Source organism: Solanum stenotomum, chromosome 8 (genome assembly GCF_019186545.1).
Source record: "Solanum stenotomum isolate F172 chromosome 8, ASM1918654v1, whole genome shotgun sequence".
Classification (NCBI taxonomy): Eukaryota; Viridiplantae; Streptophyta; class Magnoliopsida; order Solanales; family Solanaceae; genus Solanum; species Solanum stenotomum.
In genome coordinates this window covers 3,407,063-3,468,593 of record NC_064289.1, presented here as the reverse complement: position 1 = coordinate 3,468,593, position 61,531 = coordinate 3,407,063, and the positions used below count along the sequence as shown (strand labels likewise).

The window sequence follows — 61,531 nt, the reverse complement described above, 5'->3', positions numbered from 1 at the left end:
TTTTTTTTTTTTTTTTTTTTTTTTACAAAATCGCTGCTGTGGCAGCGATTTTTAATAAAAAAAAAAATTTACACGAAATCTCTGCTATTTCGTCCTTTTGTCAGAGGAAAATCGCTGCTGATGCAGCGATTTTGCCCTTTTGGCTAGAATAAAAAGTGATGTACCCTTTTGGAATTTTTGACAATTTTTTTTACCCTTTAGGCTCCGGACTCCTGTTTATCTAAGTCGTGAATATGACTATGTATAAGGTGGATATACTGTCACCAAAGCAGGAATCGTAAATAATACTTTCCTATGCTCTAATTTATGTGGCATATTTTTTTATTCCGTCCAATTATAAGAATGTCACCTTTCCGTTATTGAAAATAATAGAGTTTTAACTTCAAAATTCTCATTACTCTTAATGAAATCATTTATAACCACATAAATAGTTAAGGAGTGTTTTGAATCACAATTTTATTAAAATCTTTCTTTTTTCTCAAACTTTTTATCAGTTCAAATGGTGTCACATAATATAAGACGGAGGGAGTAAGGAATATATAATTCTTCTCACCTTGAGAAGAATGGATACAGCTATAATACACTTGTTATTCTCAATAATTGCTCCATTGAAATGTTGTATATAGGATATATATATTCATAAGGTAGAGTGGAGAAGATTGATATGTAACAATAGTCAATAGAAGGTACATACTCAAAATTGACTTTCAACTTAACATTGGTAGCCCATGGTCCAATTTACACTAAGACGATGGACTATATATGCAAATGAAGACTGTTCAATGATCAATCACATCTTATGATTTTTATTTCAATATAGAATCTTTTTATGGTCACATATTGATCACTTGTTTTTTTTTTCTTTTCTAAAAAAGTGTGTGCTCTGCCAGAATATGCATGGTCTAATCAATTCCGAACTTGGTAGGGCATTTGTAGGAATGTAATGTGTTGGTCACAGGAAATGGCAGGGAGGGTCCCAAATACGCAGCAGGAATGNTTATGATTTTTATTTCAATATAGAATCTTTTTATGGTCACATATTGATCACTTGTTTTTTTTTTTTTTTCTAAAAAAGTGTGTGCTCTGCCAGAATATGCATGGTCTAATCAATTCCTAACGTGGTAGGCATTTGTAGGTATGTAATGTGTTGGTCACAGGAAATGGCAGGGAGGGTCCCAAATAGGCAGCAGGAAGGAGTGCTAAAGCAGAGATATATCGGATGACATGACTTGTTGGTTCATTACACTGTTGGATAATTTCTTACCGCTCCATTAAAAAGCCTAATATTTTTTTCAAATATCTACGCAAAGTCGAAATTTTACATAAATATAACTTGTCAAAAATATTTGGGAATTGTGGCCAAATGCTATTTAATATTAATGATGCGTGTATCAACATTCATTTAATTAATTAAACTATCTTCATTCATATTTACTTATCTATGATTGACTTGACACGCCTCTTAAAAAATAAATAAAATGATATATTCATTATATCATGTCTAATTATAATTAAAAAAATTAAATATTAGAAAATAAATAGAATTTAATAAGAATAAATAAATAAATATAAAATAATAAATTATCTCTTAATTTTTAAATTATCTGAATAAAATAAATATATATTTTTAATATAATAAACCAAAAAAAAAATACATTATATAAAGATAATGAGAATTTAAGATCCACTTTGGGAACATGATTTTTAGTGGAAAATGGAAGCCACACAAACCAAAATACTTTTTTGTTCTTTTGTAGTGAAAAAAAAACATTGCCGGATCAAGGAGAAGCAGTGCATGATCAACAAAAATGCTTCCATTTATATTAAACTAATTAAATTGCCGGCGCATCGTGGGTGTGAAATTAGTGTATTTGTAAACATTTTTTTTTAAAAAATTTAATCGAGATTATAATCATAACTTTCATAAGGCATATATGTAAAAGTTATGTAAGCAAATGCAAGGAAAATATTATTATATACGAAAATAAGATTTAAAAATTATTCCAAGATATAATTCTAGTTTTATTACAGTCCATAGTATGATTAAAATATGTATAAGTCCTCACACCTTGGCTCTTGTTTAAATGTTATTCAGGAAAATTTGTCCGCACTTAGCGGTCATAAAATTAATCATAGACAATGTGTAAAGGAAAAAATCCTTATAAAAACGTAAGACACTTGAATATTTTCTGAAGTTCAAATATTCGTATTGAAGTGTGAATTTGAGAACCAAGCAAGCCTAGAAATCCAAAAAACTTGAGATGTTTTTGTTTGAAATTCGGTCTAAAAGTTTCAAAACTTCATATATTTTTGTCTGAAGTTGAAATAGGGAGATCGGTTAAAAAGAAATTAAGTAGGACAATATGATGTAATTTGAAAATGTTTTTCTACTAATTGCAAGATTGATGATAGTTATTGCTCTCTCTAAATACCCACAAGTTTGAGGATACTAGAATTGATTTCACTCATCAGAAGGAGAATCAATATGATCCAATTCCTTGAGATTTTGATACTTGTAATACCAAGCACATGTTACATAGTAACCAAAGTTCACTACTCCCCCTATAACTAATATCCAGTACACATTATCCAGCCTTCCATTATTTATGTTACCTGGTAACCATGTACTTGTCTTTCTAACAACATCAATTAGAGCAGTAGTCAAATAAAATGATATAGCAAGAATCACGGAAATCATCGCGGTTGCCATGTTCTTTAAGGTTATTGGGAACTCTTGGTAGTACAATGATACTTGTCCAGGATAATGAAATGCCTCCGCGATACCATTAAGTGCTAATTGTGGCACAAGCCATAAAATTGACATTGCCACAATATTGGAACCTTCATTTGATTTTGCTACATTTAGTCTCTTTGACTCGACTAAGGCTGAGACAACCATGCTCAAAAAATTGAGCACGTGTCCAATCCCAATTCTCTGGAGAGGCGTAAGTGATTTGCCTGTCAAATTCTTCCACGTAGGTAAAAAAAGTTTATCGAACAGGGCGAGGAATAGAGCAGTAGATATGAGGACAAAAACGAATACGGATCCAGCTGGGATTTGGAAATTGGGTCCTATGTGGCGGTCCATTGCTAAGGCTTGCAGGATTGACAAACTAAATAGCACGCCAACTGTTGTGCCAAGAAAAAAACTAGTTGACCAAAGTGGTAAGATTTTAATTAAGGCTTTGAAATCTTCTACTTGTTGTACTGAACAAAGTCTCCATCGATTACTTGTTGAACCATCTGATTTTACGTCACCTTCACTTATAATAGCGGCATGGTTCAAACACCTGCATCATATATAAACAACTTCAGTACTCTACGAAAGTTAATGATCCGATAACATTGTTATAATACAAAAGATACTCTATGTAAAGCAAGTGCACGTGTGCCCAACTTATCACTAAATATGGAACTTAATTGCTATTTATTTGTAAAACTTAATACACAAAAATGTCCGTTCCCTGATAATTTAAGCTTATTTTAAAAAAAGACATACTCCTAAAGTCAATAGCTTAAATTTATAATAGAAAACCAAGCATACAGATCAATATGTTATCAAAGTAGGCAAAGTTCCAATTTTTTGTCTCATGTGAGTATTATCAACAACAAAATAGTGAATTTATTGAAACAAACGGTACGTAAGACAAACAAATTGAAACGGAGGGAGCATGTGTTACCTGAAGGTCATGGAAGGTACAACAGCTAATGCTTCTTTAGGTACTACATTACATCCCTGGAAGAAATCCTCAGCAGTCGATGGAAGTGCAACTTGTCTTTTCCTAATACTAGCAACAATAACACGAGCCAAACTGGTGAATGGACTCCCTTTTGGCTTAAAGTGAGCGTAAAATCTGCTTCCCATTAGGAAAATGGCTGATCCAAGTACATTAGCTGCTACACAAATGAAAAATCCAGCTTTCCAGCTTACGTTATCTTCAACATACACAATAGCTGTTGATGCTATAACAGAAGCAGAATACCAAAAGAAGAAGAACCAATTGAAGAAAATCCCTTGATCTTTTGGTTTATCAGCTAGTTGATCCGCTCCAATCGTCGAAAGGGTTGATCGGGTACCACCACTACCCAATGTTGCTAGAAAAATGGCTGCATAGAGTACTACATATTGAACTTTTGGTTTAGGGGTACATGAGGTTGAACCAACTTCACAAGGTTTAGGCCTTAAAGAATCAACTGTAGCTGTTAGAGCTAAAAGGAGTGTGCCCTACGAGTATATTGCAAAAAAAAATGGTTCTATAAATATACAATTATGTCAAACAATGATTGAAGAGAAGTGTTGAATATGAGGATCGGAGTAATAACAAAAAACATGAGTGGTAGTTACCAATAATGAGATGATGGATGAAATCCAAATGGTAGAGAAGCAACCAAGAAAAGAGTCAGCAATAATTGCAGCAAGGACAGGAGTTAAGCTTCCAGCACCATTAACCAAATTTGCTATTTGAACAGCATCAATACTCTCCACATCAAATTCCTTAATCAGATACACAATAAGATTGCTTGTCCAACCCACAAATGCTAGGGTCAACCCTACTGAGCTCGCTGTTTTTTTCAAAATTGAGTTACGGACTTAGCGTCAATATATATACGCAAGCTATATTACTGTAACAAATATTTAGTCTATGTGCAACAAACAAGGTAACATGAATAGCATCATAGCACATAGCTTTTGATTTTTTCACGTTGTTAAAAAATTGAAATGCCTGATCAAATCGTGTAGGAACAAGGTTCAGGTCTACCGGAAGAGAGAGAGAAGAGGAGAGACCTGTGATGAAGGGGAAGGTGATCCAGCCTCCGGTTTTTCTTGGTAATTGTGCCTCTGATGGAGCTTCCATGGTTGAAAAACACAAAGGATAAGTAATAAGTTCCAAACTTTTGGGAGAGCACTTATATATAGTATATCAGCTCAAAAAATATCTCAATTAGGATAAGGACAGCACATTCTCTTCACTCTAGTTCATGAGAATTTAATAAAAATGGCCAGAAATTAGAAATTACAATATTGCATAAATCTTTTTAAGGGCCTTCAACTTTATATTAAATTGTATATTTGACTAATGATTACTTTCCTTTTAGCACGAAAGTCAATTTGACTAATTTTCAAAGTTAAATTAGATTATATTAATTTGATATTTTTTTAAAAAAATAGATATTTAAAAACTATATAAAAAGTACTATACATTGTAATTTTTTGCATATCAATATGATAAAAAAAATACAATCATAAAATGTTAGTCAAAGTTTTTATAGTTTAACTCTAAAAAAAAATTATAACAATTAAAAGTGGACGAAGCTAGTACTCAATAATCTTAATTAATTACTCACTTTCGAAATAGATATTCTTCCAATATCACCTAGCATATCTTTTGCTGGAGTATTCCAAACTGTTGAACACACATACATTTCATTAATTAAAAAATTGGATAAACTACTTATACCTCACTACAATATATATTAATATTACCTCTATTTTCAAACAATTACATATATTATTTTAAATATTTTATACCATATATTATTGAAGATGATACCCACATTCCTTAAAATTAGAATTAATTAATTATCTTTACATTTAAACTCCACAATTAATATTTTAATAACAATCAAATATTTCTCTCTCATCATCTCCCCCAATCTCAAACCCTATCTCTCCCCCCACCCCCACCCCCACCCCCCACTTATTAACAAGTAAACTTTTCCCCAAAGGCCCAAACAATCAGAATCAATGCAAATAATGTAATAGCTCTAGAAAAGTATAGTTCGAATAATTTATTGCAAAGAGGATGCTACATTATAATTGCAATTGGTGTTACTTGCAAGTAGTTAGTTTGTGCTTTTTTTTTTCTGCCAAATTATAGTCACGATTTTTTCCTAACAATCTCACTCTTCAGCCGACTCTTATTTCATCTCTGACGACTTGAGGGCCTTATTTTTTAAAGCTTTATTAGTCGGAGAAACGAAAAAGCTAATTTTTTAATGGCTCTGTTGGAGGTCCGTCAGATCTAGGAGCAACATTGACACATCGTCGTGGTGAGATGTCCTAACCAGCTATGAATGTAATCGACACATTATTTTAATAAGCGGAGAAGTACGCATGATTTGAAACATTATTGAGATACGATTTTATGTAGTTGTTCTTAAATTTGTGTGTTTTAGTTACATTCCATATTTAGATACATATAATTAATTACAATGATACTTGTCCTGGAAAATGAAATGCCTCCGCAATACCAACGATGACTAATTGCGGCACAAGCCATAACACTGACATGGGCACAATATTGGAACCTTCATTTGATTTTGCTACATTTAGTCTCTTTGACTCGACTAAGGCTGATACACCCATGCTCAAAAAATTGAGCACGTGTCCAATCCCAATTCTCTGGAGATGTGTAAGTGATTTTCCAGTCAAATTCTTCCACGTAGGTAAGAGAAATTTATCGAACGGGGCGAGGAATAGAGCAGTAGATAGCAGGACAAAAAGGAGTACGGATCCATCTGGGATTTGGAAATTGGGTTCTATGTGGCGATTCATTGCTAAGGCTTGAAGGATTGACAAACTTGTTTGTACGCCAATTGTGGTGCCAAGAAAAAAACTACTGGACCAAAGTGGTAAGATTTTAATTAAGGTTTTGAAATCTTCTACTTGTTGTACTGAACTAAGTCTCCATCGATTAGTTGTTGAACCATCTGGTTTTAGGTCACCTTCACTTATAATGGCAGCACGGTTCAAAAACCTACATCATATATGAGCAACTTCAATACTCTACGAAAGTTAAAAGATACACTCAAACTGACATTATTATCACACAAAAGATACTCTATGTAAAGCAAGAGCACGTGTGCCCAACTTAATTAATGTATCACTAAATAGTCATGTGGAACTTAGTTGCTATTTATTTGAAAAACTTAATACACGAAACTGTCCGTTCCCTGATAATTTAAGCTTATTTTTTTTAAAAAAAAATCCAATTTTTTGTCTCATGTGAGTATATTATCAACAACATTTTATAGTGGTTTTACTTGTTTGAATTAACCAAATAAATCAACTTGCCCGTGACGTGTAGGAGTACGTCTCGATCCAAATTAATTAACAATAAAGTATTCAATCTCAACAGTTTAGAGATAACATCCATCCATAAAAAGAAAAAGGTGCTTCATATAATTGTTGAAAAAGTTTGTTTATTAGAAATCTTTCAACATAAAGATATGCTGAAATCTTCACATCCACCTCCACTGAAAAATTAAATTACCCCACGATCATATAACACCCCTCATTTTATGTGTGTTAATTTTGCAAGACCCCACATTTAAAAGATAAAAAAGACTTTTATCTTGTCTCAATATGTAATCATTTATATTCCCTCTATTTCAATTTATTTATCTAGTTTTAATTTGACACAAAGTTAAAAAAAATAGATACTAATATTTTTGAATCTTGTGTCTTATAATAAAAACATGTAGAATATATAAAGTTTTCTTTTAATCTAGTGGTCTTAAACATGACATTTGAAAATTTGAAATGAAATTGTTGCAAAAAAAGAAGAGAGTGTACACTTTTCTTGAAACAGATTAAAAGAACAGTAGGACAAACAAATTGAAACAGAGGGAGCATGTGTTACCTGAAGGTCTTGGAAGGTACAACAGCTAATGCTTTAGGTACTACATTACATCCCTGGAAGAAATCCTCAGCAGTCGATGGAAGTGCAACTTGTCTTTTAGTAATACTAGCAACAATAACACGAGCCAAACTGGTAAATGGACTCCCTTCTGGCTTAAACTTAGCGTAAAATTTGCTTCCCATTAGAAAAATGAGTAAAGCAACAACATTGGACGCAACACAAATAAAAAATCCAGCTTTCCAACTCACGTTATCTTCAATATAGACAATAGCTGTGGACGATACTACAGAAGCAGAATACCAAAAGAAGAAGAACCAATTGAAGAAAATCCCTTGATCCTTTGGTTTATCAGCTAGCTGACCAGCTCCGATCGTCGCAAGGGTTGATCGGGTACCACCACTACCCAATGTTGCTAGAACAATGGCTGCATAGAGTACTACAGATTGAACTTTTGGTTTAGGGGTACATGAGGTTGACTCAACTTCACACGGTTTAGGCCTCAAAGAATCAACTGTAGCTGTTACAGCTAAAAGGATTGTGCCCTACAACGTATTCACAATAAAAAAAAAAATGGTTCTATAAATATACAATTATGTCATACAATGATTGAAGAGAAGTGTAGACTATGAGGAATAATAAGTAATTCATGAAAAAGAAGTTAAAAGTCAAAAGTTAGGTACACAAAAAAAAAGTGGTAAGTTACCAATAATGAGATGAGGGATGAAATCCAAATGGTAGAGAAGCAACCAAGAAAAGAGTCAGCAATAATTGCAGCAACAACAGGAATTAAGCTTCCGGCACCATTAACCAAATTTGATATTTGAGCAGCATCAATACTCTCAACATCAAATTCCTTAATCAGATACACAATAAGATTGCTTGTCCAACCCACAAATGCTAGGGCCAACCCTACTGAGCTTGCTGTTTTTGTCAAAATCGAGTTACGCATCAATATATATACGTAACTTGTTATAACATATTAAATTACTTGTAACAGATATTTAGGCTATGTGCAACAAACAAAGTAACATAGATAGCATCGTAGCACTAGAACTTTTGAGTTTTTTTTTATGTAGTTAAAAATAACGATAAAAATAAATAACGAATGCCTGATAAAAAATCGTGTAGGAACAAGGTAGAGACCTATGATAAAGGGGAAGGTGATCCAGCCTCCAGTTCTTCTTGGTAATTGTGCCTCTGATGGAGCTTCCATGGTTTAAAAACTCAATGGATAAATAATTACTTCAAACTTTTGGGAGAGAACTTATATATATAATATCAGCACAAAAATATCTCAATTAGGATAAGGACAGCACATTGTCTTGTTCATGAGAATTTAATAAAATGGGAGGAAATTACATATTGCATAAAATAATTTCAAAGATTTAATTAAAGGCCCTCAACTTTATAGTATTAAATTGTTAATTTGACTAATGACTACAATTTAGTATTGTTCATTTAATTTGATATGTCTTCTGGTTTACATGACAATTGTCAGCTTCTTCCCTTTAATTAATATTCGTAATCACAATTAAATATCGATTAAATGACTCGATTTGCAGATACTAAATTGTAATCATAATTAATTAGACTCTCACTTTCAAAATAGATATTATTCCAATATCACCTAGCTCGAAGGAAAATAATACCTTTTGCTGGAGTATTCCAAACTACTGTTGAACACATAAATTACATTTGATTAATTAAAAATTACTACTCTATGTCTTTTCCTACTTGACCATTTCAGAAGTAAATATTGGTATCATAGACTCTTAATTAATCTCTAATGTAATCAAAGTCAATTAAGACTACTAATCCTAATAATTTAGATGATGACTGATTTTTGGAGAAATTTTTCTCATTGACTTTTACGTCGTCGTAGCAAACATGTACATGGAAGATATATAAACAGACATGGATTGCATGTCAAAGCACTCGTAACTTTAATTATTCTTATTTATGCTATTATAAGTTACAACCCAATATTTATATTCACATCATAATTAATAACATTTTTATTGTAAATATAAATGTAAAAACAAACTTTGTTAGACAAAATATTTGGATTAAAGTTTTTCCTTCTGGTTTTTTTTTTTTTTTTCACGTTCACGTTCGGTCTGTAATGGAAAAAATCACTTTTATAAAGAAGGGTTGGAAAGTTGACCTTCTTGACTTGAGTTAGATCGATCCATGACACAAAACTATGTAGTTATGTAAGCAAATGCAAGGAAAAAATTGATATAGAAAAATAAGATTTAAAAATTACTCCAACATATAATTATAATTTTATTATATATCAGAGTATGTTTAAAATATGTAATGCAAGACCTCACACCTTCATTCTTGTTTAAATGTTATTCATGAAAATTTATCCACGCACTTGGCGATCAAAAAATGAATCAATCATATGATAGACAATGTATAAGGAGAAAATCCTTATGAAAACGTAAAACACATGAATATATTGTCTAAGTTCAGATATTTGTATTGAAGTGTGAATATGGAAATTAAAGCAAGCAAGTCCAGCAATTCAAAACTTAAGACGTTTTTGTTTGAAATTCGGCTAAAGAGTTTCAAAACTTCATATATCCTTGTCGATCTGAAGTTGACATTACAACATGTTATTTGCAAATGTTTTTTCAGTAATTGCTGATTGATGATAAATTAATTATTGCTCACTCACAAGTCTGAGGATATTAAAATTGATCTCATCCTCAGATCACTCATCAGAAGGAGTCTCATTATGATCCACTTCGTTGAGGTTTTGATACTTGTAATACCAAGCACATGTTACATAGTAACCAAAGTTCACTACTCCCCCTACAACCAATATCCAGTACACATTATCCAGCCTTCCATCATTTATGTTACCTGGTAACCATTTACTTGTCTTTCTAACAACATCAATTAGAGCAGTAGCCAAGTAAAATGATATACCAACAAGCACGGAAATCATCGCGGTCGCCATGTTCTTTAAGGTTATCGGGAACTCTTGGTAGTACAATGATACTTGTCCAGGATAATGAAATGCCTCCGCGATACCATTAAGTGCTAATTGTGGCACAAGCCATAAAACTGACATTGCCACAATATTGGAACCTTCATTTGATTTTGCTACATTTAGTCTCTTTGACTCGACTAAGGCTGATACACCCATGCTCACAAAATTGAGCACGTGTCCAATCCCAATTCTCTGGAGAGGCGTAAGTGATTTGCCTGTCAAATTCTTCCACGTAGGTAAAACAAATTTATCGAACAGGGCCAGGAATAGAGCAGTAGATATGAGGACAAAAACGAGTACGGATCCAGCTGGGATTTGGAAATGGGGTCCTACGTGGCGGTCCATTGCTAAGGCTTGAAGGACTGAAAAACTTAATTGCACCCCAATTGTGGTGCCAAGAAAAAAACTACTTGACCAAAGTGGTAAGATTTTAATTAAAGCTTTGAAATCTTCTACTTGTTGTACTGAACAAAGTCTCCATCGATTACTTGTTGAACCATCTGCTTTTACGTCACCTTCACTTATAATAGCAGCACGATTCAAAAACCTGCATTATTATTACTACGGAAGTTCAAAAATTTTGTCTCATGTGATTATATTATCAACAACAAAATATAGTGGTTTTACTTGTTTGAACCAAATAATTAAATCAACTTGCCTGTGACGTGTGAGAGTACGTCTCCTCTAAAATTAATTAACAAATCTCCAATAGTGTAGAGATAACATCAATCCATAAAAACAAAAAAGTGCTTCATATCATTGTCGACACAGATTATTTATAAAAAAAATCTTCCAACATAAAGATATGCTGACATCTTCACATGCATTTCCACTGCAAAATTTAATCATGCCACAATCATATAATCCCCTCATTTCGTTTGTGTAACTTTGACGAGACAACATTTTAAAGTATAAAATGGACTTTTATATTTACTCCCTCTATCTTAATTTGTTTTGACATAGAGTTTAAGAAAGTAAATAAGATTTTTGAATCTTATATATATCGTCTTAAACTAATAAAGATATGTAGAATGTATCAAAATATTTTTTAATATTGTGATCTCAAACATGTGTAGAAAGTTGAAATTAAAGAGTTGCTAAAAAATGAAGGGAAAAAGGACAAATATACCCCCAAACTATCGTAAATGGTATACAGATACCCTCCGTCATACTTTTGGGCCATTGGTGCCCCTGCCGTCCCAAAAGTATGACGGAGGGTATATGTATACCATTTACGATAGTTCGAGGGTATATTTGTCTTTTTTCCCTTTAATGAAAAGAGACAATCTTTTCAAAACAGACTAAAAAAAAAGTTAAAGAGCAACAGATTAAAACGAATGAAGTATGTATTACCTGAAGGTGTTGGAAGGTACAAGAACTAGTGATTTGGGTGCTACGTTACATCCCTGGAAGAAATCCTGAGCAGTCGATGGGAGTGGAACTTGTCTTTTGGTAATACTAGCAATAACTACACGAGCCAAACTGGTGAATGGACTCCCTTCTGGCTTAAATTTAGTGTAAAATCTACTTCCCATTAGGAAAATGAGTAAAGCAACAATATTGGACGCAGCACAAATGAAAAATCCAGCTTTCCAACTCACGTTATCTTCAATATAGACAATAGCTGTGGACGATACTACAGAAGCAGAATACCAAAAGAAGAAGAACCAATTGAAGAAAATCCCTTGATCCTTTGGTTTATCAGCTAGCTGATCGGCTCCGATCGTCGAAAGGGTTGATCGGGTACCACCACTACCCAGAGTAGCCAGAACTATTGCTGCATAGAGAACTACATATTGAACTTTTGGTTTAGGGGTACATGAGGTTGAACCAACTTCACACGGTTTAGGCCTTAAAGAATCAACTGTAGCTGTTAAAGCTAAAAGGATAGTGCCCTACAACGTATTCACACAAAAAAAAAAAAGAAGCTTAATCAAACACCCTAAAGAACCAATTTCAAAAGGTCAAACAAATTAGGTTAGGTACACACAAAATAGTGGAGTAGTAATTACCAATAATGAGATGATGGATGAAATCCAAATGGTAGAGAAGCAACCAAGAAAAGAGTCGGCAATAATTGCAGCAACAACAGGAATTAAGCTTCCAGCACCATTAACCAAATTTGATATTTGAGCAGCATCAATACTCTCCACATCAAATTCCTTAATCAGATACACAATAAGATTGCTTGTCCAACCTCCAAATGCTAAGGTCAACCCTACTGAGCACGCTGTTTTTGTCAAAATCCAGTTACGCGTCAATATTTATACATAACTTGTTATAACATGTTAAATTACCTGTAACAAATATTTAGGCCGTGTGCAACAAACAAAGTAACATGGATAACATTGTAGCACTTGAGATTTTGAGTTTTTTCATGCTATTAAAAATAACAATAAAAATAAATAACGAATGCTTGATCAAAAATCGTGTAGGAACAAGGTTCAGGGTCTACAAAAGAGAAAGGAGAGGAGAGACCTGTGATAAAGGGGAAGGTGATCCAGCCTCCGGTTCTTCTTGGTAATTGTGCCTCTGATGGAGCTTCCATGGTTCAAAAACTCAAAGGATAAATAATTACTTCAAACTTTTGGCAGAGCACTTATATATATTATAAGCTCAAAAAATATCTGTAAATATGGACCATCTAGTGGAACTTTGGAAAGATAAGTTTCATAGAAAGAAAACCGGACAATTAGCACTAAGAAATAAAGTGTGGTCCCATATGTTAGTTTGTTTTTATTCATGCGTACCATGCGTTTGTTTAGTGGACTTTGAGGAAATTATATACCTAGCTCGAAGGAAAATAATATATTTTGCTGACGTAGTTCAAACTATTGGAACACACAAACTACATTTCATTAATTAAAAATTACTAATGTCTTTTCCTACTTAACCATTTAAGATGTAATTATTGGTATCATAGACTCAATATCTAAAGAAATCAAAGTCAATTAAGACTGCTAATCCTAATAATTTAGAGAATGACTTCTTTTTGGAGAAATTTTTCTTAAAAAATATTTTACGTCGCAGCAAACACGGAAGATATATAGACAGACTTGGATTGCATATCAAAGCATCTTAAGTTATCCTTATTTATGCTATTATAAATTACGATCTAATATTTATATTCACATCAGAATTATTAACATTTTATTGTAAATGTAAAAAGCAAAATTTTTTGGGTTAAACTTTTTCCAAGAACCTTTTTAGGTGGAACTACACATGTCTTTGCACCGACAGATTATTTGATTTGATATGTCTGATAACTGTTAGATTACATGATATTGCTTATCTTTAATATTTGTTCAGAATACCATTCTGATTAAGTAACTCAATTTGTATTTACTAAATAATGATAATTAGAGATTGACTTGCAAAATAAATATTCCGATTACCTAACAAATATTGCATATACCAAATCGCTATGTATAATGAGATCATAAGATTAAAAAAATAATTTTTGAGTGAGGTTGAAGTGGGCTATATGATGAATGATAGAGCATTGTTCTAGTTATATTTAACTTCCAAATTAATGATCTTCTAAGCATCTTGGTCAATTTACTTCCCTCTTCTCAGTTAACTTATGTAAATAATCTTCTGTTGGCATTTTGTCCAAATAATTTATGCTGAACTTTTTTTTTTATAGAGAACAACTACAAAGCTACCAAACATAATATTGAGTATGCTAGTTTTAATACATGAATGAATAACTCTGGTTACAACTAACGACCACGTGACACTTTTGATTTTACTCCAAACCCCACCTCCATTGATGTATGTCAAGCCAGAAAATCACATGTTTCCCTATATAAAATCAACCACCAAATGATATGCCCAATTTTTTATTATCATGATACTTTCCGGGATAAATTCTGAAATCCAGAGCCAAGACACATGAGATTGACAGTTCCTGTGGAGGCATCAGGTTTCATGACAAACTTGACACCCAAAAAGTCTCTGATGTGCCTTAATGCTTCTATTCCATATGGTGACAACTTCCCAACACGAACTTCTGAAACATCTTTCTGACACAACGCACATAGGAGAAACAACAGTCCCTGTTAATAGACAAAATTGGTGAGCAAGAATTCATGGAACGGGGGAGCATCTTGAAGTGAAATCAAAGTTGTTTTCAGCCCTAAATAGTGGTAGGCAATGTTTATGAATGGGAACAAACTGGGAGAAGTTTGTTTCAGGTTTCTGTGGAAGTATTCATAAGCACATCAAAATCATCTGTTGAAATGTACAATAGGACTTGGAAGAGGTTCATACGGAGATGCAAAAGTAAAAGACAGAGTAGAAAACTGAAGGAGACTGATATGATCGTCTAGAATTCATGAGGATTAGAAATTACACACACCTGATGTGTTGAATCAACTACTCCCCCCTGTTTTATTTCCCCAAGTAGTGCAGAAGCAATTTGCTCACCAACTTCCTCAGCAGGGATCAGAGCTTTCCTATCATCCTCTAGGTCAGCATCATCTTCTCCTCTTGCATAAGAAACTGTGGTATCACCAGATGTAGTCTCTGCCACTAGAGAAATTCCATAGCCAGGTGACCTGCAATCAAAGTTGATCGTCAGATATAATCAGCAAGTCCAAGTTAAAACATGACCTGGACTGTTACTACATTAAAGGACAGCAAGTGTAACATATCCACAATATGATCATACATTCCGGCTTGTGCTCCAGCTTTATGATCTGTAAATATGTGAACATCTGCAAGCAACGGATTCAAGATTTCACGAGCTGCGTGTATCATGGTATTCTCAAACTGAACAGAGACCCTAGTTGAAAAGGAAACACCTCTAATTCTCTTCACCAGACCTTTGTCAACCCATTTAGTAGCCTATATAACAGCAGTCACAGAAACAATTGGTCAAAAAGTCATTATAGTTATCTTAGCTGTCCTCAGAATACAAAACAATGAAGTGAATGAGAATAAAACTCACCGTTAAACTATTCGGGACCATAGGGACTGAAAGAACTACTTCTCCACCACCTTTGGGGGCAACTCCACGACTCTCAATTTTCAGTTCCAATCCTTCTGCAGGGACTCCAAACTGTTTCAGTAGTTGATCAAAATGTATCAATAAATGGGTCCTTTGCATCATTTGTGATCCCTGAAAAAGTTGTTTCAAGCTTTAGGGATAAAGAGCAAATTCATATAAATAATAGCAGCATTTTTTGACTCACACTTGGTTATGAGGAAATCACTGGTTTTAACATTCAAAAGCTGTAAAAATCTAAGCGACAGCCAGTTACAGTACTTTTTGGGATTTAGGGACTGATAGTAGAGCTCCTTGAGCTACTAAACCTGGGCAATTTTATTTGTTAACAAACCTATCTCCAGCCTAAGTAATGTCATTGAACAGAGTTTTTGGCCAAAAAGGCATCCTTAAATTATACCCACAACCTAAACTACATCCTTAAAGTAACTCAATGAACAAAGAACATCCATAAAATTTCCCAAAAATGAGCAAGTTTCATCCTTTTGAGGCCATTTAATTTCACTGATCCATTGGGGCATCCCTCTTTATTTAGGCCATCATACAGTAGGTTCCACAAGATGAGAATTTATGGAGCATGGTATGAAGAACACGAAGTTGGTACGCTATGTCAAGATAATAATACCTTCTCCTAAGCTTTGTTGACATTACTAGTTGTAGGATGTCCAATTAACTTTTCATCACTAACGGGTAGGCCACGATATGTTTTGTTGTTCTTCAACAAGCAGGGATGGTTGTATCCTATTCATGATCACCGACATATTGCCAACACCCAAGTACATCAAAAAAATGTTAGACATCTCAAGTCCCAAATTAAAAAGGACCAGTGACAGCAGCAATAATAGCTGCAACTGACAAATCCTTATGATGGAAATCAACAGTCTGTTTCACTGGCTTCTCTGCTCTGCAATATTCCTTTGCATCCGCACTCTATCTGCAATTGTCTCTTTGCTTACGTAAATCTTTGCAGAAATTATTCGATCAAGACCACTATTCATATAGTAATTTTTTGGTCAAGGACTAAGCAGTTGCTCAGTCACAACAGTATATATAACAATTCATCAAGTCTTTTTTCCAGCATTTACCTTTCTCTTCTATGCAACCATAGTGGTAGAGGCAGGATTTCCATCGAGGGGGTTCAAAAAGATAAGTAAACACGGTATAATGCAACCTTGGAGAGGATAATTTCTTTAGCTGCCAGAAGACTCTACATACTGAAAATATTGGTCTTCGCTCTGCTCATCCTGTTTTGAAACATCATAATGTACTCAAAAAACTTGAAGATTGCAGGGTGGCTGTTGTCAACTTGAACGTCATACTGAGTTGCAATGTGTTTTAACCGAAGACGAGAGGCGAGTAGTATGTTAATCGACTTCAACTAACATTAGTATAAAGGTATTGCCTAATGGAATAAGTTGAAAGTACAGCTAAAGGGAAAAATAAACATCAAATCACCCAAACAAAAAAAAAAAAATAAAGAGAGAGCAAAAGGCATACCTTTAAGCCTAATGGTGAGTGGTTTCTTTCCAAACAAACCGAACAGAATCAACGGTTCTAAAAAGTAAGCAATTGAGCGATTGAGACCACAATCATGAACTAAATGTCTTCCTCCCATTATAATTCCTGGTTTGTACTTCAACTTTGTGCCTACCAAAAAAAGCAGAGGGGTTTATATCCATAATAAGTCCAACCGAGTATCCAGAAAAGAAAAAAGAGGCAATTTTGGGAGTTTACCAGTTTCATTGATTTCAACAACACAATCATCACAAACTTTTTCAAGCAGACGGAGAAAAGATACCTCAAGTGGACGAAGACCAAGCCAAGTAGAATCAGCACGTATATCCTCAATAATAATCGATTTGGATGAAAGGGTCGCTACTAAAAGACGGAGTCTCAAGTTTTGACTTCCCTTCAGCTTCATGTAACATACTTTCCCCTATATCTTCGGGACTGAAACGGAGCAACTTAGCGGCGGGAAGAATTTAGATTTTCTTGTTTATCCTGTTAAATTAAAGGTTAGGCTTAAAATAGTTTATCTATGTTTTAGTCCATATGGTATGTCTGAAGTTTTATCCTTTTTACCTCTTGAACGATGTCTTATTGACAGCCATAACAATCACTTATTTTTATCCAGTACTGCATTTTCAGCAATTAGAGGTTCTCCGAGTTTCACACTTTCTCATTTGCGATAAATCTCTAGAAAAGTATTAATGCTATGTACGTTTACCTGCATGACCAAGGTTTGAACTTAACTAGTGATGTGGTTTATCTATCTTTTGTTTTCGTTGGTTTTTCTTTGCTAAAGTTGTATGGATTCTTAGAGATTATAGGAACTAGAGACTATTCTAATCAAAATAATCTCTTTTAGTAATATATATTCAATGATCATAACGATCAAACAAATATCAAATCTTATACTTGCTGTTACTTAAATCCTCTGTGAGTCTAAAGATAAGAAAAAGCAAATAATGCCCCAAATTCTTGAATCAGAGTAGACAAATATGAAACAAAAAAGACTCCTCAACTTCGAGCCTTTTCCTTATCAAATGGGTTGTCTAAATTTGTGCCACAAGTTTTAATGTTTTAAAACTTAAAAGAGTCATAGATCATCATCATATCATATCATATTATAAGCGGGAAGCCTCTATATCAAAAGTTGAATTACAAAAATGTCCTTATAATATCATAATATTTATGGACAAAAATGTAAATATACATTAAATATTAATAAAAACTGTTGTATTTTCTATTAAACACTATTATATTACATATTTATGAACAAAAATATAAATACACATTAATTATAATAAATATCCTAATATATTTTTAATAATAATATTAATATTCTAAAAATGGAGAACTCACAATCTATGACATGAATTAATATAGATACAATGAATATTTGTACAATTGGATGATATCCTATTAAATGACAAAAGGAAATCAAAAAGTTTGGCAACAGTTAAAATGACCCTTAAGTGTACCTTAGTTACTCCTACCGTGCAAAGTTATAAAAAATTTCAGATGAATTATATTCATAAAATTATATTAAATGCTAAGTTATTGCTTCAATAAATACTTACTATGGAAGTTTGCAATCGTTTAAACTTTTGATTTTCTTCTGTTATAATTAGCACAAACTAATGATGAATTACATACTTGGTAAATTAATTTATATATATAAAATATATATTCATAAATAATAATTAATATCCATAATAATAATGAATCAAAAGTTAGTTTACCATTTTATCCTTGAAGTAAAAGCAAATATTCATTTGAATAACTTTTGTTTACATAAGAAAATATAACAAAATTCATTAGCCCCTCAAATTCAATGAATCCAAATACTATATATGCTTTCTGAAAATGCTTATTGCCACAATTTTATTTATCTCTTTCACCTTTTCCTTCACTACATGTTTAGAGGAACAAAAACGTTTGGTGAAGGTGAAGACGACATTGTGTAACAACAATTAATTATGGTCAGTCACATGTGTATAAGTTCCCTAAATTATTTTACTCATTAAATTTTGTTTCTTTCATCTTCCATAGAGTCTTTTTACATTCTTCATTTATATTAATATTAAATTTCTTAATTTTTACTGGTTGTATATAGGTGTATTTTTATCTTCTCCATAATATTTATTATGGTCAATCTTGTCATATTCTTTAAAATACTCTTCATAAGGTGTGTTTGTCCCATTATTCCATTTGCCTTCTTTCGGTTAGATTTCTCCTCCAAGAAGAGTCTACTTCAGGTAAATCTATTCCAATTGATTTAGCTACAAATATTTACCACTTTTTGTATTATTGCTAAACTAGCAATATATTCACTTCTTTTAGTATAATATGTATTTCTGAAAAGCTTATGTTGTAATAAAACTCAAATTCAGATAGAAGTAATTGTCCATGAAATCCTTTGCATATTTGAACTTTGAAGTGTGGATATGGACTATGTTTGGAGCTCACAGGTTCACATTTGACTATGTGTGTTTGTGTAGTTTAAAATTGTATGGAATACACGTGCAAAGCATGTGTCCAGGGACTAGTATATATATATATATGAAGTACAAAAGCAGAAAACCTAATCCTCAGTACTCAGTAGTAGCAAATCTCAGTCAGAACCAATAAAAGTGCGGTAAAGTTCCCATGGGTATGAATTAGATCAATTAAAATCCAACAGGACTTTAGATTCCCCACAATATTCAATTATTAAAGGAGACACTAGATTTGGAGGAAGAATGCCATTTTGCACCAATGTAACAGTACGGTAAGCAAGGATAGCACAAATACTATAGTCAATCTGCAATGGGAGTTTGAATCTTTGCCCATCAGATTCAGAAGCAGTTCTAAAAATTATCCAATCCACAAAAATGTCATTTATTTCTTACAAAAGGAATCAATGACTATGTTTATACCTATATTACTAGTTACGGAAGAAAACATGTTATGGAGGTGGTAGGCGGGGGTTGATCTGATAAAAGCACTGTGAGGCATTTTTTGAAGTTGCTAATGCAGATGCTGATGAAGTGATAGAAGTAGTAGATGGAATGAAGAATCCTGATGATGCTGCCGTGCAGAACATTGTCAATGGGTTGGTCGTATCAACCTGACTGGCCATTTGCAATGCCCAATTTGGAGGTCCTTGTGATGAAACTGTATCCTTTCTCTTGTCATATGCTCTACCCTGCCAAATGATTTTAATTACTAAGATGAAGCTTTAACTGTGGTAATATGCTACTTTAATATCGTCAAACCTCCAAGGTTATAAAGAGAAAAACAAGGAAAACGCCTTCATCATTAAGTTTTATACATCGAATCTTGTAACAAAGTCTAATTATTAATATGCATGAGAATCATATCTTCTGTTCTATCTCTATACTGCTTTCTAATATTACCATGTATCTCCCAATTTATTTCTATGAATCTCCCTCTTCCGTTTATCTTATCTATGGGGAAAAAACATAAGGAAGTCAAAAGATATAAGAACCAAGAAAGACAACTGTGAGAGATGTAGGAGATGGGACGAAGGCACGAAGCAAGCAAAAAGATTTTCTTGTTCCCCTGTTAGCTTTCCCTAGTTTTTCTTTTTAGTATTAAGTTTATCATGATTGTTAGTTAAATTAACAGAGAGAGGGTTTTGGAAGGTTAAACTAAGGATGCATTCAATTTAAGAAGTGGCACAATAGGGCACAACAGAGACATTGACTTTTAATAACTGTTTGCAATGAAAAACCGGCTATGATCACACATGAGAAGATGCACCCGAAGAATAACATAGCTCATTATTGTCCAAATAAATGATCAAGAACAAAAAAATACTGTTAAGTTAAAGATAAAATTTTATCATGGGGCATTATGATCCCACATAAATTTTGTCATTTGTCATGGGGCATACTATCACTGATTCTCAGCCCCACAAAACACAAGAAGTAAAAAGGTAAAATGTTTCATACAAAACAAATGATTCCACTACTTGAGGGAAATTGGGGTTGGGGGGGATGAAGATGGCTATTTTGGCAACTGAAGACAATGCAAAAAAAGCAGAAGTAAAAAGGCAAAATGTTTCATACAACACAAATGGTCCCAGCACTAGAGGGAAATTGGGGGAAGGGGGCATGAATATGGCTATTTTGGCAACTGAATACATGCAAATTTGACCATAAGTGAGGAAAAGAAAACTAAACAGAGATAAATTGGAGTTTCATCACTGTATTTGTCCCCAAATTTCTGACTGAAGGTAGAGTTAGTATTTTACCTCAAAGCTGGAAGAGAAATTAGAATAGATTCCAGTCCACAATTGAGCTTGTTGGGACATCATTGGTAGTCCCTTGAGATGTGAACTTCCAACTATTACTGAACCAGGTTTATCCATCTATATTTAAAGAGCACAAATAGATTATTACAATCTACAAAAGAGAAAGATTAAAGATGCTCATGAACATGTTTTATCACAATTATGAATGAATGGGAAAAGCTATCTGAATTAACAAAATGAGATTATATCACTACCAATAATTAATACTCATGAATTTACTACAATAGATTCTCTTGCATATGAACTATGAAAGAAGTAATAATAGAAGACTATAACATAAAAGAGAGCATTTTAATTCAATTGATGATTCTGCATGAACAGAAGCATATAAGCTACTCTGCTAATACCTTAGGTTTGGTTGCGTCTTGCATGTCATAAGGCTGATAGCGAGAACCTCCCAACCTATCATTTTCCTTTGAAGAAGTGGTTGATATCCTCAAGTTCAGATCAAGATCATGTTGGCTACCTGCATCATAGGCATCATAAATGAGATAGATCCACATATAGATAATATTGTTCCATGGAATTAGTGATATTAGTTTGGAAAAGAGTAAGAACTTTTGAGCAAACCTTCACTCTGTGGTAAAGACATTGTTTCCCCTTCATAGGTACTTGGCTCAAAGTTGGTAACAGCCTCCCTTCCGCTAGTTTTAATTGCCGCTTTATCGTAAGCCCTAATTTGCAGAAATATAAAGTAGATATCGGTTGGATGACACGTAATTGAAATTGAAAATTTAGGATAAATGTTCATTATCAGAGAGAGGGTAATTCAATATCATTAGGACCTTGCAGCTTCTACTTCGCTGTCGAATAGCCCAAGATATATATACCTGCAATATAAGCAGTGCAATCCCCACTATGAATACTGTAGTACCAATGATTTCTTCTTCAAATACGCAAGTTAAACATATGTATGTCCCATTTTGGACCAACTACTATCCTAAGATGTAATCTACTTCTTCAAGAATTTCAATGAGTGAGTGAGTTCCTTACTTTTTCCCGAGGAACTGTCCCATCCGAGCCTCCCATCTGCCACATTTATGTAGCGTCACTCCTCTGAATTTGGAGCTCCCTCTTGAGAAACCAGTGCTATGGCGTCGCAGCAAGTGCACAAATTCTTCTTTACCAAGGTTTTTCATCTGTGTTAATCAAAAAAAGGTGTCCAAATAGTTCAGAACACTTGTATATGATTCATATAATTGATGCCAATTAAAACGGAAGCAATTATAAACCCAGAGAAGGGCTCAACAGTGACCTTAACATATTTGCGCAAATTGAATCTTTGCATTTCTAACCTGTTGCATATCCTCCTCGTAATCACTTAAGCTAAAGTTGATATCAGCATCAACACCCCTGAACTTAATTGCAGCTCTGTCATAAGCTCTATACAATGGAGAAGAAAACAAATACAATCAAATTTGGGAAATAGCATAAAGTTGAAAAATCTGACAACACGTATATTTGAGAACTCGTATGACTTTTATTTTACCTTGCTGCTGTGTGAGCAGTATCAAAACCACCTAATATAAAGCAGCAACAAAAACCAATCAAAAATTAGCAAAAAGTATAGACACAGCTTTAGCACCAAAATCCACAGAAACAACGAAATTAAGCAAACTGTATAGTTAAAATAGCAATATCCATACCCAAATATACTTGTTTCCCACAGTCCCTGCATCCAATTGTAGTTATATTAACAAAATTGACGACTTATCATTTATCATTTTGCCAATTAATCATGATACAGTCAAAAAAAATTCAATTAGAAAACTAACCATATATGTGATTCCCATCTACCAGTTCTCCGATAGAAAGTGACACCTCTGTACTGTGAACTTCTTGACCTTGGCCCTCTCCTACTCTTCTTCACTTGCTGTTTCGCTTGCTCCGGTTGTTGTGGTTGTACTAGTCGCACATCTCCATAACCGACAGAAGTACCGGATCGACCGGAGGGGAGAATGACCCGATCGGTCTGTTTCCGGTTCAACTCACCATCATCAACGGGAAACAGCTGCCTAGTCACGAATTGAGAATGAGTAACTCTCTGATTCTCACCGTATCCTTCCTCATCATCGTTGTTGCTGCTCCTACTAGTTTCAGCTCCTCCAACTTTAAGGATTCCGAAATTGAAAGCGAACAACTCACCGGCGCACGAATCGTCGTCACCGGCACTGGTTGTAGCTTCCGCATTTCGTAAGGATGAATTGGACGTTGCTGATTCATCAACTAGAGAAACTACTGGAAGCTCATTATTGTAGATTACGCTTACATTGAGATCCAACATCATTATCTTCACTTCACCTCCAACTACACAAATCACAAAACTATAATATCTGTATTTACAACTTGGCAGTTATAACCAAAATGATTGTAAGCGTCAATGGAAGAAGAGTAAATTGTTGATCATGTGAGTATTCAATGGAGATGAATTTCATTTACTTATATAACTATATTACTCCATATGAGAAGTAGATAGGGGTAGGGGTAGGGGTAGGGGTAGGGGTAGGGGTAGGGGAAGAAGAAAGATGGGACGTGTGAAGCAACTTTTATGTGAGTTGTGTGATTTGTGAGGGTACTTTTGGTTCCTCTTATTTTGGGAAAGACTATGGTTTATATGAAAAAATTACAAGAAAATTAATTTCTTTTCTAGTATCTTGCTTTTACCAAAAACAGAAAGAGGGGCCCGGTCCTAGGGCTTTTCATTTTGTTGTCTAATCTGCCTGTATATTATTTTTATTTATTGTTTTTTCAGAGTATTATTTTCTTCTCTTCATTTTATAAGTGATCGAGAAATCTTCACAAGGTCTTAATATAGTATTAATAACTAATGACAATATATTATTATTATTATTATTATTATAATTTTCATATCCCTTTTAGGAAACTCAAAAATCAAGCAAGGACCTTTTATGCAAATTAAGAATCATTGGGTGCTCCATTATTAGTATTAATAATTTTATTTATTATTCTTAAATGGGGTCTTTGTTCTTGTAAATGGCTAACGAATAATGGATTCCGAATGAATAGTCTCCTTGATTTGTCCACTTTGTTATCAGTTGAATTGTAGTTTAACTTAGCATAATGGTTTAAAAATATATTCATTACAAGTATCTATATGCAAGATAAATTTTTATATACAGAGGGTAAAAATTAAAAAAATGAAATTGCTCTCTCTATTTAAAGATCTCATATGACATGTTTAAAACACAATATAAAGTATTTTGGGCAGTAAGGATTTCATTTCAAATGAACCTTATTTTGTAACAGTTTTGCATAAACTAGGAATCAAGAAATACCAATGGTGATTCCTTTTGTGGATAGAGACTGCGGGTATGTACGAGGAAAATATTTTCGTAAAAAATTAACTTTTTAATTTTTTTTAAAAAATTATATATCTTTTAAATAGAAATAGAAAAAAAAAAAGTTTCTCATTTTCGTATGGCCACAAATATTTTCAAATATAAGTTGTTATTACTTCATAAACATATTTGGCAAACATCCTAAGTTTTCAAATATTAGAAAGAAAAAAAAGTATTTGGGGATTTTTTAAAAAATTTAAAATTATCCTAACATTTATATTTTATAAAAACACTCTTCATTTATAGTTTTAGACTAAATTTCGATCCTATTTTGTACAAAATTTATACATTTATATGCATATTTTATTTAGCTTACTCCCCGAAGTCACTTCTAATTACAAGTAGTAATAATAATTTTTCGTATGTAAATCTATGATATTTCCCTTTTGTTTTTTCATATTCCTACTAATTGTGTTCATTGTCATGATTTTACACGAAACATGTTCATTATAAAATGATAATACAAACTTATGAATATTTTTAATAATTTTTAAAACTTAATAAGTATAAATCAATTTTTTTTTAAAGTCAATTTTTTACTCCAAAATATATATAGTCAAAAAACACATGGTAAAACTTCACTCAAAAATAACTTGTCAAAAATATTGAAAAATTTATAACCAAACACTAAACAATTAGCAATCCCCACTCCCTCCCAACCTCATAGCCTCGTCCCAACCACCCCTACACCCCTAGCTTCCCATGCCAAATTCCAAATATACCGTACCTAGACTAGATTGAATAAAAATTCTTTGAAAATAGTATGTGTACTTATTTAACAAATGACAAAAAATATACTTAACTAATTATGAATTTAAGAAAAATCTCATGAAAAACATTTCCATTTGTACCAAATGCACGTGGTCATTTCTTTGAGAAATTAAATTCTCTTGGTCATTTACAAAATAAATAAAGAAACCGATTTGTTTGCAACAAATTTTAAACATATGGAAAATAAATCAATCACACAAATAAAATCTGAAAAAACATAATTTTATTGATAAATATGCGAGTGAATTTCCTCCCTTGATTCTACTCTCTTAAGATTTATCCGTGATTTGAGGGTCATTAGTGGCGTATTTCTCGAACTAGGATGATTTAGATTTGACATTTATATAAATATTTCATGAATTTGTGGAATATTCGAGATGTCTTTTAAAGGAATTTAGTACCCTTTATATAGGCATGAACTAGGGTTTAGGGTTGGATAATCTCCAATAATTTTAATTGAAACTGAACACACCTTCTAGAGTCCAATTCGAATTAAACAAGTCTTATAGAGTCCCACAAAATTTCAATGTCTATCCGATTCTTTTCAAATCTCTTGCATATAAAAATATTTTTTTCTTATTAAAATTATCTTCTTCTTTTTTTTATTTTAAATGGCCTACAGAATTAATTCATCTCCGGCATTTTCCTTGCCTAACATTAACATGGAGTGAGAGTGTTACCCATACATGTGAGATACAATTCAAATAGCGGCTGATAAATTATTAGAGTCCATCACCTATTTGAATTCAAATATAGGTGATGGACTCTAATATAAATGAAGTGTTAATTAGATGAACTGTTGGAAATTGGAATATATGACTTCCTTTCTTCTTCTTTTTTTTGGCCATTTTTTTTGTTTTGTCACTTGGTGTTTGAAATTAATATTAAAGCATTTACACGACAAGATATGACAACTCCCAATAAAATTTTATTTATACTCAAAACTTAAATTTAAAATTTCTAATTAAAAGAATGAATAATTCATCACTACACCACGACTCAGATAATGGCCTAACGGGTAAGTCTGTACATTACGCACATGAGTCTTATTCCACACCTTTAAGAAAATAAAATAGTTAATATTATTTCATAGGACCATAAGCTACCACGTTTCTCGACATTGAAAGTACATAAACATATGTGGCCCCTTCCCATTTTGTATTGCCCCCGATAACTTACACCAATAACTTTAACGATAAACAATTCCATTCCTTTCTCCTTCCCATTAGTTCATTTTTAGTTGTTCAATATATTAAAAATTAAGAAATATTTTATTATTTTTTATCTATTTTACTTTACTGTTGAATTAGTATTATTTATTCTCAAATATTTAAATAATTTAATAAAAGTGATATAAGCTGTATTGTTTTTGTACTAATATAATGATTTTATTTTTTAAATATTGATTAAAGTTAACATAGATTGACTTTTGGAAAGTAAAATTGTAAGAGGTATTTTAGGACAGAGGAAATAATTATTTTTTTAAAAAGTAACAGGTTTATTTACTTTTGAAAATATTTTTTTTTTAAACAAAAATCAATTCCACATACGTTTTGGGATTAACGTTGACTAAGACATTATTGTTGTCTTCACCTTTTTTCTCCTTGAATTTTAGATGCATTCTCTATTCCAATTCTGAGAAGGGGAACAAAACAAGGTGGAGGAAAATAGATTCGTATTTCATGGAGGAGAAATTAAATTAAAGTTTATCAAACTAATGAGAAATATGATATCTCAAACAATATTTGACCTTCACAAAAAGAATGTGACGCAATTTCAACGTGCTACTTATTGTTTGGCTCTACTTTTTTCTTTTCTTCTAGTACTAAATTTGGTTGAAAGATGCTGTTTTTGGAATCGTTTCTTCTAGTTATATTGGTTGAAAAGTTGTTAGTGGTTTTATAATCATTTCATATAATTTACGAGAGTGTTAAAGAGTTGCACATCGAATAAAAATAAAAATAAATAATTAATTTTGAGGTTTTAATTATAACTTTTTATGAAACTGACTGTTAATCATGAAGTTATTATAAAAAAAATTTTGAAATGTCTAGTTTTAAATTATCTAATATCTATAATCATTAGAAGATTTATATATGTACACTAATCGAATATTTAACTATTGGATTTGAATCTTGATTTAAAAAATAAGAGGAAAATGTTTTAAACTCAGGTAATTAAGGCATTAATTGTCACTAGTACCATGAACGATAAATATTGAATGTAAGAACAAATATTACAGGAGATCACAATATATGTACATAAGAATTTTTCTCAATATTCAAAGCTCGAACTCAAAATATCTTATTAAGAATAGGAGTAGTCACACTCAGGGGCGGAGCCAGCCTTCTGTGAGGGGGGTCATCCGACCCCCCTCGGCGGAAAATTTTACTATTTATACATAGTTAAAATTATTTTTTATGTATATATATAATAGATGTCGAACCCCCTTCGATTAGTTCGTATGTTTAGTTCTTCAATTATTGAACCCCCTTATTAAAAATCCTGGCTCCGTCACTGGTCACACTCCATCACACACATGTTGGTATGTACGCATTGTCACACATGCATATGTCTATTGTCTTTTGCCTTAACCTCCTCCAAAATAAAATACAAAATAGTAATTAATTATGTGGGGCTAAGAGTTCACATCAATTTATTGAATGAGAAATACAGCACATCATGATTTTTTTTTTTTTGTGACATTTCCTTTAATAATACTCTTTTTTAATCTTTCACACCTTTTATTTGACTTTTCTTGTCCTAAAAAAAAATCTTGCAAGTTGTACCCACTATGGATTCAACTGGTTCTCCCTAAGGACCTCGTTTAGTCTATATTCCCACAAGTTTCACAACAGCACGGTGCGGGATCGTTACAACAGCATGGTGCGGTATCGGGAGGCAGAAAGATCGTGAAATACAAATATGTGAGCATTAATTTATTTCAAGCATCTAAAATCAATAGGCTATAATAGCTTGTTGTGATAAGAGTGTCTAAAATATGTCATTTAATCATTTCGTATATCATTTTACTTGTATATATGATATATTTTTTCTGATGGAGGATGTCCAATTGCACACCCTAACAACCTTGTAGCTACAGCACTGCTTTGTTTAAGTCACTCTTCTATTAGGTTTACTTTTACCTTACCCTATTTATCCCGCTTTGCCATGCTCCATTCAATTCCACTCTTGTGTTCATTGTTTTTGTTACTCTATAAAAAAATGTCCCGGTTAATTTATTCCTTGTAAAATTATCTTTAACTTAAATTTTTTGACTCTCGAAAAACGAAATGTGCCACATAAATTGAGACAAAAGAGAGTAATTTATTCCCCAAATTCCAAATTTTAGCTGATTTTTCAATTTGGAGGTGGTAGGAAAATAATGATAAATGATGCAAAATTTCGATCTGCCCTACCATCTACCTCGCCCCGTTTAATGTTTTGACGATAGTAACTCTAACTCGGCCTATACTATCGTGCCCTGTTTATCCTTTTTCTCTTTCATGCCTATTTCGTTCAAAATTTGCTTATCTTATAATTAATATCTCTTTTTGCTATGTATTTTACAACAAAGAAGATGACTATGATATAGCTATTGAAGCAATTGCGCATCCTATACTTTTGCCTATCTTATGTGTACATAGAACCTGGCCTTTCTCAATTTCAGCCTCTCTCGAATACATAGGGTAGGTATAAATAAAAAATGATTTTTAGAATTTTTTTTGTTAGGAGTACTTTTCAAAACAATATTTTTTGGAGGGCCGCAGATTGTATGCTTGACTAATTTATTTTAAAAAATATTTTTATTAATACTAAAGCAACTATATTTGTGTTTGATCAAGGTTTTAAAAATATTTCTTCGGAAAATAGCTAAAAGAAATCATCTTTTCAAAAATAGATTTTGCTAATAATTCAAAAACATCATTTAATTTCATTTTCTTCCTAAAATTCTGGTCAAATACCTCAACTCTTTGAAATAAACATTTATAACTTTTCAAAAATTTAACCATATGTTTTTAATTTTATCCATCAGTTAGGCCAATAATATTTAATACGAATTTACATTATATATACTAATAATAAACACATATAGCTTATCACCACACAACCTAATATTTTAACGTACCTAAACATAGCACATAATATATAGTATTGGGTAACCTACTATGTAACAATTAATAAGGTACCTAACTTCTTTATTTTCCCTGTACCAGACTGCTGTCTCATTATTATAATACATGACTTAATTATAAGTAGGCGTTCCCCACAAGAAAAGCAAAATCTTCCATAAAAAAATTATAAGATGAAAATCTATGATGTGTCCCTATGAAATCCCTGTGTGACCCAATATTCTTTTGTCTTCTCGTAACTATGCTAGATTAATGTAATAATTATAATATATGATGATGATACAGCAAGGTAACCTTGATCGACAATAAGAATGAGAATAACATTATAATAGTAAAAGTAATTAATAGCATTAATCATTCAGATAGTTATGAGAAAAAAAATTAAAAAAATGTTGCATAAAAAATTAGCTAGTGACATTAATTAAGAAGTCTATTGGAGATGAAAGTAGTACACGCTAGAAAAAAATCTATATGTAACATCATGGAAAAGAGGTGGTTCTTTTCAAAATATCGTCACTTGAAGCCATTTTAACCTATTCATTCCAAACAAAAAAAAAACTTAGAATAGTTGATTATTTTTTACATATATTAGTGGTTTAATTACAATATTGGTGAGTTACGTACTTTCCCTAGTGTAACATTTTCTCCGACACTTACATAACGTTGAGTAATTTTTTTTTTGTTACTATGATATTTTTGTTATAAAAATAATTGATGAAGAAAACCTTATAACTTGTTTACAGGGGTCGTTTGGTACAAAATTTGATAACGCAGGGATTAGTAATGCAGGGATTAATAGTGCAAGGATTAGCAATGCAGGGTTTATTTTTATCAAGCGTTTGGTTCATTGGTTCCCACGTCATCTTGTGTTTGGATTAAAACTCTATAAAAAGTTTTTTTCCAATTATACCCTTGAATTATTATGTAATTGGGTCAAGGTAGATAATTGTCGGATAATATTATTTTTTTATGGCCTTTCTAACTAGCTATGAGAAGAACAATTTTGTTGTCGTGTTTGCTATTTTTTCATGAATTATTTGAGGATAAATAATTGTCATCTTAATAAATTGATCACTCACAAAATATCATTTTTAAATTTTAAAAAATAAATCATCTACTTTTAAAATCGAAAAGACAGTCAACAATGTTAAAAATGAATAAACCATCCACATTTACACATAAAAATTGCAAGTTGTAATTTTATATAAATATATAATACATTCAATTAAGATCACAAACATCATATACAAATAAACAACTCACATTTCAAATTTGTATTGATTTGTATTGGATTATTTAGTAGCAAACAACTCTCTCTAAATAATTTGTAAGCTAATTTATTTAAATAAATTTACTAGTACAAATATAAATCATAAAATCAAGAAAATACACAAAATAATTAAAATGATTTGAGGAATATTTTTGTCTTTACATAGACTTATCACATGGTATTATATCCTATGTATTACTAATACCTCCAAATGGAAGGTCGTAACGACCTGTTCCCGTCGTTATAGAAAAGCCAATGGGGAAAGAATTGGGGCCAAAAAACTTTTGAGTAGTAACTTGGAATTTCCCAACCTAGTCCAGATTTGGACAAAATCAGAGTCGTTAAGGTGTAGGAAAATCTGGTAACAATCGGGTGACTTATTTATGATTTTGATTACATGAGTGGTTAGATATGTCGTTAAGGAATCTGTACGACTTTACGTAATTGAATTCAGGTGAGTAGAACTCCCGAAATCGATCTTAGTGTGAACGGTATTTTCTGAGCGTCGTTGGTTAAAGGTGTATTGTGAAATAGGGGTTTTGGAATTATTAAAATAGCTCATTGGTTCCGTGTAAGCCGTTGGGGCGGGATTTCTGCCGCCAGGGCGGGGCTGCTATAGCGGGGTGAGGATCGCTGTGGCAGGTCCGACGCGACTTAAGGTCGTAAATAAATCGCAAAAACGTTTTTATTCTGCACTTTTTTATTTTTAGAGCTAAGGAAGAAACCTCAGACAATTCTTGACAGTTTTCCACCATTCTTGAGGCTAAAAGTAAGATTTTAACTCCTAAAATCCGTTTTTCGATCCGTAGAACGTAATTTAATGGGTAATTATCGATGAGGAAGGGTTTTGATCTAGAATCTATGGTGGAAAAAGCCCTAATTTGGGTATTGGGATCTTGGGTTGGCCTAGGATTGATAATGTTGATTATAATCCGAGTAATTAGGCCTCGTTTATTGATCCGTGCGTTAATTATATGTTTTTAGACCACAAACAAGCGGGAAGATTCAAGTGCCTTAAGGGATTCAAGCTTTGATTCGAGGTAGGTGATGGTTGTGATTGTATGTTGGTGTGATATATGTTTGTAATTGCACATTATAATGTATGTATGTATGTGAATGTTGCATTATTGATCACCATAATCGTAAATAAGGATAATTGAATAATTGTATGCCATAAATCACCTCTTATTGCATGATTATGAGAATATATATTGTGATTGTGATTATGGTTTGTTGAATGGATCGGTTGCCACGTTCTGGCATAAATATGGGATCGGTCGTCACGTTCCGGCATAAACATTAGATCGGGTACCACGTTTCGGTATGCTAACAGTTTGGGTGTGGGTTCCATGAGAGGACCATTGAATTGTGTTGTGTAACTACTTGTGATGATTACATTCATATCTAATGATGATTGATATTGGAAGATTGTATGTTGCTCTAAATTGATAACCAATGTGTATTATTGAGAACATGTGATGCTACATTGATCATGAAAAGATGACTAATATTGTATATGTTCGGTATATGCATGTTTTATAATGTTGTGGTTACTTATATATGTTCACCTTTTGGGATAGCCGTGTGATCCTACCAGTACACGGTGATTGTGTACTGATATTGTGCTTGTTTGTTCTTTGTTGAGTACATGGCATCTTCAGGCGGCTATTGATAGACCTCAGCTAGGTGATTATTGGGCGTGACTGGATTCAAGGGTGAGTCAGTTCTTTCAGGCTATAATGGATCTTTCTTGTTTAAGTCCACTCTTTTCGGACTCAGACTATTGTTAAGGTGTTGTTTAGTTTCAAGGTTGTATCCCTTGTTCTTAGACTTGTCGTTAGTAAAGTTTTGGTACAATGACTTTCAGGTTCTAAGGGTTGTTCTTCCACATTAGTTTGGTTAGTTGTTTGTTAAAACTTGGAGTTTATGGGGATTCCATTTTTATAGTCATTTAAACTTGCTTCCGTATTTTTAAATGACTTAGTGTTCATAAAATTTGTTAGTTGGGCAATAGTTTTGGTTCTCCCACCGGAGGGTTAGTGTGGGTGTCATTCACGACAGTATAGATCGTGACAAAGGTATTAGTAATACATCCTATATATAATACCATATAGGAGGTATAATTAAACCATAGATTAGTTATACATAGGCTCAAATTCCTACTAAACATAGTACTAAATAATATCTTACATAATACATGGACTATTTCTTCTAATGTGGCCTACCAAACGACCTCTTAATGGGTAAACAAAGACGACATATCCTCTCACTGTCACATAAAAAATTATTTTTTGGTTCTATTTGGAAAAAAAATATATGTGATGGTACCAATTCAATCATGGCACAAGTGGTTTTGTCTATGCCTAATTAAATTCTCCTTTCTGTTAAATGAAAAATATTAATTGTGGGTCCTAAGAGTTCACATCAATTTAATTCGAGATAACGAAAGAACATTATGATTTTCTTGTGACTTTTTCCATTTCTAATATTAAAAAATACTCAAATATTTCACACCATTTGTCCGTTTCAACTACCCAATATTCCAAATCTAGCAAATTTCATTATTTCAACAGCCCTTAGGCCCTACACTTATTAGTACTACATCAACCTATTTTAATCGTTTGAACTGAATAGGAAAACAAGATCAAATTAAGTCAATTAATGTTTGATGTAAATTAAAATATAATGTTCACTTTCTAAAAAAATATATACTATATATTACTATAACTAACGCTAAATGATTTAAATATTTAAAAAAGTTAGGATCAAGAAAAATATCATTTAACTGTCCAAATAGTAATTAAGACGAATAAATTAAATGATTTTTTTTTTAAATTTTAATTCATATGATATATTTTATTTTTTTAATCCATTTTGACTACTCATCGTGATATGTTGTTGTAGTTAATTAGTGGGTGATTGAGAAACACATAGTACTGGTAGGTCGAATTCCTCAATCTAAGCGATTGAGTTGAAGCTTTTGAAGATAAAACAGAGCAAGCGAGCGAGAGAGGATTATATTAGAGTCCAAAATAGAGTTGCTATTCAAATTCCTACTCAACACGATGTCTTAAAGAGAATCCAAAATTAGTTACTGACGACAAAGAACAAAACAGCGAATTCACAAAGAAATTGGACGGTGGGGTGGGGAGTGGACTAATATTCCCACGAGCTTCACACCAAGTTTTGGCTATTACTTGTGAGTTGAGCGTTCTCACTAACTCTATCACCAAATGCTATTATCTTTGTTCGGGGTGGAACCAAAAATTTCATAAAGGGTGTCTAGAAATAGCACAATAAAAGCTTTTTCCAAAAAATAGAATTAGTGAGATTCAAACACACGAGCACCATCTTGTTCCAAGCATCTAAAACCACTAGACTACAACAATTTGTTATGTTAAGGATGTTCAAAGTATATTATTTAATCATTTTATGTATTATTTTACTTGTATATATAATATTTTTTTCCGAAATACAATTGGACACCCTTACGGCCACCATGTAGCTTGTCTTCACTGGTCCACCTCCAAATTTCAGTCCATATCTGCCACATAAAGCCCCCCTTATCTTATCTATATTTTTTCACTTTGAATTTTCTATGTAAAAACACATTTTAATTATGATAAAAATATCAACCATATACATATAAAAAAAAGTGTAACAGCATCATATTTATCGGAATTGAATCTCGTTAATTTCTTGAGCACTCAGTGTGTAATGGTTCGTAAATTACACATGAAAGATAAATAAGGCAAATCTCGTGTGACGAACTCAATCAAAAGGACAACCTCCTACTATGTGACTAACAAGTTTCAAACTTGAAACGTCAATAATGGAAGTCTCCATTAGCCAAATCATTTGAGCCACCTAAGAGGGTTCTTGATATTTAAACAAGTTTGCAAGTCATTTTGTTTTGTTTATCTTATCCGATCCCTAGCTTATTTATACTAAGGGCTTTAATTTAAAAATAAAATTTGGTATAGGAGAAGGGGAAGGAAAGAGGGAAAGCGCGATAACATGAAAGAAGGTAAGAAATTGAATTCTCACCATCAAAGTAAAAATTAAAGATTGCCTTGTCGATTGGTTATAATAGTATTTTTTATTTCTAAAAAAAAATAAAAATGAAAAAGTTATATACAGTGTAATAGTACACATAAATTAAACCCTTTTTTTTAATTGGCTCCACGTCATCAACATCATAAATTAATTTCACAACGATCTAACGGCTCGGGTGTAGTCAATTATTTCGCAAGGGCAATGATCACTTGTTTATTATCTTCATGTAAATACTACGGAGTATAATTTGGTGTGAACCAAAATTTGTTTGTTGAGCATTGAACACATAATAAAGTGTCACTATTAAATTTATTTTTTTCAAATTTTGATAAATAAAGTGAAATGTTAAATACATAAATAAGTTAAATCATTTGAAATGATGGTACCTTCTAATTTTTTTTAATGTTTTAATTATATACATTAAGTTTTATATTGTAAAACTTTAGGCATGTCCAATTTAGGTTGATGAATATAATAAAATAAAATATCATATTTTATATCATTCACTTAAATACTTAATAGGTGCTTGAAAACATGTAAAAACAATTCAAAAAATTTTAATACAAAATATCTATTAGAAATACTTATCATTTGAGATTTTGAAAGTTTGTGGGGATGTGAATTTATGCCCCAATCAGTTTCTAGTTTTGCTGCATTAACTCATCCATTATTTTTTAGACATTCATATCAAAGAAGCTATTCGTTTCATTATATATATATATTTTTATTATTTTCCTTAAGATTTTTTTTCTAAAATTTCCCTATCTTGTAGACCACTTTTTTTTTGGTTTCATAGGGGAATACAAATATGGTGGGAGCCAAGGGTAGCTAATTATTTAAAAGTTTGGTGAAACCTAGATACCCCACTTGCTACTACAGGACATATATATCACGTCTTATTTATATGGTTGAAGAAATTAACACCTAAAACTAGATATCCACTTGCCTCAAAACAAAAATGGAGCTAAAAATTTTAAATTTATGAGTTCTGAATTTTAGAAAACACAATTAGCTAAATATCTATTTATGATAACTTTTTTATATAAATATAAAATTTAGACTAAAATTATTGAGTTCTATCAAACACACGTAATTACGCTGCTTTAAAGGGAAGATAATCATGATTCATACATTGGAGAAAAACGTAAGTGTGTACAAATGTAGAATAATGTCAAATAGGCCGTGATGTCCACGGCTTACAATGACACTCACGTACATTTTATATATATATATATATATATATATATATATATATTTTGATGGGTATTATGTGCAATTATTTGTATTCTTCTATAGTACTTGAATTGAGTACTTTTTAATATCCAGAAAAAGAAAGAATTTCGAGGAGATTAAGATGCCAAATTAAGAATAAAAAATGGCATGCCAATTCATCATAGTGGAATCAGAATATAGACCCCAATATTATTAGTTTCGTTGCAATTTAAATATCATCTTTTTTGTTTTATTTAAAAATACTCTTTAAAGTTAACATTTTACATAATATATTTAAGATCATATAATTTAAAAGATATTTTGAGTCAATACACACGTCAAAAATTATCTTTATTTTCTAAAATTCCATACTATTAGCTCAAACTAAGACGGTTAAATTAAAATGAGAGAAGGGTATTAATTTTAGACTCTATGTATTCTAAAAGTTAAACAAGCTCACTTTACTGTAAAAATGATATTTTTCCATATTTTTTCCTGTTCCCTATGTTTATCACATGCTAAAGTTATAAAAATGACTAAACTAAACATTTAATACTGTATCCATAAGGAGAAAAAAGGTCAAGAAACCTTAAAAGTGAGTCAATATTTAACTTTTCTGATTTGCTTAATTAATCACACAAATACTCTACTTTTATATTTTATTATCTTAAATAGTTGCTGTGAATAAAGGAAGAGAGTTGACAGGTTATATTTTCTTTAATTTATTGGAAGTATTAAAATTAGCTAGATCTTTTTTTCCACTTGGAGAAAGATGTGATTTGAAATCTTTGAGGACAGAGTGCATGTTAAGGTATTCTTGTTCCAAATTCCAAGGTTTCTGACTATATATATATATTTAATTAACACAAAAGGTTATTTAATTACCTAAATATATCCATAATAATAATAAAAATAAGGCTTAATATTAGGTCGATTGTCACATGGCATGCGAATCTAAATAAAACTAGTAATTATTTAATTGACTATATGAAGCAATCAAATCAACAACTCACCACTTTATCCCTAGGAGACATAAATAATTTAATAATACAATCAATTTGGACTAATTGATACACTAAGATCACAAATTAATTCATTTTATTTTAGGATCTTTTTTACTTATATATATATATATTAAAAGACAGAGTACAATTTGTCTATGTTATCACATATTTTATTTTTTTGTATCAAGTAATCAAGTTTCTTATTTTCTTGGTTATAATTTGACTTATTGAGGGATACTTGTAGTTGTCTTTTATACAAGCCATAGTAAAAAAAAAATATTCAAAATGTGCATGCAATTTTGGTAGGAAAATTTTCACTTGTATTCAATTTTTGAAAGGACTTCAAAAATGTATTATATATGTGAAATGTGGTTTATATGCATTGTAAGTTAATTAAGGTAACTTACCGTTTGGAAGATGATGTCAACTTAAATTACGCGAAATGACAAACATCTATATTATATTATGTAATATACTAATCAATTTTTTATGTAACGTACCATTTGAAAGATGATGTCATCTTAAATTACGCGAAATGACAAACATCTATAGTATATTATGTAATATAGCTTTAGTTTCAATTATTTTCAATCCATGGCTATAGTTTCGCGAAATTTCACTGTTCAATTTTTTAATTACATAAATCCAGAATTTGTATAATTCAATTCTGATTATATAAATCCAGAATTTGTATAATTCGGTTTTTGATTGTATTAATCTAGAATTTGAATATGCTTACCATAGCTATTTGTTTATTATTTATATAAAAAAAATCGTAATAAATTGTCATGTTTATATATTGGCAAGCGAAATATACAAACGGAGTTCTGAAAAACTTCTAAATGTATAAATACATAATTTGTATACACTTATCATGTTTGTATATTCGCAAGCGAAATATACAAACGGGCAAGTGAACTATACAAACCGTAGCCACTATAGCAAACAAAACTATAACTATGAAGCACAATTACCTAAACTATAGCCATAGTTACTTATTATGTCTATTATTTTTGCTATTTCTGAAATTTTCTCGTTAAATAACATTTTAGAAATTAAGCCCAAAGAAAATAAAATGTAAATCTGAATATCAGCCCACTATATAGGCCCAACTACATGGGTTACAGACCCTGCCCACCATTGATACAATTCAGTAGATCCATGAATTTTGTGAAATGAATCAGAGTAAGAGAATATTATCGATAAGTTTATTAATATTTACGTTGTATTTATGTCTAATTTACATTGGGAGTTCAAACTTAATTATGTTATTTTTTTCAGGAAGATAAATTTAAGAACCTACAATGGTGGGTCCAAACTAACTTATAGGTTTAACTGTGTTATTTTTTTTTTGTTAAAAAGTAGTAGGTCATCGATTTATTCAATTAAGACATGTTTTTCGTGGTTTATCCATGTTACAACTTTCGTATCAATTCGTTCGATCCACAATGGATTGATCTTCTGACTGTCTTAATGATACATGAGTCCATTATTAGTGAAGGAAAAAAAGAGTTCATGATTGGTGTGAAAATGATGAAAAAAAAAAAAGAATTCTGGATCTTCTAAATATAAAGTCATCATGAAATAGTCTAAAGACCATTTGTTCGATTTCACTGATTTCTTATCAACTTAGATAATGCTGGACCAGATAGTACGAATACTATATAGTATAAATTATTGTGTAAAAGTTGCAATTCAAACTTTTGACTAATGGCTAAGATATCCAAATATTTCATATTGCTTTGACCAATAATGGCTTGGATGATTATCATGAAGAGGTAAGAAGATATTTAGAGGTGAAATTAGAATTTGAAGTCTATTGATTTAAGATTATAGTTTTTCTTTTTGATTGTTGAATTTTAAACAATGTGTTGGACATGCTACTATCATTTGACATGATTGACGTTTTTCTCTTCAAGTAAATTGATTTTTAATTTTTATCCTTCAAATGAGTCTGTCTTAAATTATTATTTTTTTCCTTTAGCAATTGAATTTATGTCTAATGGTGTGTATGTTCTTCAAAAACTAAAGTCATACCTAAACATAACTTATGGAATATTACAATGCGGAAATATAAATTAATGTCACATGAAAAATTAATATTCATTAGGCAGAGATATAATTTTTTTAAAAAAACAGCTCAAAATAGGGGCAAAAAGTACAAATGACCCATGTATGTGTACTTTGGAACCATCTATGTTGAAATGGATTTGATATTTTTGTGTGACACATTAGTGCTGAACTATATGACGTTTGGTAAGCTACTAAGTGATCTGGTCAATTTAATTGTGTTGATTAGCCTTTTCCACAAATATTGTCCTCTTAAGTTACTTCCACTACCAAATGTTCCTCCTTGATCAAATCGATTTCATAATTGTACAGAAAGATTTCTCTTTCGAAATCAGTCCTATCTACTATCGTAAATGTAGTAGTCAATCAGTGGGACACATATAATAATTTGGTTATATGTATACTTTTCTGAATTTGTATATGTATAAATAGATCAATTCAAATATAAATCTATATTATTTCACAAACTCAATCAATCCCTAACCCAAATAGAACTGAAATCATCAGAATTCTAATTAAACCGAATTTATTTAAGTTAAATACAAATTAGTGTTATTGATTTATTTTTCTTGAATAAGTAATTCATATATTTATATAGTAATCACACCAAAGAGAGCGCGATATATATGGATGTATTAAAGTAAAAATATTTATGTTAAACTTAACTTTTAATTTCCATATTTCACAGCCATCGAAAGCAAAAATAGCAGGTCGTTATATTCTACAAATAGATGCCAGAAAGGCAGATATAAACGCAATTAATCTTCAAAGTCTTCTGCCTCATTGACTATACAAAATAAATATATATAGCTCATGATCCACATCTAGAATCACATCACTCTCTTTTGATTTTCAGCTGGCAAGGCAAAACTAATAGTACTAAGTTCAAACCAGGAAGTCAAAGCTCACTAGAAATCAATTTTCTCAGACTTTCTTTCTACTACCAAAATGGGCCACACATATATTCATTTAGTAGGTACAACTGTAAATTAGGATTTACTAAGGTGATTCATATAAAATATAAATATAAGAGATTTCAACATATATTATATATAATATACATATAAAAATATAGTTACATATATAACTTAGGTTTTTAACAATAAAGGTTGGATAAACCTTCTTGCCGTATCCTAGCTCTGCTCGTGGATGCAAGAAGATTTGAACTCTTAAGAGATCTGTTTGGTAGCTGGTTAAAGTTATGCAGGTATTAGTAATATAAGGATTAACTATATATGATTGAATCTAGTATTATTTTTATGGTACTAATAATGAAGGGATTAGTTATTCATGTATTAGTTATTTCACCTTCCATCCTGCTTAAAATAATACATAGATACCCTCATAACTTATACACATGTATTAGTTATGTGGGTTTCTAAATTGTCAATTATTTATACATAAATAACTTCTTTTCTGTCTACCTACGTATAAATTATATAGAAAATATTACATGAATAACTTAGATTTTAACCAACTACGGGACGACACCTAGATCAGCCGGTTGAACCAAACATAACGAGAATAAAATCCTATATGCATTTTCTGAGAAATTAGTATATAATTTTTCTTATGGGCCCATTCGACGATCATGTAATTGGCTTCCCTTTAAGCTTATGGTCCCTAAGAGGGTTTTCAAATATTATCTCATTGACAAAGGAGTTCAACTAAATACATTTATTATTGTACTTATTAAATTAAAGTGTCGGTCCTTCACCTTTTTGGTTCTATATAAACTCACTTTCTTTCTTTGTTAGCTTTCATATTCTCATTTATTTATGAAAAAAAAATTATTTTCCTTCTATATATTCTCTATTTAGTTGAAGATCACATTTAATTTCAATTAATGGCGATTCCTCCTCTAATTAATCCAAAGGGACATATAACAAGCTTTCCTCCAAGAAGGGGCCAAATTAAGGCTCAAATATTTGAGAGTTTGGGAAAGACTATATGGTCAATGTCAACAAAAATAGGGGAAATTCTGGTTAAAATCAAGAACAGAAGAAGTAGAAATGCCAAAAAAAACTCTGGCTCCACATGTCCAACAAATTCAAACACTTCTGTTTGCTAATTAATGTTAGATTATATATAACAAGATGGTATATTTAATATCATCAGAGGTACGGATAATGTCTGTGTATATTATATCCTCTCCAAATTCCATTTGTGGATTATATTGAATACGTTATTATTGTTATACTTAATAGAATGCCTTGAAGTGAAGAAATCTTTTTTGTTTATTCATAGGTAGTGCTCAAGAAATAAGTTAAGGTATGTATGTTGGTAAACGTGTGATGATAATTGATAGGTTATAATTAACCGTTTCAAGAGACTTTATGTTTGCCGTATTTATTTTGGAGTGGTTTAAATGAAACTATATGGATAGTGATGGGTCATGCAATAGACTTCAACTTGCTTAATCAATATTATTGTTGCTAGTACAAATCACAACCTATGCTCTTCTCTCAATATATATATATATATATTTTGTTCATAGCAAATTTTGTGCACATATATAATGTAATTTTTAATTAAAAAAAATTCAGATGAACTTCTCATAGCACTTTTTTGGGCCTGATGCATACATCAACCAAGACTCTAGATGATCGATATATGTTACTGCGCCTTTAATTTGACTTGGACTAACGCACCAATTAGTCTACCAAATATTTTACCTTAAATCTTTAAAGAAAGATTATAGATCATCATGAATAATTTGACATCGTGACTTACTCTATTCGTATTAAAATAAGTGTTTTTTTAGCAAAAAAAAAAAAAAAAAAAAAATCTCAAAATTATAAGTGTCATGATCTTTTTAATAGTATTGACTTTAAAAAAAAACATCTAATAAATAAAGTTAACTTAATAACTCATACATTATATTTATTGTATTTTACATGGGGCATGAATTGAGCTAAATGATGCTCCCTCCGTTCCTTTTTATATATATGTCACATTTTTACTTTGCACTTGCAATAAGAAATGATGTAACTTTACCCTTCTATCCTTATTTAATCTTTTTGGAACTCAAGTTTTCAATCAATGAATATGAATTAATTTATTTTGATTAATTAATTTAACCAATGAATATGAATCATTTACTTAGCTTTTCTAAGTTGGTCAAATGTATATTTTCAAGGCTAATAACTCACAAGGGTAAAAAAGGAATAATATGGTAATTTATGCATTGATTTTATGAAATGACAAGTATTATGGACCAACTATTTATAGAAAGAAATGACATATAAAAAGAAATGGAGGGAGTACTTATTTTAGGACGGAGAGTGTATATTGTTAAGTATATATTACTATATATAATAAGTGGGAATATCTACTACTTAGCACATGACAAGTGTTCATGTGGGCCCATTTATTATTTATATGTTTTCAATTTTCAATATATGTTGTCTATCTTATTCTTTTTTTTAACCTTTTATTTTAAACTTCTTGAAATTTAATTACCTATTTATTACTCTCTCTATACACTTTTAATTGTTATGATTTCCTTTTTAGAGTCAAACTATAAGAATTTTAACTAATATTTTACAATGTGTTGCAAAAAATTATAATTTATAGTACTTTTTGTATAGATTTTGCATATTTAAATTTTTTGTTTAAAATATCAAATTAATACAATCTAATTTAACTTTGAAAATTATTATATTACTACTATTAATAAGAGTGAATGTGAGGAGCTTCCTGTTTATGGGAATTGACAAAAAAATCCTCAGATGTTACCTTTGTAATTTCACATGAAAAATGTAATTCAATTGGTTAGTTAAATGAGTAGTGCAGTTGCATTTCATTTTTTGTATCTATTGAGCTAATTTGTCCCCTTAAAACTACAAATAATTCACATAACTTTCTGAAAACATGGGCCCCACTTATTACTACTTAGTTGTATTGCTTTGGTGACTGATATCAACTATTCTCTCTTCAATAATATTTCTCCAGTATTGACTTTATACATTTTTTAAGAAATTATAATAAAAGAGTAATATTACTATATTATTCTTTAAATATAATAAATGTAATGTATTAAAAAAAATATAATTGAAAAATAACTATAATTAATGATAAGGGGTAAACTATCCATTGATTTCATAAAGTGGACAAGTATTGTAGGACATTCCAAAATAGTATAATAGACAATAATTATTGGACGGATGGAGTAGGATTAAGTCTTTCTTTCAGTATTTTTCTCACATTAATTAATTTCTCTCAGCATTCAATTAGTGAATCTTTAGTAGAATTAATTAGAATACTTTTTACTTAATAATACCCACAATAAGCAATAAGAGGAAGCTTTCATTGGTCTGTTCTTTTAAGGGTATGTTGCTAAACCATCAACACTGAAAGGTAGCTCTACTGATAATTGTGAAGAAAGTATATTAATGGATTAAAAATAAAAAAAAAGAGGTAATTAAACCCTAAAATATTATAAAGACATCTATAAAATTTGGTTGAAGCTCAAAATCTATTAGTGCCATATAAATTAGGATAGAGGAAATAACATATATTATTTGAAATAACATGAAACGTACTACAAATCACACAATAATTAGCAACTTCAAAATTTAAAGGACATACAAAAAATTTGATCAACTCTCAAAATTCTACTAATGTCACATAGTTTGGGATAGAAAAAGTAACATATACGTAAAATATACTATAACTCATAATAATTAAATAACTTCAAAATCTGAAAGACATATACAAAATTTGCTTGACTTTCGAAATTCTATCAATGACACATAAATTGGGACAAAGAGAATATTGAAAATTACATATAAAGTATTATTAACCACAATAATCAACAACTTAAAATTTAAAGAACATACAAAAAAAAATTGTTTGACCGTTAAAAATTTATTAATGTCACATAAATTAAAATAAAAAATAAAAATATATATTGAGCCCGTGCTAGCACGGGCTACTGTAACTAGTATATTATGATAAGAGAGAATCTGATTTGAGTTCTTTAATGAATATGGAATTATTAATAAGCTTTGAGAGTTACTATGTCCATTTCAGCACTCAATAATAAGTAGTTTACTCAATAATTATTAGTACTACTCCCTCTGTCCTTAATTACTTGTCTACTTTTGAATTGACACACCTATTAAGAAATTAATAATTGACATAGTGAGTTTACCATTTTATTCCTATTAATTATAAAGTAAATGAATTAAAAACTTAATATTTTCAAGAAGTTTTACATTTTTCAAAGTAATTAATTGAGGGTATAATAGGTAAAAAAAATTGTCCTTTCTTGATTTGTCAAAATGAACAAGTAATTAGGGATAATAAAAAAGAAACGGAAAAATTACAGAAATCCCGCATTTTAGTTTACTTATTACCATTATCCCCTATAAGTTTTACAAATCTCCAAATCCCTCATTTTCGCACATCAGATTAATGTATCTCGCGCATCAGATTAGTCTATCATGTATAAATTGTACATCAGATTAGTGTATCATGTATAAAATGTAATGTATCTTACTTAACGATTAATGTATATCGCGTATCAGATTAATGTATCAGCGCTTATATTATTGTATCCGTTTGAGGGATTTCTGTAATTATAAACTTTTAAGTGATAGATTGTAATTTTGCCTTAAAAGTATGTGATTTCTGTAATTTGTCCAAAAAAAAATGTGGATAAGTAATTAGAGATAAATGGAGTAATAGTTAACTTCTTTATTGAACTTTTTATCACATGAAAGAGAAAACGTATACAACTTAATAAATAATCGCAAGCTTTCCAATCAAATGATACTATGGATCTACCCTGTTTGTATATTGGTTGACAAAAAAGAAAAAACTTTGAAAATCATATGCATTTGTATTCAATTAACCAACTTCTCAACAAATATAAATTTCTTTTTTCTGTTGATCATCTATCCTATATTTTCCATGGTTTGTGTCTAATATTTTATTGCAAAGTTGTCATGAATGTGACTGGATTTGGACAGATTCAAGTCTTTTACCTAATGAATATAATTAACAAGTCAATCCTTTCAAAGTTGTATCTTTAAATATCTCATATAAAGTTAAAATCTCTTTGAATTTCCAAGATTCTAGTTTAAAATTGGTATTGGTACTTTTGGGAAATTAACTGATCGAGACTTTGTTATATGAATCAATTAATTACTCGGTGCAAGAATGACCTTCAATTTCACTTAATTTAGTCAACTCCCACTTTAATATTATACTCTATCAAGTTACAATAGTACACCAAGAAGAATGATGATACTCGACCATCTTTACTTTGTACTGTATTCGACTTGACACACTTCTTAATGAGTAATAAATAAAATGATATTTTTTATCATATTATTTTTTGAATATATTAATTTAATATTTTAAAAAATAATTATCATTAATAATAGGGTAAATTAGAAATAAAAGTGATAAATCATTTCTTGATTTTTTAAATCAGATAAAGAAAAATATACATTTGTTTTAATACAGTGAACAAGTAAAAATGAATAAAAAAAAGTATCAATTTTCCTTTTCCTTCAACTTAATCCCTTAGATAGAAAAGAATTGTTATGAAAGACATGAGTTACGCGGAATTTCTCCGTTATGATCTTCTTTTTTTAATTATGGGGCTGTTAATTGTATTAGCTACATAATTTTGTGCTAGATATATAAACATCTGATGCATTAACAGTTCATTAATTTAAAAATTAACCTCTTTTGTAGTAAGAGCATTAATTGAAATCAGCTTAATTAAGCCTGGTGACATTTCTATATCAATGTATAATGAATAACGATACTATCGATCAACTGATGGATGTATATATTAATCTTAGCTTGATGCATATTTATCTAATCTATATATACAAGTATATCTTTTAAGGGTTCATACAAACGTTGAACTTGATTTTGACTTTAATGGAGGCTTATATATAGACTCATAAAGACAACTTAGCTATAATCATGTCTTTATGGAAGTAATTTTCTTAATTAACTTGGTCTAATGTAATATTTCAACATCTTATAAAAAGAAAAAAAGAAGAAGACGTGTACTAATTAATGACTTGCAATTTGCAATAAGACGTCAATTTCCCCCCTTTGCTTTTTTTTTTGCTTGTTTGTAATTCCTTGTTACTTCTTCTTTCCAACAAGAGTTTGGAAAATTTGAAGGACCAATAATATTAAAGTTGTTGATATAGCAAATTCTATAAAATGTTTAGATTTATATATATATATTTATGTTTAGAAAGAATAAGAAGACAGAGAAAAGAGTAGTAAATTAATTGAGTCACCCAAAACTTCCATGCACTTACATGTAGGGTTATTCACCCCTGACCCTACATTTAGCGTGTGGGACCCAAGTACAGTTGGCTAACCATGTAGACAGGCTACGTGAATTTGTGATTTTGTAGTTCCATCTCTCTATCAAAGTCACGATCGATATCGATATTAGTATAAAGATTGTCACTCTCATCAATATCGATCTCATTAAAAAGAAATACTCTCCATAAAATTATATATTTTATATTTTAAAATTAATATGATATAATCTATATATATATATATTGTGCATGCAATAAGCCTACAAGAACGTTAAATGATACACTTAATTGATGTTGAGTATTTACCTCGAGTACTATAGATGAATTTCCACGTACTACAATTTATTATTTTTATTTTAGGAGTACACCCATAACAAATTCTCGATTTGCCTCCGTAGGTAGACATATATACCATCCAAAAGGACCTTTTTTGGGTTATTTTTATTAGATTTAAGTTATATATAAGTGGTAATATCAATATGTATAATTTATTTTTGCGTATTATCCATTTTAGGTTATTATTAAATGTAGTTACTTATAATTATTTTGAATTTTCAAATGATGTGATTGTGTGAACAATAGTCACCAACAGTCCACACGTAAGAGTTTAAACTTGTTTTGTTTTGCATGAGACTTGACTTTTGTATTAATAAAAATATATTCAACGTTGACTATTTGTGGGAATTGTCCTAGCCTCCCAGGTTCGGTGAGTGAATGATGTTGCTTCGGAAGTTCGGAAAGGACAATATGCCACAATTAATTACTGTATTGACTTTATCGTATTTACTCCCGTTATTCACTTTGTATTGTGTAATCCTTATTATTTATTAAACCTTCGTCTCATATTAAATGAATTTTTATTAAATTATTTGTTTTATATTTCCTCGATCACTTATTAAATTTAGATAGATTTTTTATTTATTTTACCCCTATAATTAATATGATCTTTGAAAGTTTAAATAAATTTTGATGGCCAAAAATTTCCTTTTTTAGAGGCTAATAATAAACAAACGATAAAATAATAAAATAATCAATCTATTAATAATTTAATCAATGTGTAAAATAGAAAGTATCCATCTAGAATGATGGAAATAATTATTTCTTTTATTATAAGAGAGATTCCAGATACAAAGGGTCCTACGTTGGACCCTCTTTTATTCCTTTTCTTTTTATGTGGGTCTATCTTTATAATGCACGAGGATTGACTTTTTTGGTTTTTTTTCTCCGTCTTATATTAGTTGATCACTTTCTCTTTTATATGCATATTAAAAATCATAAATAAAAAAATAATTTTATTAATTCACCCCTTAAAAAAACTTTTGAAATTTCACCCACATGTGCGAATGTTTTCAAAAAGAATTAATTGCAAGAGTAAAATAAGAAAATTTTAATTAATAGTACTTTTTTTATCCCTCCATCCTATATTATTTAATTAAGGATATATTACATAAATTAAAAACAAATTAACAATAAGAAAATGAAAGAATACTTTTTAAATTATGTGTCTCATATAACTGACACTAATTATGTGAAATAAAAGTAGACAATTTTTGAGTCCACATTTTTGTTAGAGAAAAATATGTTTCACATAACATATTAGAGCCTATCTGCATTGGGTTTTTGCAGATGCTTTTAAACTAAATTACTTTAAATTATTTTTGTAGCGTTTAAATTAATGTAAATACTTATTTTTAAATTAAAATAAGATAAAATTTATATGCCAAAAGGAAAAGATTGCTCTGTTTGAATGATGAAGTGGCAAACATAAATAACAAAAAGAGAGATTTGGTGGCAAAGTAATTGCAACTCAAAAAAACTTTACTACTATAAAATCCTCTCCTCTTATCTTTCTTCAATCCTCACAAAAGCCTTAAAAAAACTCCCCATTACTTTTCCACCCCATATATTCCCCTGCTCCAACCTCTGTTTTTGCTCTTTCAGAATTCATAAAAAATCGACAGAAATGGAAATTCCGGCGACGAACGATAAGATGAACGGACGGAAAGTAAGTGTCCCGCCGAGACGAGGTGAAGTTAAAGCTGCGATATTTAAGAAACTGTTGAAATTAGTTGTCATGTTGATGGGCGATTTGGGGAAGAAAATTGGAAATTGCCTCATTAGTCCAGATGAAGATGAAGATGAAGATGAAGATGAAGATGAAGATTAAGATGAAGATGAAGATGAAGTGGCTAAACTTAATAAATACTATTGATTCTTATCATTTTCTTAAAATTCAATCCTTTTTTTGTTCATTTCCACCTACACAACACAGCTTTAAACTGAAAACTCTCTTACTTACTAAGTAACTCGGTATTTTAGCTACTTTTAGTTTATTTTTGTTTGCTCTGCACAGTATATCATACAGTTATACCACTTCACTTCCTTTCTGTTATGCTAGCAAGAAATAAACATCTTCTTCTCTTACGTTGATTAGCTTATATACGAGTACTAATTTTTTGTTATGTTTATTAAATTGTTCTAAAGTTATTTTAGTACTAATTAACTAGGAGTAGTTGATTTTTCTTTACAATAAACTTATAGGCACGGAACTATTAAAAATGTGATTTTTTTTTAAGATAAACTATTTTTATTTTTATTTTAAAACCATTTTAAAGACAAACTAAAAAGGAGATATGATATTCATTTTGAAATTAACTTTAAAAAAAACGTCACATAAATTAAAACAAATAAAATAGTAAAATTTGACATTTTATATGCGGTCCAAATTTATTATATATAGAGAGAGAAATATCAAATTTACACTAAAGTTTGATACAACTTTAACTTGAGTTCATGATTTATCGATTGCATATGCATCTTCTCTAGACTTTATTTATGGTATTATTATTATTATTATTATCAGGGGCGGCTTGACAGTGTTAAAAAAAAGACATGTGCCTTAGGCCCCCAAATTTAACGGGCCTCATTTTTAATAATAATAGGTTATAAGTTATTATTTTTTTTAACAATTATTAAATATTATTTGTAGAAAAAGTAAACTTTTCATGAAAAATGAAGGATATTAGAAGAAATTTGACATATTTGGAGTACTATATCTCATGAAAAAATAATTTAAAATAAGAATGGTTATATTATCAATTGAAGACTAGAAGAAATCAATTATATAAAAGTTATTAACAATTTAATTTTAAGGCCCGTTTGATTTTTGCTTTAGGCCATTAATATGCTTGAGCCGTCCTTGATTATTATTATTCTAATATGTTGTTATTGCTTAATCGAGCTTTGCTAACTCCCCCAAACAGGAGTAAAAACTAAAAAGCAATTATTTTAATCTTTATGAGTGTGAACTGAGTTGAATTGAGTTGACAAAATGTGAGTTGTTGACTTCTTATGTTGTTGTTATGTGAGTAATTTTTGTAAAGAAACTTCCTTGGACTTACTTTAGTCACTTTTGTACTATAAAATATTTGGTGGGGAGACTTACACTCCATCTGCCGTGGCAACAAATCGAATCCTCAAGAATAACTATACAACATTCTTTGTCAAGTGTCAACTAATTTAGACAAATTGATCTATATATAAAAGGAGAAGAAAAAATGACACAATTAATTATTGTATTGATTTTATCGTATTTACTCCCCTTATTCACTTTGTATTGTGCAATCCTTATTATTTATTAAACAATATTCCCAGTCTCATATTAAATGAAATTTTATTTAAAATATTTATTTTATATTATTCGATTACTTATTAAATTTAGATAGATTTTTATTTATTTTACCCCTATAATTAATATGGTCTTTGAAAGTTTAAATAAATTTTGATTGCAATTTTTTTTTAGAGGCAAAGTAATATAAAAACGATAAAATAATAAAATAATCAATCTATCAATGAGTTAATCAAATGTGTACAATAGAAAGAAAGTATCAATCTCATATGAAATGACGTGAGTAATTATTATTTTTCATTATAAGAGAGATTCCAGATACAAAGGGTCCTACATTGGACCCTCTTTTATTCCCTCTTTTTGTATGGGTCTATCTTTAAAATGCACGAGGATTGACTTTTTTGAGGTTTTTTTTATCTATTTTATATTAGTTGATCACGTTCTCTTTTATATGCCTATTAAAAATTATAAATAAAAAAATAATTTTACTAATTCATTTCTTAATTTTTTTTGGAATCTCATCCACATGTGTGAATACGTTCAAAAAGAATTAATTGCAAGAGTAAGATAATAAAAATTTAATTAATACTTTTTTTGATCCCTCCACCATATATTATTTAATTAAGGATATATTACATAAATTAAAAACAAATTAACAATAAGAAAATGAAAGAATACTTTTTAAATTATGTTTCTCATATAACTGACACTAATTATGTGAAATAAAAGTAGACAATTTTTGAGTCCACATTTTTGTTAGAGAAAAATATGTCTCACATAACATATTAGAGCCTATCTGCATTGGATTATTGCAGATGCTTTTAAACTAAATTACTTTAAATTATTCTTGTAGCGTTTAAATTAATAAAAAATGTAAATACTTATTTTTAAATTAAAATAAGATAAAATTTATATGCCAAAAGGAATAAGTAATCCAAACAGCTCATGTGAGACACGTAATAAAAAATTTAAGAAAAGATTGGTCTGTTTGAATGATGAAGTGGCAAACATAAATTATAAAAAGACAGATTTGGTGGCAAAGTAAATGCAACTCAAAAAACTATAAAATCCTCTCCTCTATCTTTCTTCAATCCTCACAAATGCCTTGAAAAATTTCCCCATATATTCCCCTGCTCCAACCTCTGTTTTTGCTCTTCCATATTTCTTTTTCAGAATTCATTAAAAATCATCAGAAAATGGAAATTCCGGCGACGAACAATAAGATGAACGGACGGAAAATAAGTGTCCCGCCGAGACGAGGTGAAGTTAAAGCTGCGATATTTAAGAAACTGTTGAAATTAGTTGTCATGTTGATGGGCGATTTGGGGAAGAGAATTGGAAATTGCCTCATTAGTCCAGATGAAGATGAAGATGAAGATGAAGCTTAATAAATATCGATTCTTATCATTTTCTTAAAATTCAGTCTTTTTTTGTCCATTTCCACCTACACAACACAGCTTTAAACTGGAAACTCTCTTTCTTACGTATCTCGGTATTTTAGCTTCACTTGTCTGTTTCCTTTCTGTTATGCTAGCAAGAAATAACATGTTTTTCTCTTACGTTCATTAGCTTATATACGAGTACTAAATTTTTGTTATGTTTATTAAATTGTTCTAAAGTTATTTTAGTACTAATTAACTAGGAGTCGTTGATTTTTCTTTACAATAAACTTATAGGGATGGTACTATTAAAAATGTGAATTTTTTTTTAAAGATAAACTATTTATTTTTATTTTAAAACCATTTTAAAGACAAACTAAAAAGGAGATATGATATTCATTTTGAAATTAACTTTTTAAAAAATGTCACATAAATTAAGACAAATAAAATAGTAATATTTGACATTTTATACGGGGTCCGAATTTGTTATATATAGAGAGAAAAATATCAAATTTACAGTAAAGATTGATACAACTTTAACTTGAGTTCATGGTTTATCGATTGCATATGCATCTTCTCTAGCCTTTATTTATGATATTATTATTATTCTAAAGCAGAACTCAACGATGGCCCTTTAAGTTGACATCAATTTTCACTTAGACACCTCAACTAAGTTTTGTTCATTTTAGATACCTCATGTCATATCCTGCTATGTCATTTTGACACTTTTTGCTGACATGTCATAGAAAGTGTAATACACTCATTACCAGCGCGTGAAAGGCTTATTTAATCGGGTTTTTTTTCATCTTTTTCCTCATTTTTCAGCCATCATCTCCCAAAACTTAAACTCCTTTTATGGAGAAATAAATTTGATAATGCTACAGACAAAAAAATAAATTTGAACCCATTGGACTTATAATATATTGATATTATAACAATTAAAAAAAGACAATGTGAAGACCCCTACAATCGTAAAGAAGAAGAAAAATGAAAAGTCATGAATTCATGAATAATCTCAAAATAGATTTGAGTAGTGGTATGCGTGGGTTTGTTATTCTTTTCGAGAAGATGATGTGGGTGAGGAAGGGGTTGGGGTTAGTGTGGGTAGATGTGGAGAAGACGCTGGGTGGGTGGGGGAAGAGTGGAGAAAACGCAAGGGTTGGGGTGGAGAAGATGATCTGGGTGGGGTTGGGTTATTTTATTTCTTAAGTTTTTTGGGCAAAAATTCCACATGTCATTCACTCATTGGCCACTTCTTTTTTGTACTAAAAATAATTATTTGAGAATTATTTTTTAGAGATTAACTTCTCTCCACTGACACGTGACAGTGGACAACAAAATTACACTGTCGATTTATTTTTAGAAATATTTATTTCCTTTAATATGTTCACATAATAAAAATATTTAAATAAAAATAATTAAAAAAGTATTATATGGTAACTTAAACTCTAAATTAATTATAGGAGTTTGTTTGGGATTCTTATTTGGTTGTCAAAAATAAGAAGGATTCTTTCACTACTTTCTTGTCCTCGTTATTTTCACCTTGTTCTTCATCAACACCATTGAAGCAATTTGAGACAATCATCAAATAACTTTTTACTCCTTTTTTTCTTTTAAAATAATTTAGACTAATCTTATAAAATAATTATTCATATCTTATTAAGTATTCTTTTCAACATCAAAAACTTTTTGGATTGATGCTTCTATTGCTTCAGACTATATTTTCTCTTCTTAGTTCATTCAATCAACAATACAAAAATTAATTTAAAACGAACTTTGATTCATATACTATCATATGTACTCCAATTTATTTAAATAATACTTAAAGTTGATAGTATAAAAAATATTTGAACGTTCTTTCAAAAAAAAACTTGTTTTAAAAAATAAAAAATGTAAAGAAAAAGAGAAGCTGAAAAATCATAAATCTTTAAATGTAATAATATAATAATTAAATTAAAAGAAATTAGTATTTCTAAAAAGGAACTGACAGTGTAATTTTGTTGTCCACTGTCAGTGGAGAGAAGTTAATCTCTTGTTTTTTATATATATACGCCACATGTCTTTATTTAATTCGTCATTTTGACACGTTATTGGCGAGTGTATTACAAACACTTTATATATTTTACTGATAATTGAAAAAGTGTCAAAATGACACAATGGACCATGACGAGATGTCTAAAATGAACAAAACTTAGTTAAGGCGTCTAAGTGAAAGTTAGTGCCAACTTTAAGGGGCTACCGATGGATTCAACCTTATTCTAATATGTTGTTATTGCTTAATCGAGTTTTACTAACTAATCTCCTCCCCCCCCCCACCCCCCTCCCCAAACAAACAGGAGTAAAAACTAAAAAGCAATTGTGAACTGAGTTGAATATAATTGAGTTGACAAAATGTGAGTTGTTGGCTTCCTTATGTTGTTGTTATGTGAGTAATTTTTGTAAAGAAACTTCCTCGGACTTATTTAGTCAATTTTGTACTATGAAACATTTGGTGGGGAGACTTACAGTCCATTTGCCGTGGCAACTAATCGAATCTTCAAGAATAACTACACAACATTCTTTGTCAACTAATTTAGACAAATTAAGTAGTAGTAATTATACAATGGGTTTTTAATTTGTTTTAGTTCGCACAAGGTAAATATGTAACTTAAGAATTGATTCATAGTAGAAAATAATTTTATATTTTTGATATTTCTATTCTATTATATAGAAGAGTGAAGCCAACCAGGACGACCAAGGGCAAAAGAGTCATTTTGCTTGATAAAACAACTTTCTTACTTTTCGAATATACTTTTCAATTTTCTCAGTTGAGCGATCTAAAATGTTAGATATCAATTGATGAATTCTGTATGTAAACAGTTCTCAAACACCATTGTTAGCTATTTGAGAGAGCTAAGCAATGAGAGGAAACTGAAACTTTTTATTACTAAAAGAATGAATTGTGTTACAAAGATACACACTGTAGAGTATATAGGCTTATACACAGCTGGTAACTAACTACACGTGCCTAACCGACTTCTAACAACTAAATCAAAATATATCTAGATAGGACAATCAATAACTATGCTTCAAGTAATTCCCATTTCATCATTAATTTTGCCTAAATTTTGTTCCCTGTTTATGACTTCTGCTTTTAGTTATCATGTGCAAGATCATAAGTAGCTATGTTTTACCATGTTATTACACTGTTGTGATTGTATTTTATTTAATAGAATCAAGGAGTTGCTTCTAATATAGTATTGGAAGTTGTCAAAGTCTTACCTTTATGGAAAGGGAACCTATTGTCTGTGGTTTCACATCAAAGCTATTTTTTTTATCCATTAATTCCATGAGATACTTATCACCTCCTCTAATACACAAGTTCCAGGTAATTCTGTCCACCATAATTATTATCTTGGACCATAATTAACCTGTAGTATATTCATAATTTTTCCTCTTGAGCATTAATATGATAGTTAGAGAACGTAAATTACTAATAGCTTACACTAGCTCAATTAAACTTAGTTTTTGATGAATATTGATATTGTGCTCTTTGAGAGACTTGAGAGTAATTTTTCTGTTGCATTGATAACAAGTAACAAAAATTATAGTCCTTAAGTCCACACATATGTTTACAGAACATTACTGTGGACTATTGTCTATTTGATTCTCTCACCATCAATTCATGTAAAGATAATCTGTGTGAGTTGCTTTTGCGAAGTGTTTCAATATGTCGATTTATTCTTAAAGAGTGTAATCGCTGATTGTTTCAACAACTGATTCCAAGTAATTTACCAATAAGGTGAAATTCATTTTAACTAATATAAGAATTCTTTGTTGTGTTGTCTATACTTAATTGTTATGTCTTTTGAGGAAGTTTTTCTTAGTCGTAGGCCTATAATTAATATCATAGTTCTTGCATTTCTGCACAAAAATTCTGGACTTCCTAATTTATACATTTGTTTTGTAAGGACTCCAACCCTTCATTACATTTTGCGTTTAAGTGGGAAAAATAAAATACACCTTTAACTGATAAGAGAAAAGAGTCCATTTACGTTAAATGTTGTTCATGTTTACCTAAAATCACAGCCTATCCGATGTTCTTGATACTATTAAGATTAGTACATTTGTGAAATAGAACCTTAAAGTTGTATTACGAATGCAGAGCAGATAAAAAGTTATCTTTAGTGCAACGTAAAGGGCAAAGACAATGCGAAATTTTAATTCTATTATGTAAGGTATAGTATAAAGCTGACTCGACTTCAACATTTTGTATGATTTTCAAATTCATGATTTTTCAAAATGACACCCTCCATATATTATTTCCACTCTTCTACAACTTTGTCTGGCTATCTTATCTTTATTGTGGTTATGAGTAACATGTAATATTCATGGCTTTGGATATACTTCTCCTTCCTTCTTGAATTTCGTAGACAATATTTCATGCTTCTCATAGCTCTAAAATGTATGAAATTTTCTGACGCCTACTTCTGTGGGTCTCTTTTTTTTCCCTTGATTATAATTTGAGATTATATGGAATGCTCATCATATTGAATAGACACCGGATTACACAAAGAGAGTTAGACTTGATTTGTATTCCAAGAAAATAAAGGAGTACTTTCAAGAATATCTTACTATTTTGAGGTATGATTTCCTCTCAACTTTTGCTCAAATCTTTCTTCTTTTCCTGCTATTTTCATCTTAAATTTTCTTATTTGTTGTGTTCATTCTATGGTGACATTTCTCCGTCTATTAATGAAAAATTTTGCGTTGAAGGGAACTTTGATTTAATACGATTTTTCTTGATATTTTTACTGTCACAGTGAAAAGTGCAAGATCAAAACTAAGAATAAAAGCAAAAAAAGGAAACTTAAATATCAAAATTGGCATCTAAGCTGACAGGAGAAAATTTAAGACATGCTTAGCTATGATCTTATTTTGGTTCTGTAACGATAACTGTTGTTTATCCGAAAAATCCTTCTGATTCAGACTCTCAATTAGTGTCTAATCGCTACTCAAAAACGTCCCAAATGGATCTTAATTCAAATCACTCTGCACTGCTGAGGTAGAATTCTGACCACTGAATGTTGTAATTGCTGCTTGAGATGTAGGCAAAAGTGTTGATGAGAACATGCTTGCGGCTGTGTTAGTACCCATGTTTGGCGTTGCAGGCTATTCTTTCGATGTGTCTGGTAAAAATGGATTGTAATGGTTAGTTGGTTTCAATACTGGAATTTGATTATAGTTATTCATATTAGAAATTAGTTTTAGGACACTATTTGAAAACAATGTCAATGAATTTTGATTATACAATTCGTTTAAGTAGAAAGAACTAAAGTTGCTAACGTTGTTAGAGGTGGTAGGTGATGCTTTTGTTTGTGGGGTTGCTTCGAATAATACCATATTCCAACCACTATTTGGACCATTTCTTGATATTGTTCTGGAATCTGGATCTTGACTTTCTTGGAAGGCATTGAAAGATGGCAATGACGATGACAAGGTGAAAGTGTCATAGTTAATGTTGTTAGCAGCAGTATTAGACATGAGTTGTACTGACTTTGTTTGTGAGGTTGCTTAAAATTCTAAATTCCAACCATTGCTTGAAGAAGCCTTAGCAGGTAATACATTCGTTCCATTTCTCGACACCTCTTTTGGTTCTAGATGTTCTGAAAAGGTGTTAAAAGATGTTGATGATGGTATTAAAGCTTCATTTAGTACAACTTCCCATCCTTTGGCTGAACTTGAATCCAATGTAAGCTTTTGTTTCATCTATTCTTGTTTTGCTTCTTTATAGTTATGTTCTTTCGCTTTCTCTGCAATAGAATGTTAATTATGATCCGACTGTCTTGCCTTTTGCTGTCTGCTGTGGTTTATATGTTCCTGCCTTTGTGTAGTATTTCAGGGTGTGGTAAGTATTGCTCTCTTACCATTTTTTTCTTTATAATTTATTCTGGTGTACATGTTGTAAGTTTTTGTTTGTGATATATATTGTAGCTATAATTCATAAATATCAAGTTTCAACATATAAACACACATTAACATTAATCAATGTTATACTCAATTCAAACATTACTTTAGTTTTTTTCTTCATGCCTTTTTCCTTGGAAAATATTCAGTGAAAAATATAGAAAAGTTACAAGAGATAATAGGAATCATAAAATGATTAAAATTTAATAAACACATGCTATAAAAGGGCTAGAAAATGCAGATTGTATAGATTGATGCCACCTGACTAGAAAAATCTCCTTAAATAAATGTGACAATGAGCAAAACTAATGAAGCTTTTTGATGAAGAATGCAATAGTAAGTAATTTTATCAAGCCTGGTTCGATTCGTCAAAGATAATATGTATCTTTGTAGCAGGACAATTATGTTTGATGGCTATAAGAACTGGTTGTACGATACAGAAAACTAGCAAAGAATGAAGTTAACATTCTGATTATATTGTCATTTTTAGATGTTATCTATTAGTTGATACAAGTTCTCTTATGTGTCTATAAGCCTATGGCTTTGGGTGGTTTTCTTTTACCGCAGCTCAGAGAAGTCATCTTGTAGTTGTATAAACTTAAAAGTTTTTTCATTTTTTATTAAGTTAATTTCTTTCGTCTTCTCAGGTGATGGCAGATTTTCAGAGTAACTCCTCTTTGATGTTTTTATCAAAGTTATATGATGCTGTCTTTCTTATTCGACTTATATAATCTTCTTATTACAGTAAATATTTTTCTCTGTGTTTTGTTTCACCTTTGGGGTCGTTTGGTGTGAGGGATAAAAAATAAATAGTGATGGGATAAAAAATTTGTATCTTGTTTGGTTGCTATGTTTGGGGTAACTTATTCCACCATTTATATCATAGTGATGGGATAAGTTATCCCATATACATGGTGGGATAAGTTATCCAGGATAGCTAATCCCGGGATAACTTGTTCCCAACCAAACAACCCTCAGTGTTTCAGTTGTGCTGATCATATTGTCTCCATCTACAATACAACGAAGTGGAAACAGGCTTGATAGTTTTCTGTTTAAAACTAAATAGTTGATCACCTACATTGATATAACAGTAGCAAATGCATATGCTGTTAGAATAGATCATACAAGACTTATATATGTAAACCTTAGATTAATTTGTGCATATGTTCAGATCTCGGTTAGATTAACTTTGTGGCATTGAAGGCTTGTCTTATCTTTACTTCACTAATATAAAAGGAGACTATCAGAAAGCAAAAAGATGTGTTATAATCTTTTGTTACAAACGACATATAATTTAATTAATTGCCGATTGTTGGGCCCATGCGCAAGATTATCTAGTAGTTATAATAAAGAAGAAAAATATTTAATGGTTATTATTAATTATATATAAGAAAATAAATAATAAAAATGAGATTTAGTAAAAGTATGACAGATTGGATTATAACCCATTATTTAGCTTATATATTGATTCAACCTCTTTCAATTCAAGAAATATTTAAATTGCTTAATGGCTCATTCATTTGTTAAGTGGAATCTATTAAGAGTAAAATGAGAATGATGAAATGGACTAAAATAGAAAGGATGCCATCAAAATTGAGATAATAAAAATATTAAATTCAACTTAAATTGCTTTTCCATTAATAATGTGAAACAATAATAATAATAGACAATGACTGAACCAAAAAGACTATTAGCCATTAAAATGGGTTTTAGTTACGTTTATATGCACTTCAATTTTAAGGAATGGACTTAAAACTAATTTTTAATCATAAAAGCTAATCTCATGAGAAAAGATTATCAACCAAGAACATGTAAGAACTCGTCCCGTCAATGAATATGGAACTTAACATTCTTCCATACATCCAAAATTGAATAAGTAAAATTTTAACATTGCAAATTCAGGATCTTATTTTATATCATATTAAAAATAGACATAAAACCTAATTAATCACAAATTTTATATCATATTTCAATAATGTGAAAGGTACAAGTCAGCGTCACAAGCTCTTCATTGACTTGTTAAACGAACCATTTCAAATTTTGAACCTTCTAATTCAATGAACCTTTTAAACCTTTGAACCTTTTCAACTCTATTTATCAAAATATGATTTTTCAACTCTATGAACTGCTGTTTTGTCACCAATTTAACATATGGATTTAAAATGTGAACCTTTTCAACTCGGTTTAACAATTTATTTTCTCAGTTCAACAATGAGTGTTTTCATATCTATGAACCTTTCTTTTTTTTTTTTTCCAACCTAATGAACCTTTTCAAAATTAGTACTATAATACCCTCTTTGTTTCTTAGACATATTTTTTTTGGTCCATTCACTAAGAAATGACTTTTTCATAATTAAAAATAATTTAATTTTGAAATTCATTTTTCATTTAATGAAATGATTTATTGTCATGTGGAGTAAATGGTTAGTGAGTATTTTAGATTATAAATTCAAAACTCTTCCTTTCGTTTTTATTTGTCAAGTCAAATAATATCATGTAAATTAAAATAAAAATTGGAAAAAAGGTACAGATGTCAGCTTTTGTACATTATATTTGGAGTGGACCATTTTAGTGTCCACGTAAGCACTCCAAAAAGCGAGATGCGAATTTCTTGAATAACCACTCCACAGCCTTGTGAACCAAGTAACTGGAATTTACAATTTGGTCCTTTTTTGAACTGTTATAAAGGTGCCCTTGCCCTCCCTTTAACTCATTCATAAATCATCAACCTCTTCATTTTAGTGAAAATCTCTATTAGATATCCAATTTCAAAAGCTCTGTTTTACTCTGTCCTGCTCAACACAAAAATCCTTTTTCTTTTTCTTTAGAATTGATCAAAACCAACAAAAAATATGTATATGGAAAAATCAGCGATCAAGTCAAACCAGAACCTTTGCTTTCCTCGAAGAAGGGGACAAGTCAAAATGAAGATTTTGAAATCTATGGTGAAATCAGCTGTTGGATTGGCTTCTATGAGGAGTCAATCAGGAAGGGGAGGGTCCGGGTCCGGGTCTTCGACACCATCCACAGCAACCCCTAGTGGTTACGATTCTGATAGGTGAAATCACACGGATCAATTATCGCAAAGAAAGGGATGATATTTCTCATTTGGATGTGGGAATTTTACGTTCCCCTGTTTTCTTCACTGGCTTCATAAGCGCGCTCGCCTTGAAAATACTTTTTTTAATCTGTCGGATCAGCAGTGGTTTTATATTTACCTTGTGATGTGACTTTAATCCGAGCTAAAGATTGGAGGTGGAGGTATCTTCGCTTGGATTATTCGTTAAAGACGAAGGCTATGATGTAATGTACTATTGATTCGATTTGTTTCGTTTTCAATTTCTCTGTGTAATACAAGTGAAAGTAAGCCTGTTTACTGTTTTTTGTTTTGGTTAATTGGAGTATTGTTTTACTCCATTTGTTTCAGCACTTCTTGGGTTGTATTTTAATATATATGATTGATTTCATTTCAAATGGAATTATTTATATTTGGATATTGATGTGATATTTGTTTCAAAAAACAAAAAAAAAAATGTGATACTCCATTTGTTTCTCTATAAGTATAACATATTTCTAACTTTAAAGTTGTTTATCCTGTTTTTATAATAATAATAATAATAATAATATATGATGTTTTTCAATGTTAATAATTTTTTAATGAAAATTGAGAAAACAAGCTCTATAATATAAAACACGCCCTTTATCTATGTGATTGATAAAATTTATAGACTTTGCTATAATGTTTTGAAGTTCGGTCACTTTAATCAGCAACATAAATCATTTTGAAGCAAGGAATTTTCATATGACACTCGTTGCTAATTTTTTATTCATGATTTTTTTAAAAATTTAAAATTGGGCAAGCCCTTTTTATTGAATAGACCACAATTATAAGTCAAAAATAAAATACATGATAATATATAAAAACT

At 30.6% G+C, this 61,531-nt stretch overlaps 5 protein-coding genes across 6 annotated transcripts; all 5 read right to left on the bottom strand.

Moving 5' to 3' along the window:
• Window positions 1-3,676: 3,676 nt before the first annotated feature.
• On the bottom strand, window positions 3,677-4,856 carry LOC125872387 (protein NRT1/ PTR FAMILY 2.3-like). Its single transcript, XM_049553100.1, has 3 exons — window positions 4,611-4,856; window positions 4,346-4,495; window positions 3,677-4,225 (listed from the first exon to the last, which is right to left on the bottom strand). The coding sequence occupies exons 1-3, from the start codon at window positions 4,854-4,856 to the stop codon at window positions 3,677-3,679; spliced, it is 945 nt and encodes a 314-aa protein (XP_049409057.1).
• A 1,352-nt stretch (window positions 4,857-6,208) lies between these two features.
• On the bottom strand, window positions 6,209-8,856 carry LOC125874218 (protein NRT1/ PTR FAMILY 2.7-like). Its single transcript, XM_049555064.1, has 4 exons — window positions 8,787-8,856; window positions 8,347-8,564; window positions 7,644-8,185; window positions 6,209-6,758 (listed from the first exon to the last, which is right to left on the bottom strand). The coding sequence occupies exons 1-4, from the start codon at window positions 8,854-8,856 to the stop codon at window positions 6,209-6,211; spliced, it is 1,380 nt and encodes a 459-aa protein (XP_049411021.1).
• A 1,334-nt stretch (window positions 8,857-10,190) lies between these two features.
• Window positions 10,191-13,283, bottom strand: LOC125874217 (protein NRT1/ PTR FAMILY 2.7-like). The gene is made up of 4 exons (XM_049555063.1): window positions 13,123-13,283; window positions 12,657-12,874; window positions 11,998-12,539; window positions 10,191-11,191 (listed from the first exon to the last, which is right to left on the bottom strand). Exons 1-4 carry the CDS (start codon window positions 13,190-13,192, stop codon window positions 10,363-10,365), a joined length of 1,659 nt encoding a protein of 552 aa, XP_049411020.1. The 5' UTR covers window positions 13,193-13,283; the 3' UTR covers window positions 10,191-10,362.
• Window positions 13,284-14,246: 963 nt separating this feature from the next.
• Window positions 14,247-17,885, bottom strand: LOC125872386 (probable RNA 3'-terminal phosphate cyclase-like protein). Its single transcript, XM_049553099.1, is given in 8 exon segments — window positions 14,247-14,702; window positions 15,005-15,203; window positions 15,317-15,492; window positions 15,596-15,713; window positions 15,715-15,766; window positions 17,150-17,299; window positions 17,387-17,588; window positions 17,880-17,885. Coding segments are annotated over 8 exon segments (1,113 nt in total). The 3' UTR covers window positions 14,247-14,492.
• Window positions 17,886-19,926: 2,041 nt separating this feature from the next.
• On the bottom strand, window positions 19,927-24,037 carry LOC125874618 (AP2-like ethylene-responsive transcription factor TOE3). 2 transcript variants are annotated; one of them, XM_049555531.1, is made up of 10 exons: window positions 23,249-24,037; window positions 23,120-23,145; window positions 22,963-22,993; window positions 22,769-22,856; window positions 22,467-22,612; window positions 22,259-22,303; window positions 22,044-22,147; window positions 21,821-21,939; window positions 21,414-21,530; window positions 19,927-20,342 (listed from the first exon to the last, which is right to left on the bottom strand). In XM_049555531.1, exons 1-10 carry the CDS (start codon window positions 23,758-23,760, stop codon window positions 20,103-20,105), a joined length of 1,428 nt encoding a protein of 475 aa, XP_049411488.1. In that variant the 5' UTR covers window positions 23,761-24,037; the 3' UTR covers window positions 19,927-20,102. The 2 variants fall into 2 exon arrangements, with proteins under 2 accessions (XP_049411488.1, XP_049411489.1); XM_049555532.1 differs by lacking the exon at window positions 22,259-22,303 and having other exon boundaries at window positions 23,249-23,951.
• Window positions 24,038-61,531: the final 37,494 nt, after the last annotated feature.

What these genes read in the sequence shown, in the direction of transcription:
- LOC125872387 (XM_049553100.1), bottom strand. Translation starts at nt 4,856, where the DNA reads ATGGAAGCTCCATCAGAGGCACAATTACCAAGAAAAACCGGAGGCTGG. An exon ending in GTTACAGTAATATAGCTTGC is followed by an intron (nt 4,496 to 4,610) that starts GTATATATATTG and finishes TATCTGATTAAG; the next exon opens with GAATTTGATGTGGAGAGTAT. An exon ending in CATCCATCATCTCATTATTG is followed by an intron (nt 4,226 to 4,345) that starts GTAACTACCACT and finishes ATATACTCGTAG; the next exon opens with GGCACACTCCTTTTAGCTCT.
- LOC125874218 (XM_049555064.1), bottom strand. Translation starts at nt 8,856, where the DNA reads ATGGAAGCTCCATCAGAGGCACAATTACCAAGAAGAACTGGAGGCTGG. An exon ending in CACCTTCCCCTTTATCATAG is followed by an intron (nt 8,565 to 8,786) that starts GTCTCTACCTTG and finishes TGACAAAAACAG; the next exon opens with CAAGCTCAGTAGGGTTGGCC. An exon ending in GTACCTTCCAAGACCTTCAG is followed by an intron (nt 6,759 to 7,643) that starts GTAACACATGCT and finishes TATATGATGTAG; the next exon opens with GTTTTTGAACCGTGCTGCCA.
- LOC125874217 (XM_049555063.1), bottom strand. Translation starts at nt 13,192, where the DNA reads ATGGAAGCTCCATCAGAGGCACAATTACCAAGAAGAACCGGAGGCTGG. An exon ending in CACCTTCCCCTTTATCACAG is followed by an intron (nt 12,875 to 13,122) that starts GTCTCTCCTCTC and finishes TGACAAAAACAG; the next exon opens with CGTGCTCAGTAGGGTTGACC. An exon ending in CATCCATCATCTCATTATTG is followed by an intron (nt 12,540 to 12,656) that starts GTAATTACTACT and finishes AATACGTTGTAG; the next exon opens with GGCACTATCCTTTTAGCTTT.
- LOC125874618 (XM_049555531.1), bottom strand. Translation starts at nt 23,760, where the DNA reads ATGATGTTGGATCTCAATGTAAGCGTAATCTACAATAATGAGCTTCCA. An exon ending in ACTGCTCACACAGCAGCAAG is followed by an intron (nt 22,857 to 22,962) that starts GTAAAATAAAAG and finishes TCCATTGTATAG; the next exon opens with AGCTTATGACAGAGCTGCAA. An exon ending in ACGAGGAGGATATGCAACAG is followed by an intron (nt 22,613 to 22,768) that starts GTTAGAAATGCA and finishes TGATTAACACAG; the next exon opens with ATGAAAAACCTTGGTAAAGA.